The sequence below is a fragment of the Oncorhynchus nerka genome, linkage group LG15 (genome assembly GCF_034236695.1).
Source record: "Oncorhynchus nerka isolate Pitt River linkage group LG15, Oner_Uvic_2.0, whole genome shotgun sequence".
Taxonomy (NCBI): domain Eukaryota; kingdom Metazoa; phylum Chordata; class Actinopteri; order Salmoniformes; family Salmonidae; genus Oncorhynchus; species Oncorhynchus nerka.
Genome location: NC_088410.1, coordinates 1,287,445 through 1,358,504, shown reverse-complemented (window position 1 = coordinate 1,358,504; position 71,060 = coordinate 1,287,445). Strand labels below are relative to the sequence as shown.

The 71,060-nt window shown below is 46.7% G+C and overlaps 1 protein-coding gene and 1 long non-coding RNA gene across 2 annotated transcripts; both read left to right on the top strand.

Annotated features, from left to right (window-relative positions):
* Positions 1 to 27,545: 27,545 nt before the first annotated feature.
* On the top strand, positions 27,546 to 45,346 carry plk1 (polo-like kinase 1 (Drosophila)). The gene is made up of 9 exons (XM_065002151.1): positions 27,546 to 28,398; positions 29,271 to 29,439; positions 30,137 to 30,281; positions 38,685 to 38,700; positions 40,358 to 40,580; positions 42,486 to 42,626; positions 43,928 to 44,005; positions 45,046 to 45,200; positions 45,332 to 45,346. The coding sequence occupies exons 1-9, from the start codon at positions 28,036 to 28,038 to the stop codon at positions 45,344 to 45,346; spliced, it is 1,305 nt and encodes a 434-aa protein (XP_064858223.1). The 5' UTR covers positions 27,546 to 28,035.
* Positions 45,347 to 49,058: 3,712 nt separating this feature from the next.
* LOC135559940 (uncharacterized) lies at positions 49,059 to 50,066 on the top strand. Its single transcript, XR_010458619.1, has 2 exons — positions 49,059 to 49,479; positions 49,606 to 50,066. It is a non-coding gene; the product is annotated as an uncharacterized LOC135559940 (long non-coding RNA).
* Positions 50,067 to 71,060: the final 20,994 nt, after the last annotated feature.

Below are 71,060 nucleotides of genomic sequence, written 5' to 3'. Positions count from 1 at the left end.
CTGTGATCTATATAGTTACTGTCCCCCACTACAACACTGTGATCTATATAGTTACTGTCCCCCACTACAACACTGTGATCTATATAGTTACTGTCCCCACTACAACACTGTGATCTATATAGTTACTGTCCCCACTACAACACTGTGATCTATATAGTTACTGTCCCCACTACAACACTGTGATCTATATAGTTACTGTCCCCACTACAACACTGTGATCTATATAGTTACTGTCCCCACTGTGATCTATATAGTTACTGTCCCCCACTACAACACTGTGATCTATATAGTTACTGTCCCCCACTACAACACTGTGATCTATATAGTTGTGTAGGTCTACTACCCAGGTAGTGTGTGTGTGTATTCAGTGTGTAGGTCCACTACCCAGGTAGTGTGTGTGTGTGTGTATTCAGTGTGTAGGTCTACTACCCATGTAGTGTGTGTGTGTGTGTATTCAGTGTGTAGGTCTACTACCCAGGTAGTGTGTGTGTATTCAGTGTGTAGGTCCACTACCCAGGTAGTGTGTGTGTATTCAGTGTGTAGGTCCACTACCCAGGTAGTGTGTGTGTGTGTATTCAGTGTGTGTAGGTCCACTACCCAGGTAGTGTGTGTGTGTATTCAGTGTGTAGGTCCACTACCCAGGTAGTGTGTGTGTATTCAGTGTGTAGGTCCACTACCCAGGTAGTGTGTGTGTGTATTCAGTGTGTAGGTCCACTACCCAGGTAGTGTGTGTGTGTATTCAGTGTGTAGGTCCACTACCCAGGTAGTGTGTGTGTGTGTATTCAGTGTGTAGGTCCACTACCCAGGTAGTGTGTGTGTGTATTCAGTGTGTAGGTCCACTACCCAGGTAGTGTGTGTGTGTATTCAGTGTGTAGGTCCACTACCCAGGTAGGTAGTGTGTAGGTGTGTGTGTATTCAGTGTGTAGGTCCACTACCCAGGTAGTGTGTGTGTGTGTATTCAGTGTGTAGGTCCACTACCCAGGTAGTGTGTGTGTGTATTCAGTGTGTAGGTCCACTACCCAGGTAGTGTGTGTGTGTATTCAGTGTGTAGGTCCACTACCCAGGTAGTGTGTGTGTGTATTCAGTGTGTCAGGTCCACTACCCAGGTAGTGTGTGTGTGTATTCAGTGTGTGTACCCAGGTGTGTGTGTATTCAGTGTGTAGGTCCACTACCCAGGTAGTGTGTGTGTGTATTCAGTGTGTAGGTCCACTACCCAGGTAGTGTGTGTGTGTATTGTGTGTAGGTCCACTACCCAGGTAGTGTGTGTGTGTGTATTCAGTGTGTAGGTCCACTACCCAGGTAGTGTGTGTGTGTGTATTCAGTGTGTAGGTCCACTACCCAGGTAGTGTGTGTGTGTATTCAGTGTGTAGGTCCACTACCCAGGTAGTGTGTGTGTGTATTCAGTGTGTAGGTCCACTACCCAGGTAGTGTGTGTGTGTATTCAGTGTGTAGGTCCACTACCCAGGTAGTGTGTGTGTATTCAGTGTGTAGGTCCACTACCCAGGTAGTGTGTGTGTGTATTCAGTGTGTAGGTCCACTACCCAGGTAGTGTGTGTGTGTATTCAGTGTAGGTCCACTACCCAGGTAGTGTGTGTGTGTATTCAGTGTGTAGGTCCACTACCCAGGTAGTGTGTGTGTGTATTCAGTGTGTAGGTCCACTACCCAGGTAGTGTGTGTGTGTATTCAGTGTGTAGGTCCACTACCCAGGTAGTGTGTGTGTGTATTCAGTGTGTAGGTCCACTACCCAGGTAGTGTGTGTGTATTCAGTGTGTAGGTCCACTACCCAGGTAGGTCAGTGTGTGTGTGTGTAGTGTGTTCATTGTGTAGGTCCACTACCCAGGTAGTGTGTGTGTGTATTCAGTGTGTAGGTCCACTACCCAGGTAGTGTGTGTGTGTGTATTCAGTGTGTAGGTCCACTACCCAGGTAGTGTGTGTGTGTATTCAGTGTGTAGGTCCACTACCCAGGTAGTGTGTGTGTGTATTCAGTGTGTAGGTCCACTACCCAGGTAGTGTGTGTATTCAGTGTGTAGGTCCACTACCCAGGTAGTGTGTGTGTATTCAGTGTGTAGGTCCACTACCCAGGTAGTGTGTGTATTCAGTGTGTAGGTCCACTACCCAGGTAGTGTGTGTGTGTGTATTCAGTGTGTAGGTACCCAGGTAGTGTGTGTGTGTATTCAGTGTGTAGGTCCACTACCCAGGTAGTGTGTGTGTGTATTCAGTGTGTAGGTCCACTACCCAGGTAGTGTGTGTGTATTCAGTGTGTAGGTCCACTACCCAGGTAGTGTGTGTGTGTATTCAGTGTGTAGGTCCACTACCCAGGTAGTGTGTGTGTGTATTCAGTGTGTAGGTCCACTACCCAGGTGTGTGTGTGTGTGTATTCAGTGTGTAGGTCCACTACCCAGGTGTGTGTGTGTGTATTCAGTGTGTAGGTCCACTACCCAGGTAGTGTGTGTGTGTGTATTCAGTGTGTAGGTCCACTACCCAGGTAGTGTGTGTGTGTATTCAGTGTGTAGGTCCACTACCCAGGTAGTGTGTGTGTGTGTATTCAGTGTGTAGGTCCACTACCCAGGTAGTGTGTGTGTGTATTCAGTGTGTAGGTCCACTACCCAGGTAGTGTGTGTGTGTATTCAGTGTGTAGGTCCACTACCCAGGTAGTGTGTGTGTGTATTCAGTGTGTAGGTCCACTACCCAGGTAGTGTGTGTGTGTATTCAGTGTGTAGGTCCACTACCCAGGTAGTGTGTGTGTGTATTCAGTGTGTAGGTCCACTACCCAGGTAGTGTGTGTGTGTATTCAGTGTGTAGGTCCACTACCCAGGTAGTGTGTGTGTGTATTCAGTGTGTACGTCCACTACCCAGGTAGTGTGTGTGTATTCAGTGTGTAGGTCCACTACCCAGGTAGTGTGTGTGTGTGTGTATTCAGTGTGTAGGTCCACTACCCAGGTAGTGTAGGTCCACTGTGTGTGTGTATTCAGTGTGTAGGTCCACTACCCAGGTAGTGTGTGTGTGTGTCAGTGTGTTCAGTGTGTATTCAGGTCCACTACCCAGGTAGTGTGTGTGTGTATTCAGTGTGTAGGTCCACTACCCAGGTAGTGTGTGTGTGTATTCAGTGTGTAGGTCCACTACCCAGGTAGTGTGTGTGTGTATTCAGTGTGTAGGTCCACTACCCAGGTAGTGTGTGTGTATTCAGTGTGTAGGTCCACTACCCAGGTAGTGTGTGTGTGTATTCAGTGTGTAGGTCCACTACCCAGGTAGTGTGTGTGTGTGTATTCAGTGTGTAGGTCCACTACCCATGTGTGTGTGTGTGTATTCAGTGTGTAGGTCCACTACCCAGGTGTGTGTGTATTCAGTGTGTAGGTCCACTACCCAGGTAGTGTGTGTGTGTATTCAGTGTGTAGGTCCACTACCCAGGTGTATTCAGTGTGTAGGTCCACTACCCAGGTAGTGTGTGTGTGTATTCAGTGTGTAGGTCCACTACCCAGGTAGTGTGTGTGTGTATTCAGTGTGTAGGTCCACTACCCAGGTAGTGTGTGTGTGTATTCAGTGTGTAGGTCCACTACCCAGGTAGTGTGTGTGTGTGTATTCAGTGTGTAGGTCCACTACCCAGGTAGTGTGTGTGTGTGTGTATTCAGTGTGTATTCAGGTCCACTACCCAGGTAGTGTGTGTGTGTGTATTCAGTGTGTAGGTCCACTACCCAGGTAGTGTGTGTGTGTATTCAGTGTGTAGGTCCACTACCCAGGTAGTGTGTGTGTATTCAGTGTGTAGGTCCACTACCCAGGTAGTGTGTGTGTGTATTCAGTGTGTAGGTCCACTACCCAGGTAGTGTGTGTGTGTATTCAGTGTGTAGGTCCACTACCCAGGTAGTGTAGGTACCCAGGTGTGTATTCAGTGTGTAGGTCCACTACCCAGGTGTGTGTGTGTGTGGTCCACTACCCAGTGTAGGTGTGTGTGTATTCAGTGTGTAGGTCCACTACCCAGGTAGTGTGTGTGTGTGTATTCAGTGTGTAGGTCCACTACCCAGGTAGTGTGTGTGTGTATTCAGTGTGTAGGTCCACTACCCAGGTAGTGTGTGTGTGTATTCAGTGTGTAGGTCCACTACCCAGGTAGTGTGTGTGTATTCAGTGGTGGGTCCACTACCCAGGTAGTGTGTGTGTGTATTCAGTGTGTGTGTATTCAGTGTGTAGGTCCACTACCCAGGTAGTGTGTGTGTGTGTATTTCAGTGTGTATTCAGTGGTCCACTACCCAGGTAGTGTGTGTGTGTATTCAGTGTGTAGGTCCACTACCCAGGTAGTACCCAGGTAGTGTGTGTGTATTCAGTGTGTAGGTCCACTACCCAGGTAGTGTGTGTGTGTATTCAGTGTGTAGGTCCACTACCCAGGTAGGTCAGTGTGTAGGTCCACTACCCAGGTGTGTGTGTGTATTCAGTGTGTAGGTCCACCAGGTAGTGTGTGTGTGTGTATTCAGTGTGTAGGTCCACCAGGTAGTGTGTGTGTGTATTCAGTGTGTAGGTCCACTACCCAGGTAGTGTGTATTGTGTGTATTCAGTGTGTATTCAGGTCCACTACCCAGGTAGTGTGTGTGTATTCAGTGTGTAGGTCCACTACCCAGGTAGTGTGTGTGTGTATTCAGTGTGTAGGTCCACTACCCAGGTAGTGTGTGTGTGTATTCAGTGTGTAGGTCCACTACCCAGGTAGTGTGTGTGTGTATTCAGTGTGTAGGTCCACTACCCAGGTAGTGTGTGTGTGTATTCAGTGTGTAGGTCCACTACCCAGGTAGTGTGTGTGTGTATTCATTCAGGTAGTGTGTAGGTCCACTACCCAGGTAGTGTGTGTGTGTATTCAGTGTGTAGGTCCACTACCCAGGTAGTGTGTGTGTGTATTCAGTGTGTAGGTCCACTACCCCAGGTAGTGTGTGTGTGTATTCAGTGTGTAGGTCCACTACCCAGGTAGTGTGTGTGTGTATTCAGTGTGTAGGTCCACTACCCAGGTAGTGTGTGTGTGTATTCAGTGTGTAGGTCCACTACCCAGTGTATTCAGTGTGTAGGTCCACTACCCAGGTAGTGTGTGTATTCAGTGTGTAGGTCCACTACCCAGGTAGTGTGTGTGTGTGTATTCAGTGTGTAGGTCCACTACCCAGGTAGTGTGTGTGTGTGTGTATTCAGTGTGTAGGTCCACTACCCAGGTAGTGTGTGTGTGTATTCAGTGTGTAGGTCCACTACCCAGGTAGTGTGTGTGTGTATTCAGTGTGTAGGTCCACTACCCAGGTAGTGTGTGTGTGTGTAGGTTCAGGTGTGTATTCAGGTCCACTACCCAGGTAGTGTGTGTGTGTATTCAGTGTGTAGGTCCACTACCCAGGTAGTGTGTGTGTATTCAGTGTGTAGGTCCACTACCCAGGTAGTGTGTGTGTGTATTCAGTGTGTAGGTCCACTACCCAGGTAGTGTATTCAGTGTGTAGGTCCACTACCCAGGTAGTGTGTGTGTGTATTCAGTGTGTAGGTCCACTACCCAGGTAGTGTGTGTGTTTCAGTGTAGGTCCATACCCAGGTAGTGTGTATTCAGTGTGTAGGTCCACTACCCAGGTAGTGTGTGTGTGTATTCAGTGTGTAGGTCCACTACCCAGGTAGTGTGTGTGTGTATTCAGTGTGTAGGTCCACTACCCAGGTAGTGTGTGTGTGTATTCAGTGTGTAGGTCCACTACCCAGGTAGTGTGTGTGTGTGTATTCAGTGTGTAGGTCCACTACCCAGGTAGTGTGTGTGTGTATTCAGTGTGTAGGTCCACTACCCAGGTAGTGTGTGTGTGTGTATTCAGTGTGTAGGTCCACTACCCAGGTAGTGTGTGTGTGTGTATTCAGTGTGTAGGTCCACTACCCAGGTAGTGTGTGTGTGTATTCAGTGTGTAGGTCCACTACCCAGGTAGTGTGTGTGTGTATTCAGTGTGTAGGTCCACTACCCAGGTAGTGTGTGTGTGTATTCAGTGTGTAGGTCCACTACCCAGGTAGTGTGTGTGTGTATTCAGTGTGTAGGTCCACTACCCAGGTAGTGTGTGTGTGTATTCAGTGTGTAGGTCCACTACCCAGGTAGTGTGTGTGTGTATTCAGTGTGTAGGTCCACTACCCAGGTAGTGTGTGTGTATTCAGTGTGTGTATTCAGTGTGTGTAGGTCCACTACCCAGGTAGTGTGTGTGTGTGTATTCAGTGTGTAGGTCCACTACCCAGGTAGTGTGTGTGTGTATTCAGTGTGTAGGTCCACTACCCAGGTAGTGTGTGTGTGTATTCAGTGTGTAGGTCCACTACCCAGGTAGTGTGTGTGTGTATTCAGTGTGTAGGTCCACTACCCAGGTAGTGTGTGTGTGTGTATTCAGTGTGTAGGTCCACTACCCAGGTAGTGTGTGTGTATTCAGTGTGTAGGTCCACTACCCAGGTAGTGTGTGTGTGTGTGTATTCAGTGTGTAGGTCCACTACCCAGGTAGTGTGTGTGTGTATTCAGTGTGTGTGTGTGTGTATTCAGTGTGTAGGTCCACTACCCAGGTAGTGTGTGTGTGTGTATTCAGTGTGTAGGTCCACTACCCAGGTAGTGTGTGTGTGTATTCAGTGTGTAGGTCCACTACCCAGGTAGTGTGTGTGTGTATTCAGTGTGTAGGTCCACTACCCAGGTAGTGTGTGTGTGTGTATTCAGTGTGTAGGTCCACTACCCAGGTAGTGTGTGTGTGTGTGTATTCAGTGTGTAGGTCCACTACCCAGGTAGTGTGTGTGTGTATTCAGTGTGTAGGTCCACTACCCAGGTAGTGTGTGTGTGTATTCAGTGTGTAGGTCCACTACCCAGGTAGTGTGTGTGTGTGTATTCAGTGTGTAGGTCCACTACCCAGGTAGTGTGTGTGTGTATTCAGTGTGTAGGTCCACTACCCAGGTAGTGTGTGTATTCAGTGTGTAGGTCCACTACCCAGGTAGTGTGTGTGTGTATTCAGTGTGTAGGTCCACTACCCAGGTAGTGTGTGTGTGTATTCAGTGTGTAGGTCTACCCAGGTAGTGTGTGTGTGTACTAGGTCCACCCAGGTAGTGTGTGTGTGTATTCAGTGTGTAGGTCCACTACCCAGGTAGTGTGTGTGTGTATTCAGTGTGTAGGTCCACTACCCAGGTAGTGTGTGTGTGTATTCAGTGTGTAGGTCCACTACCCAGGTAGTGTGTGTGTGTATTCAGTGTGTAGGTCCACTACCCAGGTAGTGTGTGTGTATTCAGTGTGTAGGTCCACTACCCAGGTAGTGTGTGTGTGTATTCAGTGTGTAGGTCCACTACCCAGGTAGTGTGTGTGTGTATTCAGTGTGTAGGTCTACTACCCAGGTAGTGTGTGTGTGTGTATTCAGTGTGTAGGTCCACTACCCAGGTAGTGTGTGTGTGTATTCAGTGTGTAGGTCCACTACCCAGGTAGTGTGTGTGTGTGTGTATTCAGTGTGTAGGTCCACTACCCAGGTAGTGTGTGTGTATTCAGTGTGTAGGTCCACTACCCAGGTTGTATTCAGTGTGTGTGTCCATTCAGGTCCACTACCCAGGTAGTGTGTGTGTGTATTCAGTGTGTAGGTCCACTACCCAGGTAGTGTGTGTGTGTATTCAGTGTGTAGGTCCACTACCCAGGTAGTGTGTGTGTGTGTATTCAGTGTGTAGGTCCACTACCCAGGTAGTGTGTGTGTGTATTCAGTGTGTAGGTCCACTACCCAGGTAGTGTGTGTGTGTGTATTCAGTGTGTAGGTCCACTACCCAGGTAGTGTGTGTGTGTGTATTCAGTGTGTAGGTCCACTACCCAGGTAGTGTGTGTGTGTGTATTCAGTGTGTAGGTCCACTACCCAGGTAGTGTGTGTGTGTATTCAGTGTGTAGGTCCACTACCCAGGTAGTGTGTGTGTGTGTATTCAGTGTGTAGGTCCACTACCCAGTGTGTGTGTGTATTCAGTGTGTAGGTCCACTGTGTGTGTGTGTATTCAGTGTGTAGGTCCACTACCCAGGTAGTGTGTGTGTGTGTGTATTCAGTGTGTAGGTCCACTACCCAGGTAGTGTGTGTGTGTATTCAGTGTGTAGGTCCACTACCCAGGTAGTGTGTGTGTGTATTCAGTGTGTAGGTCCACTACCCAGGTAGGTCCACTGTGTGTGTGTGTATTCAGTGTGTAGGTCCACTACCCAGGTAGTGTGTGTGTGTGTATTCAGTGTGTAGGTCCACTACCCAGTGGTAGTGTGTGTGTGTATTCAGTGTGTAGGTCCACTCCACTAGGTCCACTACCCAGTGTGTGTGTGTGTATTCAGTGTGTAGGTCCACTACCCAGGTAGTGTGTGTGTATTCAGTGTGTAGGTCCACTACCCAGGTAGTGTGTGTGTGTATTCAGTGTGTAGGTCCACTACCCAGGTAGTGTGTGTGTATTCAGTGTGTAGGTCCACTACCCAGGTAGTGTGTGTGGTATTCAGTGTGTGTGTGTGTATTCAGTGTGTAGGTCCACTACCCAGGTAGTGTGTGTGTGTATTCAGTGTGTAGGTCCACTACCCAGGTAGTGTGTGTGTGTATTCAGTGTGTAGGTCCACTACCCAGGTAGTGTGTGTGTGTGTATTCAGTGTGTAGGTCCACTACCCAGGTAGTGTGTGTGTGTATTCAGTGTGTAGGTCCACTACCCAGGTAGTGTGTGTGTGTATTCAGTGTGTAGGTCCACTACCCAGGTAGTGTGTGTGTGTATTCAGTGTGTAGGTCCACTACCCAGGTAGTGTGTGTGTGTATTCAGTGTGTAGGTCCACTACCCAGGTAGTGTGTGTGTGTGTATTCAGTGTGTAGGTCCACTACCCAGGTAGTGTGTGTGTGTATTCAGTGTGTAGGTCCACTACCCAGGTGTGTGTGTGTATTCAGTGTGTAGGTCCACTACCCAGGTAGTGTGTGTGTGTATTCACTGTATTCAGTGTGTAGGTCCACTACCCAGGTAGTGTGTGTGTGTATTCAGTGTGTAGGTCCACTACCCAGGTAGTGTGTGTGTGTATTCAGTGTGTAGGTCCACTACCCAGGTAGTGTGTCAGTGTGTGTGGTCCACTACCCAGGTAGTGTGTGTGTGTATTCAGTGTGTAGGTCCACTACCCAGGTAGTGTGTGTGTGTATTCAGTGTGTAGGTCCACTACCCAGGTAGTGTGTGTGTGTATTCAGTGTGTAGGTCCACTACCCAGGTAGTGTGTGTGTGTATTCAGTGTGTAGGTCCACTACCCAGGTAGTGTGTGTCAGTGTGTAGGTACCCAGGTGTGTGTGTATTCAGTGTGTAGGTCCACTACCCAGGTAGGTCAGTGTGTAGGTCTACTACCCAGGTGTGTGTGTGTATTCAGTGTGTAGGTCCACTACCCAGGTAGTGTGTGTGTATTCCCAGGTCCACTACCCAGGTAGTGTGTGTGTGTGTATTCAGTGTGTAGGTCACTACCCAGGTAGTGTGTGTGTGTATTCAGTGTGTAGGTCCACTACCCAGGTAGTGTGTGTGTGTGTGTATTCAGTGTGTAGGTCCACTACCCAGGTAGTGTGTGTGTGTATTCAGTGTGTAGGTCCACTACCCAGGTAGTGTGTGTGTGTATTCAGTGTGTAGGTCCACTACCCAGGTAGTGTGTGTGTGTATTCAGTGTGTAGGTCCACTACCCAGGTGTGTGTGTGTATTCAGTGTGTAGGTCCACTACCCAGGTAGTGTGTGTGTGTATTCAGTGTGTAGGTCCACTACCCAGGTAGTGTGTGTGTGTATTCAGTGTGTAGGTCCACTACCCAGGTAGTGTGTGTGTGTATTCAGTGTGTAGGTCCACTACCCAGGTAGTGTGTGTGTGTATTCAGTGTGTAGGTCCACTACCCAGGTAGTGTGTGTGTGTATTCAGTGTGTAGGTCCACTACCCAGGTAGTGTGTGTGTGTATTCAGTGTGTAGGTCCACTACCCAGGTAGTGTGTGTGTGTATTCAGTGTGTAGGTCCACTACCCAGGTAGTGTGTGTGTGTATTCTAGGTCCACTACCCAGGTAGTGTGTGTGTGTATTCAGTGTGTAGGTCCACTACCCAGGTAGTGTGTGTGTGTATTCAGTGTGTAGGTCCACTACCCAGGTAGTGTGTGTGTGTATTCAGTGTGTAGGTCCACTACCCAGGTAGTGTGTGTGTGTATTCAGTGTGTAGGTCCACTACCCAGGTAGTGTGTGTGTGTATTCAGTGTGTAGGTCACTACCCAGGTAGTGTGTGTGTGTATTCAGTGTGTAGGTCCACTACCCAGGTAGTGTGTGTGTGTGTGTATTCAGTGTGTGTATTCAGTGTGTAGGTCCACTACCCAGGTAGTGTGTGTGTGTGTATTCAGTGTGTCAGGTCCACTACCCAGGTAGTGTGTGTGTGTATTCAGGTAGTGTGTGTGTCCATTCCAGGTCCACTACCCAGGTGTGTGTGTGTGTGTGTATTCAGTGTGTAGGTCCACTACCCAGGTAGTGTGTGTGTGTGTGTATTCAGTAGTGTGTGTGTAGGTCCACTACCCAGGTAGTGTGTGTGTGTATTCAGTGTGTAGGTCCACTACCCAGGTAGTGTGTGTGTGTATTCAGTGTGTAGGTCCACTACCCAGGTAGTGTGTATTCAGTGTGTAGGTCCACTACCCAGGTAGTGTGTGTGTGTATTCAGTGTGTAGGTCCACTACCCAGGTAGTGTGTGTGTGTATTCAGTGTGTAGGTCCACTACCCAGGTAGTGTGTGTGTATTCAGTGTGTAGGTGTGTATTCAGTGTGTAGGTCCACTACCCAGGTAGTGTGTGTGTGTGTATTCAGTGTGTAGGTCCACTACCCAGGTAGTGTGTGTGTGTGTATTCAGTGTGTAGGTCCACTACCCAGGTAGTGTGTGTATTCAGTGTGTATACCCAGTGTGTAGGTGTAGGTCCACTACCCAGGTAGTGTGTGTGTGTATTCAGTGTGTAGGTCCACTACCCAGGTAGTGTGTGTGTGTATTCAGTGTGTAGGTCCACTACCCAGGTAGTGTGTGTGTGTGTGTATTCAGTGTGTAGGTCCACTACCCAGGTAGTGTGTGTGTATTCAGTGTGTAGGTCCACTACCCAGGTAGTGTGTGTGTGTATTCAGTGTGTAGGTCTACTACCCAGGTAGTGTGTGTGTGTGTATTCAGTGTGTAGGTCCACTACCCAGGTAGTGTGTGTGTGTATTCAGTGTGTAGGTCCACTACCCAGGTAGTGTGTGTGTGTATTCAGTGTGTAGGTCCACTACCCAGGTAGTGTGTGTGTGTATTCAGTGTGTAGGTCCACTACCCAGGTAGTGTGTGTGTGTATTCAGTGTGTAGGTCCACTACCCAGGTAGTGTGTGTGTGTATTCAGTGTGTAGGTCCACTACCCAGGTAGTGTGTGTGTATTCAGTGTAGGTCCACTACCCAGGTAGTGTGTGTTCAGTGTAGGTCCACTACCCAGGTAGTGTGTGTGTGTGTATTCAGTGTGTAGGTCCACTACCCAGGTAGTGTGTGTGTGTATTCAGTGTGTAGGTCCACTACCCAGGTAGTGTGTGTGTGTGTGTATTCAGTGTGTAGGTCCACTACCCAGGTAGTGTGTGTGTGTGTGTGTATTCAGTGTGTGTGTAGGTCCACTACCCAGGTAGTGTGTGTGTGTATTCAGTGTGTAGGTCCACTACCCAGGTAGTGTGTGTGTGTGTATTCAGTGTGTAGGTCCACTACCCAGGTAGTGTGTGTGTGTATTCAGTGTGTAGGTCCACTACCCAGGTGTGTGTGTGTGTATTCAGTGTGTAGGTCCACTACCCAGGTAGTGTGTGTGTGTATTCAGTGTGTAGGTCCACTACCCAGTGTGTATTCAGTGTGTGGGTCCACTACCCAGGTAGTGTGTGTGTGTATTCAGTGTGTAGGTCCACTACCCAGGTAGTGTGTGTGTGTGTATTCAGTGTGTCAGGTCCACTACCCAGGTAGTGTCAGTGTGTGTCCACTGTATTCAGTGTGTAGGTCCACTACCCAGGTAGTGTGTGTGTGTATTCAGTGTGTAGGTCCACTACCCAGGTAGTGTGTGTGTGTATTCAGTGTGTAGGTCCACTACCCAGGTAGTGTGTGTGTGTGTATTCAGTGTGTAGGTCCACTACCCAGGTAGTGTGTGTGTGTGTGTATTCAGTGTGTAGGTCCACTACCCAGGTAGTGTGTGTGTGTATTCAGTGTGTAGGTCCACTACCCAGGTAGTGTGTGTGTGTGTATTCAGTGTGTAGGTCCACTACCCAGGTAGTGTGTGTGTGTATTCAGTGTGTAGGTCCACTACCCAGGTAGTGTGTGTGTGTATTCAGTGTGTAGGTCCACTACCCAGGTAGTGTGTGTGTGTATTCAGTGTGTAGGTCCACTACCCAGGTAGTGTGTGTGTGTATTCAGTGTGTAGGTCCACTACCCAGGTAGTGTGTGTGTGTATTCAGTGTGTAGGTCCACTACCCAGGTAGTGTGTGTGTATTCAGTGTGTAGGTCCACTACCCAGGTAGTGTGTGTATTCCAGGTCCACTACCCAGGTAGTGTGTGTGTGTATTCAGTGTGTAGGTCCACTACCCAGGTAGTGTGTGTGTATTCAGTGTGTAGGTCCACTACCCAGGTAGTGTGTGTGTGTGTGTATTCAGTGTGTAGGTCCACTACCCAGGTAGTGTGTGTGTGTGTATTCAGTGTGTAGGTCCACTACCCAGGTAGTGTGTGTGTGTATTCAGTGTGTAGGTCCACTACCCAGGTAGTGTGTGTGTGTGTATTCAGTGTGTAGGTCCACTACCCAGTGTGTGTGTGTATTCAGTGTGTAGGTCCACTACCCAGGTAGTGTGTGTGTGTATTCAGTGTGTAGGTCCACTACCCAGGTAGTGTGTGTGTGTATTCAGTGTGTAGGTCCACTACCCAGGTAGTGTGTGTGTGTGTATTCAGTGTGTAGGTCCACTACCCAGGTAGTGTGTGTGTGTATTCAGTGTGTAGGTCCACTACCCAGGTAGTGTGTGTGTGTATTCAGTGTGTAGGTCCACTACCCAGGTAGTGTGTGTGTGTATTCAGTGTGTAGGTCCACTACCCAGGTAGTGTGTGTGTGTATTCAGTGTGTAGGTCCACTACCCAGGTAGTGTGTGTGTGTGTATTCAGTGTGTAGGTCCACTACCCAGGTAGTGTGTGTGTGTATTCAGTGTGTAGGTCCACTACCCAGGTAGTGTGTGTGTATTCAGTGTGTAGGTCCACTACCCAGGTAGTGTGTGTGTGTATTCAGTGTGTAGGTCCACTACCCAGGTAGTGTGTGTGTGTATTCAGTGTGTGGTCCACTACCCAGGTAGTGTGTGTGTGTGTGTGTATTCAGTGTGTGTGTGTATTCAGGTCCACTACCCAGGTAGTGTGTGTGTGTATTCAGTGTGTAGGTCCACTACCCAGGTAGTGTGTGTGTGTATTCAGTGTGTAGGTCCACTACCCAGGTAGTGTGTGTGTGTATTCAGTGTGTAGGTCCACTACCCAGGTAGTGTGTGTGTGTATTCAGTGTGTAGGTCCACTACCCAGGTAGTGTGTGTGTGTATTCAGTGTGTAGGTATATTCAGTGTAGGTCCACTACCCAGGTAGTGTGTGTGTGTATTCAGTGTGTAGGTCCACTACCCCAGGTAGTGTGTGTGTGTATTCAGTGTGTAGGTCCACTACCCAGGTAGTGTGTGTGTGTATTCAGTGTGTAGGTCCACTACCCAGGTAGTGTGTGTGTGTATTCAGTGTGTAGGTCCACTACCCAGGTAGTGTGTGTGTATTCAGTGTGTAGGTCCACTACCCAGGTAGTGTGTGTGTGTATTCAGTGTGTAGGTCCACTACCCAGGTAGTGTGTGTGTGTGTATTCAGTGTGTAGGTCCACTACCCAGGTAGTGTGTGTGTGTGTATTCAGTGTGTAGGTCCACTACCCAGGTAGTGTGTGTGTATTCAGTGTGTAGGTCCACTACCCAGGTAGTGTGTGTGTGTATTCAGTGTGTAGGTCTACTACCCAGGTAGTGTGTGTGTGTATTCAGTGTGTAGGTCCACTACCCAGGTAGTGTGTGTGTGTGTATTCAGTGTGTAGGTCCACTACCCAGGTAGTGTGTGTGTGTGTATTCAGTGTGTAGGTCCACTACCCAGGTAGTGTGTGTGTGTATTCAGTGTGTAGGTCCACTACCCAGGTAGTGTGTGTGTATTCAGTGTGTAGGTCCACTACCCAGGTAGTGTGTGTGTGTGTATTCAGTGTGTAGGTCCACTACCCAGGTAGTGTGTGTGTGTATTCAGTGTGTAGGTCCACTACCCAGGTAGTGTGTGTGTATTCAGTGTGTAGGTCCACTACCCAGGTAGTGTGTGTGTGTATTCAGTGTAGGTCCACTACCCAGGTAGTGTGTGTGTGTATTCAGTGTGTAGGTCCACTACCCAGGTAGTGTGTGTATTGTGTGTATTCATTCACTACCCAGTAGTGTGTGTGTATTCAGTGTGTAGGTCCACAGGTACCCAGGTAGTGTGTGTGTGTATTCAGTGTGTAGGTCCACTACCCAGGTAGTGTGTGTGTGTATTCAGTGTGTAGGTCCACTACCCAGGTAGTGTGTGTGTGTGTATTCAGTGTGTAGGTCCACTACCCAGGTAGTGTGTGTGTGTATTCAGTGTGTAGGTCCACTACCCAGGTAGTGTGTGTGTGTATTCAGTGTGTGTGGTTCAGTGTAGGTCCACCCAGGTAGTGTGTGTGTGTATTCAGTGTGTAGGTCCACTACCCAGGTAGTGTGTTCAGTGTGTATCCACTCAGTGTGTATTCAGGTCCACTACCCAGGTAGTGTGTGTGTGTGTATTCAGTGTGTAGGTCCACTACCCAGGTAGTGTGTGTGTGTGTGTATTCAGTGTGTAGGTCCACTACCCAGGTAGTGTGTGTGTATTCAGTGTGTAGGTCCACTACCCAGGTAGTGTGTGTGTGTATTCAGTGTGTAGGTCCACTACCCAGGTGGTGTGTGTGTGTGTGTGTGTGTGTTCAGTAGTGTGTATTCAGGTCCACTACCCAGGTAGTGTGTGTGTGTATTCAGTGTGTAGGTCCACTACCCAGGTAGTGTGTGTGTGTGTATTCAGTGTGTAGGTCCACTACTCCATTCTAGGTCCACTAGGTAGTGTGTGTGTATTCAGTGTGTGGGGTCCACTACCCAGGTAGTGTGTGTGTGTGTATTCAGTGTGTAGGTCCACTACCCAGGTAGTGTGTGTGTGTATTCAGTGTGTAGGTCCACTACCCAGGTAGTGTGGGTCCACTGCAGGTAGTGTGTGTGTGTGTGTATTCAGTGTGTAGGTCTACTACCCAGGTAGTGTGTGTGTATTCAGTGTGTAGGTCCACTACCCAGGTGTGTGTGTGTATTCAGTGTGTGAGGTCCACTATTCCCAGGTAGTGTGTGTGTGTATTCAGTGTGTAGGTCTACTACCCAGGTAGTGTGTGTGTATTCAGTGTGTAGGTCCACTACCCAGGTAGTGTGTGTGTGTATTCAGTGTGTAGGTCCACTACCCAGGTAGTGTGTGTGTGTGTATTCAGTGTGTAGGTCCACTACCCAGGTAGTGTGTGTGTGTATTCAGTGTGTAGGTCTACTACCCAGGTAGTGTGTGTGTGTATTCAGTGTGTAGGTCCACTACCCAGGTAGTGTGTGTGTGTATTCAGTGTGTAGGTCCACTACCCAGGTAGTGTGTGTGTATTCAGTGTGTAGGTCCACTACCCAGGTAGTGTGTGTGTGTGTATTCAGTGTGTAGGTCCACTACCCAGGTAGTGTGTGTGTGTATTCAGTGTGTTGGTCCACTACCCAGGTAGTGTGTGTGTGTATTCAGGTCTACTACCCAGGTAATGTGTGTATTCAGTGTGTAGGTCCACTACCCAGGTAGTGTGTGTGTGTATTCAGTGTGTAGGTCCACTACCCAGGTAGTGTGTGTGTGTATTCAGTGTGTAGGTCCACTACCCAGGTAGTCCACTACCCGAATTGTGTGTGTGTGTATTCAGTGTGTAGGTCCACTACCCAGGGTAGTGTGTGTGTATTCAGTGTGTAGGTCCATTACCCAGGTAGTGTGTGTGTGTATTGTAGGTCCACTACCCAGGTAGTGTGTGTGTGTATTCAGTGTGTAGGTCCACTACCCAGGTAGTGTGTGTGTGTATTCAGTGTGTAGGTCCACTACCCAGGTAGTGTGTGTGTGTGTGTATTCAGTGTGTAGGTCCACTACCCAGGTAGTGTGTGTGTATTCAGTGTGTAGGTCCACTACCCAGGTAGTGTGTGTGTGTATTCAGTGTGTAGGTCTACTACCCAGGTAGTGTGTGTGTGTGTATTCAGTGTGTGGTCCACTACCCAGGTAGTGTGTGTGTGTGTATTCAGTGTGTGTGGTCCACTACCCAGGTAGTGTGTGTGTGTGTATTCAGTGTGTAGGTCCACTACCCAGGTAGTGTGTGTGTGTGTATTCAGTGTGTAGGTCCACTACCCAGGTAGTGTGTGTGTGTATTCAGTGTAGGTCCATTCAGTGTGTCAGTGGTCCACTACCCAGGTAGTGTGTGTGTATTCAGTGTGTAGGTCCACTACCCAGGTAGTGTGTGTGTGTATTCAGTGTGTAGGTCCACTACCCAGGTAGTGTGTGTGTGTGTGTATTCAGTGTGTAGGTCCACTACCCAGGTAGTGTGTGTGTGTATTCAGTGTGTAGGTCCACTACCCAGGTAGTGTGTGTGTATTCAGTGTGTAGGTCCACTACCCAGGTAGTGTGTGTGTGTGTGTATTCAGTGTGTAGGTCCACTACCCAGGTAGTGTGTGTGTGTGTGTATTCAGTGTGTAGGTCCACTACCCAGGTAGTGTGTGTGTGTATTCAGTGTGTAGGTCCACTACCCAGGTAGTGTGTGTGTGTATTCAGTGTGTAGGTCCACTACCCAGGTAGTGTGTGTGTGTATTCAGTGTGTAGGTCCACTACCCAGGTAGTGTGTGTGTGTATTCAGTGTGTAGGTCCACTACCCAGGTAGTGTGTGTGTGTATTCAGTGTGTAGGTCTACTACCCAGGTAGTGTGTGTATTCAGTGTGTAGGTCCACTACCCAGGTAGTGTGTGTGTGTATTCAGTGTGTAGGTCCACTACCCAGGTAGTGTGTGTGTGTATTCAGTGTGTAGGTCCACTACCCAGGTAGTGTGTGTGTGTATTCAGTGTGTAGGTCCACTACCCAGGTAGTGTGTGTGTATTCAGTGTGTAGGTCCACTACCCAGGTAGTGTGTGTGTGTGTATTCAGTGTGTAGGTCCACTACCCAGGTAGTGTGTGTGTGTATTCAGTGTGTAGGTCCACTACCCAGGTAGTGTGTGTGTGTATTCAGTGTGTAGGTCCACTACCCAGGTAGTGTGTGTGTGTATTCAGTGTGTAGGTCCACTACCCCAGGTAGTGTGTGTGTGTATTCAGTGTGTAGGTCCACTACCCAGGTAGTGTGTGTGTGTATTCAGTGTGTAGGTCCACTACCCAGGTAGTGTGTGTGTGTATTCAGTGTGTAGGTCTACTACCCAGGTAGTGTGTGTGTGTATTCAGTGTGTAGGTCCACTACCCAGGTAGTGTGTGTGTGTGTGTATTCAGTGTGTAGGTCCACTACCCAGGTAGTGTGTGTGTGTATTCAGTGTGTAGGTCCACTACCCAGGTAGTGTGTGTGTGTATTCAGTGTGTAGGTCCACTACCCAGGTAGTGTGTGTGTGTATTCAGTGTGTAGGTCCACTACCCAGGTAGTGTGTGTGTGTATTCAGTGTGTAGGTCCACTACCCAGGTAGTGTGTGTGTGTGTATTCAGTGTGTAGGTCCACTACCCAGGTAGTGTGTGTGTGTATTCAGTGTGTAGGTCCACTACCCAGGTAGTGTGTGTGTGTGTGTGTGTCCACTACCCAGGTAGTGTGTGTGTGTATTCAGTGTGTAGGTCCACTACCCAGGTAGTGTGTGTGTGTGTATTCAGTGTGTAGGTCCACTACCCAGGTAGTGTGTATTCAGTGTGTTGGTACCCAGGTAGTGTGTGTGTATTCAGTGTGTAGGTCCACTACCCAGGTAGTGTGTGTGTGTATTCAGTGTGTAGGTCCACTACCCAGGTAGTGTGTGTGTGTGTATTCAGTGTGTAGGTCCACTACCCAGGTAGTGTGTGTGTGTGTATTCAGTGTGTAGGTCCACTACCCAGGTAGTGTGTGTGTGTGTATTCAGTGTGTAGGTCCACTACCCAGGTAGTGTGTGTGTGTATTCAGTGTGTAGGTCCACTACCCAGGTAGTGTGTGTGTGTATTCAGTGTGTAGGTCCATTACCCAGTGTGTATTCAGTGTGTAGGTCCACTACCCAGGTAGTGTGTGTGTGTATTCAGTGTGTAGGTCCACTACCCAGGTAGTGTGTGTGTGTATTCAGTGTGTAGGTCCACTACCCAGGTAGTGTGTGTGTGTATTCAGTGTGTAGGTCCACTACCCAGGTAGTGTGTGTGTGTGTATTCAGTGTGTAGGTCCACTACCCAGGTAGTGTGTGTGTGTGTATTCAGTGTGTAGGTCCACTACCCAGGTAGTGTGTGTGTGTATTCAGTGTGTAGGTCCACTACCCCAGTGTATTCAGTGTGTAGGTCCACTACCCAGGTAGTGTGTGTGTGTATTCAGTGTGTAGGTCCACTACCCAGGTAGTGTGTGTGTGTATTCAGTGTGTAGGTCCACTACCCAGGTATTCAGTGTGTGGTCCACTACCCAGGTGTGTGTATTCAGTGTGTGTGTGTATCCAGTGTGTAGGTCCACTACCCAGGTAGTGTGTGTGTGTGTATTCAGTGTGTAGGTCCACTACCCAGGTAGTGTGTGTGTGTATTCAGTGTGTAGGTCCACTACCCAGGTAGTGTGTGTGTGTGTGTGTAGGTATTCAGTGTGTAGGTTCACTCCACTACCCAGGTAGTGTGTGTGTATTCAGTGTGTAGGTCCACTACCCAGGTAGTGTGTGTGTGTGTATTCAGTGTGTAGGTCCACTACCCAGGTAGTGTGTGTGTGTATTCAGTGTGTAGGTCCACTACCCAGGTAGTGTGTGTGTGTATTCAGTGTGTAGGTCCACTACCCAGGTAGTGTGTGTGTGTATTCAGTGTGTAGGTCCACTACCCAGGTAGTGTGTGTGTGTATTCAGTGTGTAGGTCCACTACCCAGGTAGTGTGTGTGTGTGTATTCAGTGTGTAGGTCCACTACCCAGGTAGTGTGTGTGTGTATTCAGTGTGTAGGTCCACTACCCAGGTAGTGTGTGTGTGTATTCAGTGTGTCAGGTCCACTACCCAGGTAGTGTGTGTGTGTATTCAGTGGTAGGTGTGTGTGTGTATTCAGTGTGTAGGTCCACTACCCAGGTAGTGTGTGTGTGTATTCAGTGTGTAGGTCCACTACCCAGGTAGTGTGTGTGTGTATTCAGTGTGTAGGTCCACTACCCAGGTAGTGTGTGTGTGTATTCAGTGTGTAGGTCCACTACCCAGGTAGTGTGTGTGTGTATTCAGTGTGTAGGTCCACTACCCAGGTAGTGTGTGTGTGTATTCAGTGTGTAGGTCCACTACCCAGGTAGTGTGTGTGTGTATTCAGTGTGTATTCAGTGTGTAGGTCCACTACCCAGGTAGTGTGTGTGTATTCAGTGTGTAGGTCCACTACCCAGGTAGTGTGTGTGTGTATTCAGTGTGTAGGTCCACTACCCAGGTAGTGTGTGTGTGTATTCAGTGTGTAGGTCCACTACCCAGGTAGTGTGTGTGTGTATTCAGTGTGTAGGTCCACTACCCAGGTAGTGTGTGTGTGTGTGTATTCAGTGTGTAGGTCCACTACCCAGGTAGTGTGTGTGTGTATTCAGTGTGTAGGTCCACTACCCAGGTAGTGTGTGTGTGTATTCAGTGTGTAGGTCCACTACCCAGGTAGTGTGTGTGTATTCAGTGTGTAGGTCCACTACCCAGGTAGTGTGTGTGTGTATTCAGTGTGTAGGTCCACTACCCAGGTAGTGTGTGTGTGTGTATTCAGTGTGTAGGTCCACTACCCAGGTAGTGTGTGTGTGTGTATTCAGTGTTGTATTCAGTGTGTAGGTCCACTACCCAGGTAGTGTGTGTGTGTATTCAGTGTGTAGGTCCACTACCCAGGTAGTGTGTGTGTGTATTCAGTGTGTAGGTCCACTACCCAGGTAGTGTGTGTGTGTATTCAGTGTGTAGGTCCACTACCCAGGTAGTGTGTGTGTATTCAGTGTGTAGGTCCACTACCCAGGTAGTGTGTGTGTGTGTATTCAGTGTGTAGGTCCACTACCCAGGTAGTGTGTGTATTCAGTGTGTAGGTCCACTACCCAGGTAGTGTGTGTGTGTGTATTCAGTGTGTAGGTCCACTACCCAGGTAGTGTGTGTGTATTCAGTGTGTAGGTCACTACCCAGGTAGTGTGTGTGTGTGTGTAGGTCCACTATTCAGTGTGTATTCAGGTAGGTCCACTACCCAGGTAGTGTGTGTGTGTGTATTCAGTGTGTAGGTCCACTACCCAGGTAGTGTGTGTGTGTATTCAGTGTGTAGGTCCACTACCCAGGTAGTGTGTGTGTGTATTCAGTGTGTAGGTCCACTACCCAGGTAGTGTGTGTGTGTATTCAGTGTGTAGGTCCACTACCCAGGTAGTGTGTGTGTGTATTCAGTGTGTAGGTCCACTACCCAGGTAGTGTGTGTGTGTATTCAGTGTGTAGGTCCACTACCCAGGTAGTGTGTGTGTGTGTGTATTCAGTGTGTAGGTCCACTACCCAGGTAGTGTGTGTGTATTGTGTAGGTTCAGTGTGGTCCACTACCCAGGTATTCAGTGTGTAGGTCCACTACCCAGGTAGTGTGTGTGTGTATTCAGTGTGTAGGTCCACTACCCAGGTAGTGTGTGTGTGTGTATTCAGTGTGTAGGTCCACTACCCAGGTAGTGTGTGTGTGTGTATTCAGTGTGTAGGTCCACTACCCAGGTAGTGTGTGTGTGTGTATTCAGTGTGTAGGTCCACTACCCAGGTAGTGTGTGTGTATTCAGTGTGTAGGTCCACTACCCAGGTAGTGTGTGTGTGTGTATTCAGTGTGTAGGTCCACTACCCAGGTAGTGTGTGTGTGTGTATTCAGTGTGTAGGTCCATACCCAGTGTGTGTGTGTGTGTATTCAGTGTGTAGGTCCACTACCCAGGTAGTGTGTGTGTGTATTCAGTGTGTAGGTCCACTACCCAGGTAGTGTGTGTGTGTATTCAGTGTGTAGGTCCACTACCCAGGTAGTGTGTGTGTGTATTCAGTGTGTAGGTCCACTACCCAGGTAGTGTGTGTATTCAGTGTGTAGGTCCACTACCCAGGTAGTGTGTGTGTGTATTCAGTGTGTAGGTCCACTACCCAGGTAGTGTGTGTGTGTATTCAGTGTGTAGGTCCACTACCCAGGTAGTGTGTGTGTGTATTCAGTGTGTAGGTCTACTACCCAGGTAGTGTGTGTGTGTATTCAGTGTGTAGGTCCACTACCCAGGTAGTGTGTGTGTGTGTGTATTCAGTGTGTAGGTCCACTACCCAGGTAGTGTGTGTGTGTGTATTCAGTGTGTAGGTCCACTACCCAGGTAGTGTGTGTGTGTATTCAGTGTGTAGGTCCACTACCCAGGTAGTGTGTGTGTGTATTCAGTGTGTAGGTCCACTACCCAGGTAGTGTGTGTGTGTATTCAGTGTGTAGGTCCACTACCCAGGTAGTGTGTGTGTGTGTATTCAGTGTGTAGGTCCACTACCCAGGTCCACTACCCAGGTAGTGTGTGTGTGTATTCAGTGTGTAGGTCCACTACCCAGGTAGTGTGTGTGTGTATTCAGTGTGTAGGTCCACTACCCAGGTAGTGTGTGTGTGTGTATTCAGTGTGTAGGTCCACTACCCAGGTAGTGTGTGTGTGTGTATTCAGTGTGTAGGTCCACTACCCAGGTAGTGTGTGTGTGTATTCAGTGTGTAGGTCCACTACCCAGGTAGTGTGTGTGTGTGTATTCAGTGTGTAGGTCCACTACCCAGGTAGTGTGTGTGTGTATTCAGTGTGTAGGTCCACTACCCAGGTAGTGTGTGTGTGTATTCAGTGTGTAGGTCCACTACCCAGGTAGTGTGTGTGTGTATTCAGTGTGTAGGTCCACTACCCAGGTAGTGTGTGTATTCAGTGTGTAGGTCCACTACCCAGGTAGTGTGTGTGTATTCAGTGTGTAGGTCCACTACCCAGGTAGTGTGTGTGTGTGTGTGTGTGTATTCAGTGTGTAGGTCCACTACCCAGGTAGTGTGTGTATTCAGTGTGTAGGTCCACTACCCAGGTAGTGTGTGTATTCAGTGTGTAGGTCCACTACCCAGGTAGTGTGTGTGTATTCAGTGTGTAGGTCCACTACCCAGGTAGTGTGTGTGTGTATTCAGTGTGTAGGTCCACTACCCAGGTAGTGTGTGTGTGTATTCAGTGTGTAGGTCCACTACCCAGGTAGTGTGTGTGTGTATTCAGTGTGTAGGTCCACTACCCAGGTAGTGTGTGTGTGTATTCAGTGTGTAGGTCCACTACCCAGGTAGTGTGTGTGTGTATTCAGTGTGTAGGTCCACTACCCAGGTAGTGTGTGTGTGTATTCAGTGTGTAGGTCCACTACCCAGGTAGTGTGTGTGTGTATTCAGTGTGTAGGTCCACTACCCAGGTAGTACTACCATTCAGGTAGTAGGTGTAGTGTGTGTATTCAGTGTGTAGGTCCACTACCCAGGTAGTGTGTGTATTCAGTGTGAGGTCCACTACATAGTGTTATTCATCTGTCTCCAATTTGGTTTATAGTTACAAAAGGTCACTAAAAGCTAGTATAATTATTCTACAAAACCCCTAATGACATGTGTAGGTAGTAGTTTCTGTTATTCAGTGTGTAGGTCCACTACCCAGGTAGTGTGTGCTATTCACTGGGGTCCACTACCCAGGTACGTGTGTGCTATCTCACTGGTGTGTAGCTAGGTCCTATCTCAGGTAGTGTGTAGTGTATTCAGTGTGTAGGTATCTCACAGGTAGTGGGGTAGCTAGGTAAGTGTGTAGCTATCTCACTGGGGTGTAGGTCCACTACCCAGGTAGTGTGTGTTGTATCTCACTGGGGGTAGCTCAGGTAACGTTAGCTATCTCACTGTGGGGTGCTGGGTCCACTAACGTGTAGCTATCTCACTACCCAGGTAGTGTGTGTGCTATTCAGTGTGTAGGGTAGCTCAAGTGTGTAGTATCTCACTGGGGGTCCACTACCCAGGTAGTGTGTAGCTATCTCACTGGTATTCAGTGTGGTAGCTAGTATTCAGTGTGTAGGTCCACTACCCAGGTAGTAGTGTATTCAGTGTGGGGTCCACTAGGTAACGTTAGCTATTCTCACTGTGGGGTGCTATTCAGTGTGTAGGTCCACTCCTGGGGGTAGTGTGTAATTCAGTGTTAGCTATCTCACTGGGGGTTCAGCAGGTAGTGTGTGTGTGTATTCAGTGTGGGGTCCACTACCCAGGTAGTGTGTGTGTATTCTAGGTAAGCTAGGTAAGGTTAGCTATCTCACTGGGGGTAGCTAGGTAACGTTAGGTATCTCACTATTTCATATACACATCTAGGTAACGTTAGTTACTATCTCACTATGGGGTATTCTACAAAACCCTGCTAATGACATGCTAGTTAGCTATCTCACTGGGGGTAGCTAGGTAACGTTAGCTATCTCACTGGGGGTAGCTAGGTAACGTTAGCTATCTCACTGGGGGTAGCTAGGTCCAGCTATCTCACTGGGGGTAGCTAGGTAACGTTAGCTATCTCACTGGGGGTAGCTAGGTAACGTTAGCTATCTCACTGGGGGTAGCTAGGTAATGTTAGCTATCTCACTGGGGGTAGCTAGGTAACGTTAGCTATCTCACTGGGGGTAGCTAGGTAACGTTAGCTATCTCACTGGGGGTAGCTAGGTAAGGTTAGCTATCTCACTGGGGGTAGCTAGGTAAGGTTAGCTATCTCACTGGGGGTAGCTAGGTAACGTTAGCTATCTCACTGGGGGTAGCTAGGTAACGTTAGCTATCTCACTGGGGGTAGCTAGGTAACGTTAGCTATCTCACTGGGGGTAGCTAGGTAACGTTAGCTATCTCACTGGGGGTAGCTAGGTAACGTTAGCTATCTACTGGGGGTAGCTAGGTAACGTTAGCTATCTCACTGGGGGTAGCTAGGTAACGTTAGCTATCTCACTGGGGGTAGCTAGGTAACGTTAGGTATGACACTGGGGGTAGCTAGGTAACGTTAGGTATGACACTGGGGGTAGCTAGGTAACGTTAGGTATGACACTGGGGGTAGCTAGGTAACGTTAGGTATGACACTGGGGGTAGCTAGGTAACGTTAGCTATCTCACTGGGGGTAGCTAGGTAACGTTAGCTATCTCACTGGGGGTAGCTAGGTAACGTTAGCTATCTCACTGGGGGTAGCTAGGTAACGTTAGCTATCTCACTGGGGGTAGCTAGGTAACGTTAGCTATGACACTGGGGGTAGCTAGGTAACGTTAGGTATCTCACTGGGGGTAGCTAGGTACGTTAGTATCTCACTGGGGGTAGCTAGGTAACGTTAGCTATCTCACTGGGGGTAGCTAGGTAACGTTAGCTATCTCACTGGGGGTAGCTAGGTAACGTTAGCTATCTCACTGGGGGTAGCTAGGTAACGTTAGCTATCTCACTGGGGGTAGCTAGGTAACGTTAGCTATCTCACTGGGGGTAGCTAGGTAAGGTTAGCTATCTCACTGGGGGTAGCTAGGTAACGTTAGGTATGACATTAGACTACATATTTCATATACACATCTGTCTCCAATTTGGTTTATAGTTACAAAATACTCATAAAAGCTATATAATTATTCTACAAAACCCTGCTAATGACATGCTAGCTCAATAGCTTTCTCAGTTAGCATGCTAGAAATCAAGCTAGGTAATGTTAGCTATCTCACTGGGGGTAGCTAGGTAACGTTAGCTATCTCACTGGGGGTAGCTAGGTAACGTTAGCTATCTCACTGGGGGTAGCTACTAACGTTAGGTCATCTACACTGGGGGTAGCTAGGTAATGACTAACCCAAATTAGGTATCTCACTGGGGGTAGCTAGGTAAGGTTAGACTAATCTCACTGGTCATCTACAACGTACTAGCTATCTCACTGGGGGTAGCAATGTACTGACTAACCCAAATCTCACTGGTCATCTAGGTAACTTAGCCCTCTCTAGGGGGAATACAATGTAATGACTAACCCTATCTCACTGGGGGTCAGCTAATTACTATAGCTATCTCACTGGGGGTCATCAATTACTGCTATCTCACTAGGGGGTAGCTAGGTAATGTTAGGTCATCTCACTGGGGTAGCTAGGTACAATGTTAGCTATCTCACTGGGTGTAGCTAGGTACAATGTTAGCTATCTCACTGGGGGTAGCTAGGTCACGTTAGCTATCTCTCTGGGGGTAGCTAGGTAATGTTAGCTACTCCAATTCACTGGTAATACAATAGCTATCCCTCTAGGGGGGTATCAAGGTACTTAACCCAAATTAGCTATCTCACTGGGGGTAGCTACCCAATTCACGTTAGCTATCTCTCTAGGGGGGTAGCTACAATGTACTGACTAACAATTACTGGTCATCTCAATGCACTGGTCATCCTGGTCACAATACTATAGCCCCCTGATTCAACATGTTCTTGATAATCACACTCTCTGTCAAAAACTTGAAAATCAATATTGCTTAAAAACCCAAATGTCACTGGTCCCTCCTGTACAACTACTAAATCCCCTCTAGCTTGTGATTTCAGACTGGCGCTGATTTCACTGAGGCTGTTAAAAACAATTCACTGGTCATCTACAATACTATAGCCCCCTCTAGGGGCAACTACAATGTACTGACTAACCCAAATGCACTGGTCATCTACAATACTATAGCCCCTCTAGGGGGAACTACAATGTACTGACTAACCCAAATTCACTGGTCATCTACAATACTATAGCCCCCTCTAGGGGGAACTACAATGTACTGACTAACCCAAATTCACTGGTCATCTACAATACTATAGCCCCCTCTAGGGGGGAATACAATGTACTGACTAACCCAAATTCACTGGTCATCTACAATACTATAGCCCCTCTAGGGGGGAATACAATGTACTGACTAACCCAAATGCACTGGTCATCTACAATACTATAGCCCCCTCTAGGGGGGAATACAATGTACTGACTAACCCAAATGCACTGGTCATCTACAATACTATAGCCCCCTCTAGGGGGGAATACAATGTACTGACTAACCCAAATGCACTGGTCATCTACAATACTATAGCCCCCTCTAGGGGGAATACAATGTACTGACTAACCCAAATGCACTGGTCATCTACAATACTATAGCCCCTCTAGGGGGGAATACAATGTACTGACTAACCCAAATGCACTGGTCATCTACAATACTATAGCCCCCTCTAGGGGGGAATACAATGTACTGACTATGGAATAATTACAGACAGAGTTACGTATAGAGTCATATAGACAGAGTTATACTTCTCCACATTTTAGCTACTGTTGTATCAATATGTTTTGACCATGACAGTTTTACAGTCCAGGGTTACTCCAAGCAGTTTAATTATTTATTACAATATTTAGTTGAGGTTTAGGGTTTAGTGAATAATTTGTCCCAAATACAATGCTTTTAGTTTTTGAAATATTTACGACTCATTTATTCGTTGCAGTACGTTTGCCAATCGGTTGTGCAGCCAGACTTGACAGATCCTGTTTCCCCATCCTTCTCAACAATACCATTTTTAAATTCCTCATCAATCTACGGGTCAGAACGCTCTGATCAGCCCTTCTCCTCGGCCAGAGGGTCCAGTGTACTCTCTCTGAACGTTCCTGGTGGCGGAAACGCACTGAATTTACGAATGGACAATCTGACAGCGCTCTGAATTGACGAAACCCCACTGAGTGTCCTCTGGCACTGCAGACTGAATTTACGAACACACCCAATAGATATATGCATGAACTTGTCCAAACTGTTTTTGTTGGGAAGCATGACGCTGCCTTTTACGCTAACCTAAAACCAGTGGTGTGAACTACTTGTGTAAAAATACTTTAAAGTACTACTTTGAAGTACTACTTATGTTTTTTTTTTGTTTTTGTACTTTACTTTACTATTTATATTATTGACAATTTTTACTTTTACTTCACTTACATTCCTAAAGAAATTGTCGTGAATTTGGTGAGAGAAGTCAGACTCATCAGTTTCAGACATTTGTCAACAGTTCTATTGTTTATATTTACCTAAAACATACACGTATTGTTTATCGGCGATGGATTGTAAAATAATAACGTTTTATAACGTGTTTTTCTAAGTCACACGAAATAATATTATCTCCAAGGTGCGTTTGTGAAAATACAAGCTACTACATTTCCCACAATTCATTTTGGTTATCGTCTGGGTTTTTTTTGTCGGTGATTGGTTCGAGTTTAAGAAAGATAGGGGCGTTTATCTACAGGATTTTAACCAATCGGTGCTTTGCGCATATAAACTTCCTGCTCGGTAATTGGCTCATAGTTGAAACTTTCCCATGTTGCTTAGCGGCTGCAAGCTTGTAATTTCAAATCGTCAGGACCAATCACAGGCGGCTGTAACGACCGGAGCAGCATTTAAATTTACAGCTAGCTAGTTGACGCTGATGTTCAAAAACGAAGAGCGAAGTACACAGCGGCGGTGGGGAAAAACCTCATTTATTACCTTTTGTTTTGTTTTTGCAACACTGTTCAAGTATATTTAGTTAAATCGATTGATTATTGGGTATCGTACGCTACATTTGAGCTAATTTTGGGCACCTGAATTGGTTAGTTTTGATTTGAATTCAAGTGGTTTTGCTCGGAAGGGTGGGTGGTTGGCTAGCTAGCCTGTCTCAAAGTGAGATATATATATATATATATTCGATTTATTTTATTTTTAAATTATATATATTTTTTCTTCTTAGATTTTTGTCAACTTGTATCTTTTTTTTTCAGTTTTTTTGTTTGTTTTCGCAAACCTTTAGAGCACTTTTTATTATTTTTTAAAAATAATAATATATATTATATATAAAATATGAGTGCGCCGGTAGCCAAGGCGGTGAATCCGTCGACAAACGTAGACCCCAAATCGGCACCTCTCAAAGACATCCCAGATATTCTCGTAGATCCCCGGACACTGAAGAAATACAGCCGGGGACGATTCCTCGGCAAAGGAGGCTTTGCCAAATGCTACGAAATCACAGATATGGAAACCAAAGAGGTTTTCGCCGGTAAAGTCGTCCCCAAATCCATGATAGTCAAACCTCACCAGAGGGAGAAGATGAGCTCTGAAATCTCCATTCATAAGAGTCTCGACAATCCGCACATTGTGGGATTTCACGGCTTTTTCGAGGACGACGACTTCGTGTTTGTTGTGTTGGAAATTTGCAGGCGACGGGTGAGTTGATTTTTGTAAATTGATTTTAAACATTTTACTTAGATAAGTTGTTCTTTGCTAACAGTGTATTTTTACTAGCTTTACTGTAGCTTGAAACGTCCTAGTCTAGTCAACAAGACTTGTTGTTAACCACAACTTGTCCACAGGGTGACTAACTGGGATTATATAAGTAGTTTTAGGTTTGTTACTTTTGTGCTTTTGAATTAAAGTTATTTACAACTCGTGGACTTTAAAAGTAGTTATGAATGTGTGCAAACTACTGAAAGCTGTTTTTCTTGGCATGACAACTTAGGCTAAGTACATGTCCCCCCCCCCCCCAATCAGACATTATGAAGTAAACCCTAAGAAGACAAGTTAACCTAATGAGTTTATAATAGATGCTAACCCCCCTGTCTGTGTCCCCCCCCCCCTCAATCAGACATTCAGAAGTAAACCCTAAGAAGACAAGTTAACCTAATGAGTTTATAATAGTTGCTAACCCCCCTGTCTATGTGTGTCCCCCCCCTCAATCAGATATTCAGAAGTAAACCCTAAGAAGACAAGTTAACCTAATGAGTTTATAATAGATGCTAACCCCCTGTCTGTGTCTTCCCCCTCCTCAATCAGACATTCAGAAGTAAACCCTAAGAAGACAAGTTAACCTAATGAGTTTATAATAGTTGCTAACCCCCTGTCTGTGTCCCCCTCCTCAATCAGACATTCAGAAGTAAACCCTAAGAAGACAAGTTAACCTAGTGAGTTTATAATAGATGCTAACCCCCTGTCTGTGTCCCCCCTCAATCAGACATTCAGAAGTAAACCCTAAGAAGACAAGTTAACCTAGTGAGTTTATAATAGTTGCTAACCCCCCTGTCTATGTGTGCCCCCCCCAGTCTCTGTTGGAGCTGCATAAGCGTCGTAAGGCTGTAACGGAGCCGGAGGCTCGGTATTATATGATGCAGCTGGTCAAAGGCTGTCAGTACCTCCACAACAACAGAGTGATACACAGAGACCTGAAACTAGGAAACATCTTCCTCAGCGACGACATGGATGTCAAGATAGGTACGCAGGTCACACACACTCCGTGTACGACTCACTGCAGAATGTACACCACTACACACACGATGGGCTGGTTCAGAATGTACACCACTACACACACACGATGGGCTGGTTCAGAATGTACACCACTACACACACGATGGGCTGGTTCAGAATGAACACCACTACACCCGATGGGCCGGTTCAGAATGTACACCACTACACACACGATGGGCTGGTTCAGAATGAACACCACGATGGGCTGGTTCAGAATAAACACCACTACACACACGATGGGCTGGTTCAGAATGAACACCACGATGGGCTGGTTCAGAATGTACACCACTACACACACGATGGGCTGGTTCAGAATGAACACTACACTACACACGATGGGCTGGTTCAGAATGTACACCACTACACACACACGATGGGCTGGTTCAGAATGTACACCACTACACACACACGATGGGCTGGTTCAGAATGTACACCACTACACACACGATGGGCTGGTTCAGAATGAACACCACTACACACGATGGGCTGGTTCAGAATGAACACCACTACACACACGATGGGCTGGTTCAGAATGAACACCACTACACCCGATGGGCCGGTTCAGAATGTACACCACTACACACACCAGGGCTGTATTCATTAAGCCTCTATACTCCCTCTGGTACAGCACCTTGTCTAAACACCCATCTGTCTTCTCCCCCAGGTGACTTTGGCCTTGCCACTAAAATAGAGTTCGACGGGGAACGTAAGAAGACGCTGTGTGGAACACCGAACTACATCGCCCCGGAGGTTCTCTGCAAGAAAGGACACAGCTTCGAGGTCGACGTCTGGTCTCTGGGCTGTATCCTGTAAGTCAAACGTAGATGTAGCTATCGTCTGGTCTCTGGGCTGTATCCTGTAAGTCAACGCAGACGTGTAGATGTAGCTATCGTCTGGTCTCTGGGCTGTATCCTGTAAGTCAAACGCAGACGTGTAGATGTAGCTATCGTCTGGTCTCTGGGCTGTATCCTGTAAGTCAAACGCAGACGTGTAGATGTAGCTATCGTCTGGTCTCTGGGCTGTATCCTGTAAGTCAAACGCAGACGTGTAGATGTAGCTATCGTCTGGTCTCTGGGCTGTATCCTGTAAGTCAAACGCAGACGTGTAGATGTAGCTATCGTCTGGTCTCTGGGCTGTATCCTGTAAGTCAAAAGACGTGTAGATGTAGCTATCGTCTGGTCTCTGGGCTGTATCCTGTAAGTCAAACGCAGACGTGTAGATGTAGCTATCGTCTGGTCTCTGGTCTGTATCCTGTAAGTCAAACGCAGACGTGTAGATGTAGCTATCGTCTGGTCTCTGGGCGGTATCCTGTAAGTCAAACGCAGACGTGTAGATGTAGCTATCGTCTGGTCTCTGGGCTGTATCCTGTAAGTCAAACGCAGATGTAGCTATCGTCTGGTCTCTGGGCTGTATCCTGTAAGTCAAACGCAGACGTGTAGATGTAGCTATCGTCTGGTCTCTGGGCGGTATCCTGTAAGTCAAACGCAGACGTGTAGATGTAGCTATCGTCTGGTCTCTGGGCTGTATCCTGTAAGTCAAACGCAGATGTAGCTATCGTCTGGTCTCTGGGCTGTATCCTGTAAGTCAAACGCAGACGTGTAGATGTCGTCTGGTCTCTGGGCTGTATCCTGTAAGTCAAACGCAGACGTGTAGATGTAGCTATCGTCTGGTCTCTGGTCTGTATCCTGTAAGTCAAACGTAGATGTAGCTATCGTCTGGTCTCTGGGCTGTATCCTGTAAGTCAAACGCAGACGTGTAGATGTAGCTATCGTCTGGTCTCTGGGCTGTATCCTGTAAGTCAAACGCAGACGTGTAGATGTAGCTATCGTCTGGTCTCTGGGCTGTATCCTGTAAGTCAAACGCAGACGTGTAGATGTAGCTATCGTCTGGTCTCTGGGCTGTATCCTGTAAGTCAAACGTAGATGTAGCTATCGTCTGGTCTCTGGGCTGTATCCTGTAAGTCAAACGCAGACGTGTAGATGTAGCTATCGTCTGGTCTCTGGGCTGTATCCTGTAAGTCAAACGCAGACGTGTAGATGTAGCTATCGTCTGGTCTCTGGTCTGTATCCTGTAAGTCAAACGCAGACGTGTAGATGTAGCTATCGTCTGGTCTCTGGGCTGTATCCTGTAAGTCAAACGCAGACGTGTAGATGTAGCTATCGTCTGGTCTCTGGGCTGTATCCTGTAAGTCAAACGCAGACGTGTAGATGTAGCTATCGTCTGGTCTCTGGGCTGTATCCTGTAAGTCAAACGTAGATGTAGCTATCGTCTGGTCTCTGGGCTGTATCCTGTAAGTCAAACGCAGACGTGTAGATGTAGCTATCGTCTGGTCTCTGGGCTGTATCCTGTAAGTCAAACGCAGACGTGTAGATGTAGCTATCGTCTGGTCTCTGGGCTGTATCCTGTAAGTCAAACGTAGATGTAGCTATCGTCTGGTCTCTGGGCTGTATCCTGTAAGTCAAACGCAGACGTGTAGATGTAGCTATCGTCTGGTCTCTGGGCTGTATCCTGTAAGTCAAACGCAGACGTGTAGATGTAGCTATCGTCTGGTCTCTGGGCTGTATCCTGTAAGTCAAACGCAGACGTGTAGATGTAGCTATCGTCTGGTCTCTGGGCTGTATCCTGTAAGTCAAACGCAGACGTGTAGATGTAGCTATCGTCTGGTCTCTGGGCTGTATCCTGTAAGTCAAACGCAGACGTGTAGATGTAGCTATCGTCTGGGCTGTATCCTGTAAGTCAAACGCAGACGTGTAGATGTAGCTATCGTCTGGTCTCTGGGCTGTATCCTGTAAGTCAAACGCAGACGTGTAGATGTAGCTATCGTCTGGTCTCTGGGCTGTATCCTGTAAGTCAAACGCAGACGTGTAGATGTAGCTATCGTCTGGTCTCTGGGCTGTATCCTGTAAGCAAAGACGTGTAGATGTAGCTATCGTCTGGTCTCTGGGCTGTATCCTGTAAGTCAAACGCAGACGTGTAGATGTAGCTATCGTCTGGTCTCTGGGCTGTATCCTGTAAGTCAAACGCAGACGTGTAGATGTAGCTATCGTCTGGTCTCTGGGCTGTATCCTGTAAGTCAAACAAGACGCGTAGATGTAGCTATCGTCTGGTCTCTGGGCTGTATCCTGTAAGTCAAACGCAGACGCGTAGATGTAGCTATCGTCTGGTCTCTGGGCTGTATCCTGTAAGTCAAACGCAGACGCGTAGATGTAGCTATCGTCTGGTCTCTGGGCTGTATCCTGTAAGTCAAACGCAGACGCGTAGATGTAGCTATCGTCTGGTCTCTGGGCTGTATCCTGTAAGTCAAACGCAACGTGTAGATGTAGCTATCGTCTGGTCTCTGGGCTGTATCCTGTAAGTCAAACGCATACGTGTAGATGTAGCTATCGTCTGGTCTCTGGTCTGTATCCTGTAAGTCAAACGCAGACGTGTAGATGTAGCTATCGTCTGGTCTCTGGGCTGTATCCTGTAAGTCAAACGCAGACGTGTAGATGTAGCTATCGTCTGGTCTCTGGGCTGTATCCTGTAAGTCAAACGCAGACGTGTAGATGTAGCTATCGTCTGGTCTCTGGGCTGTATCCTGTAAGTCAAACGTAGATGTAGCTATCGTCTGGTCTCTGGGCTGTATCCTGTAAGTCAAACGCAGACGTGTAGATGTAGCTATCGTCTGGTCTCTGGGCTGTATCCTGTAAGTCAAACGCAGACGTGTAGATGTAGCTATCGTCTGGTCTCTGGGCTGTATCCTGTAAGTCAAACGCAGATGTGTAGATGTAGCTATCGTCTGGTCTCTGGTCTGTATCCTGTAAGTCAAACAGACTAGAACAAATGTCGCAGTATCTGTTTTTCAAAGTAAATCTATTTTATTTTATTTTACCTTTATTTTACTAGAAAAGTCCGTTAAAGAACAAATTCTTATTTTCAATGACGGCCTAGGAACAGTGGGTTGAACCGAACTGCCTTGTTCAGTCGCAGAACGACAGATTTGTACCTTGTCAGCTCGGGGATTTGAACTTGCAACCTTTCGATTACTAGTCCAACGCTCTAACCACTAGGCATCATACTGACTACCTGGTCACAATAAATTTAAACTGAGCAACATACCACATTACTACTTACTAATACACATCTTGTTTTAGAGTCATTACAAAACACAGGCTTTTTTTTTTAATGCCAAGCATGGCAACAGACGAAGATGGGGCTGGTAACATATCGGTCATAGTGGCTTGTGGACCGTAAAGGCTCAACACATATTTAATACTCTATCTGGGTCCAACAGGCATCATACTGACTACCTCAACACATATTTAATACTATATCTGGGCCCCCCAGTAGGACTACCTCAACACATATTTAATACTCTATCTGGGTCCAACAGGCATCATACTGACTACCTCAACACATATTTAATACTATATCTGGGTCCCCCAGTAGGACCACCTCAACACATATTTAATACTATATCTGGGTCCCCCAGTAGGACCACCTCAACACATATTTAATACTCTATCTGGGTCCCCCAGTAGGACCACCTCAACACATATTTAATACTATATCTGGGCCCCCCAGTAGGACTACCTCATCACATATTTAATACTCTATCTGGGTCCCCAGTAGGACCACCTCATCACATATTTAATACTCTATCTGGGTCCCCCAGTAGGACCACCTCATCACATATTTAATACTCTTTCTGGGTCCCCCAGTAGGACCACCTCATCACATATTTAATACTATATCTGGGTCCAACAGTAGGACCACCTCAACACATATTTAATACTCTATCTGGGTCCCCCAGTAGGACTACCTCAACACATATTTAATACTATATCTGGGTCCCCCAGTAGGACCACCTCAACACATATTTAATACTATATCTGGGTCCCCCAGTAGGACCACCTCAACACATATTTAATACTATATCTGGGTCCCCCAGTAGGACCACCTCAACACATATTTAATACTCTATCTGGGTCCCCCAGTAGGACCACCTCAACACATATTTAATACTCTATCTGGGTCCCCCAGTAGGACCACCTCAACACATATTTAATACTCTACCTGGGTCCAACAGTAGGACTACCTCAACACATATTTAATACTCTATCTGGGTCCCCCAGTAGGACCACCTCATCACATATTTAATACTGTATCTGGGTCCCCCAGTAGGACCACCTCAACACATATTTAATACTCTCTGGGTCCCCCAGGCATCATAGGACCACCTCAACACATATTTAATACTCTATCTGGGTCCCCAGTAGGACCACCTCAACACATATTTAATACTCTATCTGGGTCCCCCAGTAGGACCACCTCAACACATATTTAATACTCTATCTGGGTCCCCCAGTAGGACCTACCTCAACACATATTTAATACTCTATCTGGGTCCCCAGGCATAGGACCACCTCAACACATATTTAATACTCTATCTGGGTCCCCCAGTAGGACCACCTCATCACATATTTAATACTATATCTGGGTCCCCCAGTAGGACCACCTCAACACATATTTAATACTCTATCTGGGTCCCCCAGTAGGACCACCTCAACACATATTTAATACTCTATCTGGGTCCCCAGTAGGACCACCTCAACACATATTTAATACTCTATCTGGGCCCAACAGTAGGACCACCTCAACACATATTTAATACTCTATCTGGGTCCCCCAGTAGGACCACCTCAACACATATTTAATACTCTATCTGGGTCCCCCAGCATCAGGACCACCTCAACACATATTTAATACTCTATCTGGGTCCCCAGTAGGACTACCTCAACACATATTTAATACTATATCTGGGTCCAACAGGCATCATACTGACCACCTCAACACATATTTAATACTATATCTGGGTCCCCCAGTAGGACCACCTCAACACATATTTAATACTCTATCTGGGTCCAACAGGCATCATACTGACTACCTCAACACATATTTAATACTCTATCTGGGTCCCCCAGTAGGACCACCTCAACACATATTTAATACTATATCTGGGTCCCCCAGTAGGACTACCTCAACACATATTTAATACTCTATCTGGGTCTCCCAGTAGGACCACCTCATCACATATTTAATACTATATCTGGGTCCCCCAGTAGGACCACCTCAACACATATTTAATACTCTATCTGGGTCCCCCAGTAGGACCACCTCAACACATATTTAATACTCTATCTGGGTCCCCAGTAGGACCACCTCAACACATATTTAATACTCTATCTGGGTCCCCAGTAGGACCACCTCAACACATATTTAATACTCTATCTGGGTCCAACAGGCATCATACTGACCACCTCAACACATATTTAATACTCTATCTGGGTCCCCATCATAGGACCACCTCAACACATATTTAATACTCTATCTGGGTCCCCCAGTAGGACCACCTCAACACATATTTAATACTCTATCTGGGCCCCCCAGTAGGACCACCTCAACACATATTTAATACTCTATCTGGGCCCCCCAGTAGGACCACCTCAACACATATTTAATACTCTATCTGGGTCCCCCAGTAGGACCACCTCAACACATATTTAATACTCTATCTGGGTCCAACAGGCATCATACTGACCACCTCAACACATATTTAATACTATATCTGGGTCCCCCAGTAGGACCACCTCAACACATATTTAATACTATATCTGGGCCCCCCAGTAGGACCACCTCAACACATATTTAATACTATATCTGGGCCCCAGTAGGACTACCTCATCACATATTTAATACTATATCTGGGTCCAACAGGCATCATACTGACCACCTCAACACATATTTAATACTCTATCTGGGCCCCCCAGTAGGACTACCTCATCACATATTTAATACTCTATCTGGGTCCCCCAGTAGGACCACCTCAACACATATTTAATACTCTATCTGGGTCTCCCAGTAGGACCACCTCATCACATATTTAATACTCTATCTGGGCCCCCCAGTAGGACCACCTCAACACATATTTAATACTCTATCTGGGCCCCCCAGTAGGACCACCTCAACACATATTTAATACTCTATCTGGGTCCAACAGGGCTCATACTGACTACCTCAACACATATTTAATACTCTATCTGGGCCCCCCAGTAGGACCACCTCAACACATATTTAATACTCTATCTGGGCCCCCCAGTAGGACCACCTCAACACATATTTAATACTCTATCTGGGCCCCCCAGTAGGACCACCTCAACACATATTTAATACTCTATCTGGGCCCCCCAGTAGGACCACCTCAACACATATTTAATACTGTATCTGGGTCCCCCAGTAGGACCACCTCATCACATATTTAATACTATATCTGGGTCTCAGGTACATCTGACCACCTCAACACATATTTAATACTATATCTTGTCTGAAAGAGACCTAGGACCACCTCAACACATATTTAATACTATATCTGGGTCCCCTGGGTAGTTAACACCACCTCAACACATATTTAATACTCTATCTGGGTCCCCCAGTAGGACCACCTCAACACATATTTAATACTATATCTGGGTCCCCCAGTAGGAACACCTCCACACATATTTAATACTCCCTGGGTCCAACAGTAGGACCACCTCATCACATATTTAATACCCCTGGGTCCAACAGTAGGACACCACAACACATATTTAATACTATATCTGGGTCCAACAGGCTCATACTGACCACCTCAACACATATTTAATACTCTATCTGGGTGCCCCCAGTAGGACCACCTCAACACATATTTAATACTCTATCTGGGTCCCCCAGTAGGACCACCTCATCACATATTTAATACTATATCTGGGCCCCAACAGTTACTGACCACCTCACATATTTAATACTCCTATCTGGGTGAGTTAACACCACCACTACTACTACACCATACTACTACTTTAATTCTACCCCCCAGTAGGAGTTAACACTCAACACATATTTAATACTCTATCTGGGTCCCCCAGGGGACCACCTCAACACATATTTAATACTCTATCTGGGTCCCCAGTAGGAACACCTCCATATTTAATACACTATCTGGGTGAGTTAACACCAGGACCACCTCAACACATATTTAATACTATCTACACCATCCCAGTAGGTGACCTCAACACATATTTAATACTATCTACCCCAGTAGGACCACCTCAACACATATTTAATACTCTATCTGGGCCCCCAGTAAGGACCACCCAACACATATTTAATACTCTATCTGGGCCCCCAGTAAAACCACCCATTACTATTTAATACTCCCCTGGGTGAGCTAACACCACCCATTACACACTCCATTTACTACTCACCTGGCCCCCTGTGGAGTTAACACCACCCACTACTGTCTAACACCACCCACTACTACTACACCATCCCCTGGGTGAGCCAAACCACCCATTTACTACTACACCATCCCCTGGGTGAGTTAACACCACCCATTACTACTACACTATCCCCTGGGTGAGTTAACACCACCCATTACTATTTAACTACCCCTGGGTGAGTTAACACCACCCATTACTACTACACTACTCCCCTGGGTGAGTTAACACCACCCATTACTACTACACCATCCCCTGGGTGAGTTAACACCACCCATTACTAACACTACCCCCTGGGTGAGCCAACACCACCCAATACTACTACACTACCCCTGGGTGACCAACACCACCCATACTACTAACACCATCCCCTGGGTGAGCCAACACCCCACCCACTATTTACTATCCCCTGGGTGAGTTAACACCACCCATTACCTAACACACCCATTTACTACACTGGGCCCCCTGGGTGAGTTAACACCACCCATTACTACTACATTACCAACCCATTATTACTACTACACCATCCCCTGGGTGAGTTAAACCACCCACCCACCTATTACTACTACACTACCCCTGGGTGAGTTAACACCACCCATTACTACCCATTACTACACTACCCCCTGGGTGAGTTAAAACCACCCATTACTAACACCCCTGGGTTTACACTACCCCCTACTACTAACACCACCCATTACTACACCACCCATTACTACTACACCATCCCCTGGGTGAGTTAACACCACCCATTACTACACTACACCACCCATTACTACTACACTACCCCTGGGTGAGTTAACACCACCCATTACTACTACACCATCCCCTGGGTGAGTTAACACCACCCATTACTACTACCTACCCCCTGGGTGAGCTAACACCACCCATACTACTAACTACCCCCTGGGTGAGTTAACACTACTACACCATCCCCTGGGTGAGTTAACACCACCCATTACTAACACCACCCCCTGGGTGAGCCAACACCACCCATTACTACTACACTACCCCCTGGGTGAGTTAACACCACCCATTACTACTACACTACCCCCTGGGTGAGTTAACACCACCCATTACTACTACACCACCCCCTGGGTGAGCCAACACCACCCATTACTACTACACTACCCCCTGGGTGAGTTAACACCACCCATTACACCACCCATTACTACTACACCACCCCTGGGTGAGTTAACACCACCCATTACAACACCACCCATTACTACTACACCACCCCCTGGGTGAGTTAACACCACCCATTACTAACACCACCCATTACTACTACACCACCCCCTGGGTGAGTTAACACCACCCATTACCAACACCACCCATTACTACTACACCACCCCCTGGGTGAGTTAACACCACCCATTACCAACACCACCCATTACTACTACACCACCCATTACTAACACCACCCATTACTAACACCACCCATTACTACTACACTACCCCCTGGGTGAGCCAACACCACCCATTACTAACACCACCCATTACTAACACCACCCATTACTACTACACTACCCCCTGGGTGAGCCAACACCACCCATTACTAACACCACCCATTACTAACACCACCCATTACTACTACACTACCCCCTGGGTGAGTTAACACCACCCATTACTAACACCACCCCCTGGGTGAGTTAACACCACCCATTACTACTACACTACCCCCTGGGTGAGCTAACACCACCCATTACTAACACCACCCATTACTACTACACTACCCCCTGGGTGAGCTAACACCACCCATTACTAACACCACCCCCTGGGTGAGTTAACACCACCCATTACTAACACCACCCATTACTACTACACTACCCCCTGGGTGAGCCAACACCACCCATTACTAACACCACCCCCTGGGTGAGTTAACACCACCCATTACTACTACACACCCATTACCAACACCACCCATTACTACTACACTACCCCCTGGGTGAGTTAACACCACCCATTACTAACACCACCCATTACTACTACACTACCCCCTGGGTGAGCCAACACCACCCATTACTACTACACTACCCCCTGGATGAGCCAACACCACCCATTACTACTACACTACCCCCTGGATGAGTTAACACCACCCATTACTACTACACTACCCCTGGGTGAGCAACACCACCCATTACTAACACCACCCATTACTAACACCACCCATTACTACTACACTACCCCTGGGTGAGTTAACACCACCCATTACTAACACCACCCCTGGGTGAGTTAACACCACCCATTACTAACACCACCCATTACTACTACACTACCCCTGGGTGAGCTAACACCACCCATTACTAACACCACCCATTACTACTACACTACCCCTTGACCAACACCACCCATTACTACTACACTACCCCTGGGTGAGTTAACACCACCCATTACTAACACCACCCATTGAGCTAACACCACCCATTACTACTACACTACCCCTGGGTGAGTTAACACCACCCATTACTAACACCACCCATTACTACTACACTACCCCTGGGTGAGTTAACACCACCCATTACTAACACCACCCATCAAAGGTCATCTGTTTTTATGGCAGTTTCTCCATCTTCTTCTCCCGCGTTTTTGTTCTGTAGCAAATCAACCCGGTGGCGGCGTCTCTGATCAAGCGGATGCTCCACGCCGACCCGTCCCAGCGGCCCACCGTCTCCCAGCTGCTGACCGACGAGTTCTTCACCGAGGGCTACATCCCCCTGCGTCTCCCCACCACCTGCCTCACCGTGCCGCCGCGCTTCTCCATCGCTCCCTCCTCTCTGGAGCCCGGCCAGAGACGCCCGCTCACCGCTCTCAACAACAAGGGTTAGATTCACACTACGTAGGGGTCTCCTTTCCTCCCTTCCTTTCCTCTCTCCTTTCCTTCAGCCCGGGGGTCTAGTGTCAGTCTCCCTTTCCTTCAGCCCGGGGGTCTAGTGTCTGTCTCCTTCCTTTCCTTCAGCCTGGGGTCTAGTGTCTGTCTCCCTTCCTTTCCTTCAGCCGGGGTCTAGTGTCTGTCTCCTTTTCCTTTCCTTCAGCCTGGGGGTCTAGTGTGTCAGTCTCCTTCCTTCCTTCAGCCCGGGGTCTAGTGTCAGTCTCCTTCCCTTCCTTCAGCCCGGGGGTCTAGTGTCAGTCTCCTTCCTTCCTTCAGCCCGGGGTCTAGTGTCAGTCTCCCTTCCTTTCCTCTCTTCCTTTCCTCCCTTCCTTTCCTTCCCTTCTTTCAGTCTCTTCCTTTCCTCCCCCTTTCCTTCAGCCCGGGGTCTAGTGTCAGTCTCCCTTCCTTTCCTCCCTTCCTTTCCCTTCCTTTCCTTCAGCCTGGGGTCTAGTGTCAGTCTCCTTTTCCTTCAGCCCGGGGTCTAGTGTCAGTCTCCCTTCCTTTCCTCCCTTCCTTTCCTCCCTTCCTTTCCTTCAGCCTGGGGTCTAGTGTCAGTCTCCTTCCTTTCCTTCAGCCCGGGGTCTAGTGTCAGTCTCCCTTCCTTTCCTCCCTTCCTTTCCTCACTTCCTTCTTCCAAGGGTTTTCCTCCCTTCCTTTCCTCCCTTCCTTTCCTTCAGCCCGGGGGTCTAGTGTCAGTCTCCCTTCCTTTCCTTCAGCCCGGGGGTCTAGTGTCAGTCTCCCTTCCTTTCCTTCAGCCCGGGGTTCTAGTGTCTGTCTCCTTCCTTTCCTTCAGCCTGGGGTCTAGTGTCTGTCTCCTTCCTTTCCTTCAGCCCGGGGTCTAGTGTCTGTCTCCTTCCTTTCCTTCAGCCCGGGGTCTAGTGTCAGTCTCCTTCCTCCTTCCTTCAGCCTGGGGTCTAGTGTCAGTCTCCCTTCCTCCCCTTCCTTCAGCCTGGGGTTTAGTGTCAGTCTCTCCTTCCTTTCCTTTCCTCTCCTTCCCTTCCTTCAGCCTGGGGTCTAGTGTCAGTCTCCTTCCTTTTCCTTTCCTTCCTTTCCTTCAGCCTGGGGTTTAGTGTCAGTCTCCCTTCCTTTCCTCCCTTCCTTTCCTTCAGCCTGGGGTTTAGTGTCAGTCTCCTTCCCTTCCTTCCTTTCCTTCAGCCTGGGGTCTAGTGTCAGTCTCCTTCCTTTCCTTCCTTCCTCCCCTTCAGCCTGGGGTTTAGTGTGTCAGTCTTCCTTTCCTCCCTTCCTTTCCTTCCCTTTCCTTCAGCCGGGGTCTAGTGTCAGTCTCTTCCTTTTCCTTCCCTTCCTTTCCTTCAGCCTGGGGTTTAGTGTCAGTCTCCCTTCCTTCCCTCCCTTCCTTTCCTTCAGCCTGGGGTTTAGTGTCTGTCTCCCTTCCCTTCCTTCCTTCCCTTCAGCCTGGGGTTTAGTGTCAGTCTCCCTTCCTTCCCTCCCTTCCTTTCCTTCAGCCTGGGGTTTAGTGTCTGTCTCCTTTCCTCCCTTCCTTTCCTTCAGCCTGGGGTTTAGTGTCTGTCTCCTTTCCTCCCTTCCTTTCCTTCAGCCTGGGGTTTAGTGTCAGTCTCCCTTCCTTTCCTTCAGCCTGGGGTTTAGTGTCAGTCTCCCTTCCTTTCCTTCAGCCTGGGGTTTAGTGTCAGTCTCCCTTCCTTTCCTCCCTCCCTTCCTTTCCTTCAGCCTGGGGTTTAGTGTCTGTCTCCTTTCCTCCCTTCCTTTCCTTCAGCCTGGGGTTTAGTGTCTGTCTCCTTTCCTCCCTTCCTTTCCTTCAGCCTGGGGTTTAGTGTCTGTCTCCTTCCCTCCCTTCCTTTCCTTCAGCCTGGGGTTTAGTGTCTGTCTCTCTTCAGCAGGAACAGAGAAGGTGGAACAGAAAGATGAGCCACTGCTCAGAGAGATTCCCGAGGCCACAGACTGTCACCTGAGTGACCTTCTGCAGCAACTCGACACCTGCAACGCTGCCAAGCCCTCGGAGAGAGGACTCATACGCATGGGTACGAGACACACACACTGCCAAGCCCTCGGAGAGAGGACTCATACGCATGGGTACGAGACACACACACTGCCAAGCCCTCGGAGAGAGGACTCATACGCATGGGTACGAGACACACACACTGCCAAGCCCTCGGAGAGAGGACTCGTACGCATGGGTACGAGACACACACACTGCCAAGCCCTCGGAGAGAGGACTCGTACGCATGGGTACGAGACACACACACTGCCAAGCCCTCGGAGAGAGGACTCATACGCATGGGTACGAGACACACACACACACTGCCAAGCCCTCGGAGAGAGGACTCATACGCATGGGTACGAGACACACACACACACTGCCAAGCCCTCAGAGGACTCATACGCATGGGTACGAGACACACACACACACTGCCAAGCCCTCGGAGAGAGGACTCATACGCATGGGTACGACACACACACACTGCCAAGCCCTCGGAGAGAGGACTCATACGCATGGGTACGAGACACACACACACACACTGCCAAGCCCTCAGAGGACTCATACGCATGGGTACGAGACACACACACACACTGCCAAGCCCTCGGAGAGAGGACTCATACGCATGGGTACGAGACACACACACACACTGCCAAGCCCTCGGAGAGAGGACTCATACGCATGGGTACGACACACACACACTGCCAAGCCCTCGGAGAGAGGACTCATACGCATGGGTACGACACACACACTGCCAAGCCCTCGGAGAGAGTACTCATACGCATGGGTACGAGACACACACACACACTGCCAAGCCCTCGGAGAGGACTCATATGCATGGGTACGAGACACACACACACTGCCAAGCCCTCAGAGAGAGGACTCATACGAATGGGTACGAGACACACACACACTGCCAAGCCCTCGGAGAGAGGACTCATACGCATGGGTACGAGACACACACACACTGCCAAGCCCTCGGAGAGAGGACTCATACGCATGGGTACGAGACACACACACACACAGGAGGACTGCATGGGTACGAGACACACACACACTGCCAAGCCCTCGGAGAGAGGACTCATACGCATGGGTACGAGACACACACACACACTGCCAAGCCCTCGGAGAGAGGACTCATACGCATGGGTACGAGACACACACACACTGCCAAGCCCTCGGAGAGAGGACTCATACGCATGGGTACGAGACACACACACACTGCCAAGCCCTCGGAGAGAGGACTCATTCCCACAGCCCAACATGTCGACCTCTGTTAGGTATATGACGTGCTGTAGACGGGGTGTACCTCTGACCCCTGACCTCTAACCCCTGTGTTTCCAGAGGAGGCAGAGGACCCAGCCTGTGTCCCCATCTTCTGGATCAGCAAGTGGGTCGACTACAGCGACAAATACGGACTGGGTAACCACTCTCTGTCACCATGGCAACCTCTGTCACCATGTGATGCTCTCTCTGTCACCATGTCAACCCTGTGTCCATGTGATGCTCTCTCTGTCACCATGGCAACCCCTCTGTCACCATGTGATGCTCTCTCTGTCACCATGGCAACCCTGTGTCCATGTGATGCTCTCTCTGTCACCATGTCAACCCTGTGTCCATGTGATGCTCTCTCTGTCACCATGTCAACCCTGTGTCCATGTGATGCTCTCTCTGTCACCATGTCAACCCTGTGTCCATGTGATGCTCTCTCTGTCACCATGGCAACCCTCTGTCACCATGTGATGCTCTCTCTGTCACCATGGCAACCCTGTGTCCATGTGATGCTCTCTCTGTCACCATGTCAACCCTGTGTCCATGTGATGCTCTCTCTGTCACCATGTCAACCCTGTGTCCATGTGATGCTCTCTGTCACCATGTCAACCCTGTGTCCATGTGATGCTCTCTCTGTCACCATGTCAACCCTGTGTCCATGTGATGCTCTCTCTGTCACCATGTCAACCCTGTGTCCATTTCATGCTCTTATGTCAGAGCGATGTCAACCCTGTGTCCATGTCATGCTCTCTCTGTCACCATGTCAACCCTGTGTCCATGTGATGCTCTCTCTGTCACCATGTCAACCCTGTGTCCATGTGATGCTCTCTCTGTCACCATGTCAACCCTGTGTCCATGTGATGCTCTCTCTGTCACCATGTCAACCCTGTGTCCATGTGATGCTCTCTCTGTCACCATGTCAACCCTGTGTCCATGTGATGCTCTCTCTGTCACCATGTCAACCCTGTGTCCATGTGATGCTCTCTGTCACCATGTGATGCTCTCTCTGTCACCATGGCAACCCCTCTGTCACCATGGCAACCCCTCTGTCACCATGTCAACCCTGTGTCCATGTGATGTGTGACCTCTGACCTCTGTTGCAGGCTATCAGCTGTGTGACAACAGCGTAGGGGTCTTGTTTAAGGACTGTACCAGGATGCTCTCTGAATGACCTCTGACCTCTGTTGCAGGCTATCAGCTGTGTGACAACAGCGTAGGGGTGTTGTTTAACGACTGTACCAGGATGATCATGTACGCCGACGGAGACAGTCTTCAGTACATCGACAAGATGGCCGCCGAGAGCTACCTCAGCGTCCGCTCTTACCCCGCTACGCTATCCAAGAAGGTTAGCGTCGCTGCTAGTGCTTCTCTATGGCTGTGGCTAGCGTCAGGCTAACTTTCGGATAGCATTGGCGCAAAAGTCCTTAGCCTCTTGGGTTAGAGCCTAGCTGACCTGTGACCTCTGCCCTCCCCCAGATCACGTTGTTGTAGTACTTCTATAACTAGATGTCTGTTGAAGGGTTAGAGCCTGGCTGACCTGTGACCTCTGCCCTCCCCCAGATCACGTTGTTGTAGTACTTCTATAACTAGATGTCTGTTGAATGGGTTAGAGCCTGGCTGACCTGTGACCTCTGCCCTCCCCCAGATCACGTTGTTGTAGTACTTCTATAACTAGATGTCTGTTGAAGGGTTAGAGCCTGGCTGACCTGTGACCTCTGCCCTCCCCCAGATCACGTTGTTGTAGTACTTCTATAACTAGATGTCTGTTGAAGGGTTAGAGCCTGGCTGACCTGTGACCTCTGCCCTCCCCCAGATCACGTTGTTGTAGTACTTCTATAACTAGATGTCTGTGGAAGGGTTAGAGCCTGGCTGACCTGTGACCTCTGCCCTCCCCAGCTGGCACGTTGTTGTAGTACTTCTATAACTGATGTCTGAAGGGTTAGAGCCTGGCTGACCTGTGACCTCTGCACCTCCCCAGATCACGTTGCAGATCAACTGTCTTGAAGGTTACTGGCTGACCTGACCTCTGCCCTCCCCCAGATCACGTTGTTCCTCTAGTACTTCTATAACTAGATGTCTGTTGAAGGGTTAGAGCCTGGCTGACCTGTGACCTCTGCCCTCCCCAGATCACGTTGTTGTCTACTTCTATAACTAGATGTCTGTTGAAGGGTTAGAGCCTGGCTGACCTGTGACCTCCCTCCTCCTCACGTTGTTGTAGTACTTCTATAACTAGATGTCTGAAGGGTTAGAGCCTGGCTGACCTGTGACCTCTGCCCTCCCCCAGATCACGTTGTTGTAGTCCCTCTATAACTAGATGTCTGTCTGAAGGGTTAGAGCCTGGCTGACCTGTGACCTCTGCCCTCCCCAGATCCGTTGTTGTAGTACTTCTATAACTAGATGTCTGAAGGGTTAGAGCCTGGCTGACCTGTGACTCTCTGCCCTCCCCCAGATCACGTTGTTGTAGTACTTCTATAACTAGATGTCTGTTGAAGGGTTAGAGCCTCCTGACCTGTGACCTCTGCCCTCCCCCAGATCACGTTGTTGTAGTACTTCTATAACTAGATGTCTGTTGAAGGGTTAGAGCCTGGCTGACCTGTGACCTCTGCCCTCCCCAGATCACGTTGTTGTAGTACTTCTATCCCTCTCCTAGTCCTCCCCTCCCTGTCTGTTGAAGGGTTAGAGCCTGGCTGACCTGTGACCTCTGCCCTCCCCAGATCACGTTGTTGTAGTCCCTTCTATAACTAGATGTCTGTTGAAGGGTTAGAGCCTCTGACCTGTGACCTCTGCCCTCCCCAGATCACGTTGTTGTAGTACTTCTATAACTAGATGTCTGTTGAAGGGTCCCTCTGGCTGACCTGTGACCTCTGCCCTCCCCAGATCACGTTGTTGTAGTACTTCATAACTAGATGTCTGTTGAAGGTCCTCCAGCCTGGCTGACCTGTGACCTCTGCCCTCCCCAGATCACGTTGTCTGTAGTACTTCTATAACTAGATGTCTGTTGAAGGGTTAGAGCCTGGCTGACCCTGTGACCTCTGCCCTCCCCCAGATCACGTTGTTGTAGTACTTCTATAACTAGATGTCTGTTGAAGCCATGGTTAGAGCCTGGCTGACCTGTGACCTCTGCCCTCCCCAGATCACGTTGTTGTAGTACTTCTATAACTAGATGTCTGTTGAAGGGTTAGAGCCTGGCTGACCTGTGACCTCTGCCCTCCCCCAGATCACGTTGTTGTAGTACTTCTATAACTAGATGTCTGTTGAAGGGTCTAGAGCCTGGTGGACCTGTGACCTCTGCCCTCCCCCAGATCACCCTGTTGTAAGTCTTCTAACTAGATGTCTGTTGAAGGGTTAGAGCCTGGCTGACCTCTCTCCCCTCCCCAGATGTCACGTTGTCTGTAAAGTCAACTTCTATAACTAGATGTCTGTCCTGAAGGGTTCTCCTGTCTGACCTGTGACCTCTGCCCTCCCTGATCACGTTGTGTAACTAGATGTCTGTTGAAGGGTCAACTAGAGCCTGCTGACCTGTGACCTCTGCCCTCCCCAGATGGTCTGTTTGTCCTACTTCTATAACTAGATGTCTGTCCTCTGGTTAGAGCCTGGCTGACCTGTAACCTCTGCCCTCCCCTGGTCTGTGTTTGTAACTAGATGTCTGTTGAAGGGTTAGAGCCTGGTCTGACCTGTGACCTCTGCCCTCTCCCAGATCACGTTGAAGATTCCAACTGAAGTACTTCCGTAACTACATGTCTAGAATGGTGGAGCACCTTCTGAAGGCGGGCTCAACATCACGCCTGTGACGGAACTGAGGCTGGCCCGTCTGCCGTCCTCAGCCACTGGTTCAGAACCAAGTCGGCCATCGTCCTCCACCTCACCACTTCTAAACCGGCACAGGTGCAGATCAACTCTTCCAGGTCTCTCCTCCTTCTGTTTGTCTCCCCCTCCTCCTCCTCCCCTAAACCCCTCCCCCTCCTCCTCCGGTCTCCCCTCCTCCTCTCTGGTCCCCTCCTCTTCTCGGTCTCCTCCTCCTCCTCCTCTCTCCCCCTCCTCCTCTCTCGGTCTCCCCTCCTCCTCTCCCGGTCTCCCCTTCTCCTCTCTCTGGTCTCCCCCTCCTCCAGGTCTGTTCTCGTCTCCCCTCCTCTCCTCTCTGGTCTCCCCTCCTCCTCTCTCGGTCTCCCCCTCCTCCTCTCTGGTCTCCCCCTCCTCCTCTCTGGTCTCCCCCTCCTCCTCTCTGGTCTGAAACCCTCCTCTCTGGTCTCCCACTCCTCTGAGGTCTCGGTCTCCCCCTCTTCTCTGGTCTCCCCTCTTCTCTCCAGTCACCTGTCTTCTCTCGAGTCTCCCCCTCACTCTTCTGTCTGGTCTCCCCCTCCCCTTCTGAGGGTGTCCCCCTCCTCTTCTGAAGAGTCTCCCCTCCTCTGGTCTGTAGTTCAACTCTCTCAGGTGAAACTGTCTCTTCTCTCGGTCTCCCCTCCTCTTCTCTGGTCTGAATTAACCTCCTGTCTGTCTCTCGGTCTCCCCCTCCTCTAGTCTCGGTCACCAGGTGAGGTCTGTCTCTCGGTCTCCCCCTCCTCTTCTCACTGTGTCCCTCCTCTTCTCTGGTCTCCCCCTAACTGTCTTCTCTCGTGTCTCCCCCTCCTCTTTCTCAGTCTTAACTCAGGGGTGTCTCGGTCTCACCTGGTCCTGTTTTCTCTCGAGTCTCCCCCTCCTCCTCTCTCGGTCTCCCCCTCCTCCTGGTCTCTCTGGTTAAACCTGTCTGTGTCCTCTCTGAACTCGGTCTCCCCCTCCTCCTCTGTCTGGGCTCCTCTCTCCTCCTCTCTGGAAGGTGTCTCTAGAATGGTCTCCCTCTCCTCCTCCTGGTCTGTGGTCTCCCTGAAGGTGTTCCTCCTCCTCCTCTCTCACCTGTTATTGTGATCACCAGGGTGTTACTGGTCTCTCTGGTCTGAAGGACCAACACCAGGTGATCCTGGTCTCTGATGTTCAACCAGGTGCCTGTGTCCTTCTAAACCTAGTTTGACCAGGAAGAGGTGTAAACCCGGACCTATAAGACGTCTCTGATCGAGGTGTTTGGCTCTGTAAGGAGCTGGCCAGCAGGTGTTACTGTAACGCCCGACTGATGGGTGGTCCAAACTACTGTCCTGTCAAGTCCTCCACTGCCTCACTGACCAACCACCTCCTCCTCAGCTCTGGTCTGTGTTTGTCAGGTGTTTCCCCCCTGACTATAATCCACTTCCTGCTTTCTGCTGGCCAATCAGAGTGGGTTGTCACAATAAGCCAATCAGAAGGCTGGATCTTCCAACTGTCTCTAATGTTGAAACAACGTCTTTATTATAGTCGCACCAAGTGGTCAGTCTCCCCCTGTCTGTGTCTCTCTGGTCTGTGTTTGTCTGAATTAACACCCTGTCTGTCTCTCTCTGGTCTGTGTTTGTCTGAATTAACACCCTGTCTGTCTCTCTCTGGTCTGTGTTTGTCTGAATTAACACCCTGTCTGTCTGTCTCTCTGGTCTGTTTGTCTGAATTAACACCCTGTCTGTGTCTCTCTGGTCTGTGTTTGTCTGAATTAACACCCTGTCTGTGTCTCTCTGGTCTGTTTGTCTGAATTAACACCCTGTCTGGTCTGTAGTTGGCCAGGTGAGGTGTTGGTCTGTTTGTCTGAATTAACACCCTGTCTGTGTCTCTCTGGTCTGTGTTTGTCTGAATTAACACCCTGTCTGGTCTGTAGTTGGCCAGGTGAGGTGTTGGTCTGTAGTTGGCCAGGTGAGGTGTGGTCTGTAGTTGGCCAGGTGAGGTGTGGTCTGTAGTTGGCCAGGTGAGGTGTTGGTCTGTAGTTGGCCAGGTGAGGTGTGGTCTGTAGTTGGCCAGGTGAGGTGTGGTCTGTAGTTGGCCAGGTGAGGTGTGGTCTGTAGTTCACCAGGTGAGGTGTGGTCTGTAGTTCACCAGGTGAGGTGTGGTCTGTAGTTCACCAGGTGAGGTGTGGTCTGTAGTTCACCAGGTGAGGTGTGGTCTGTAGTTCACCAGGTGAGGTGTGGTCTGTAGTTGGCCAGGTGAGGTGTGTGTAATGGACAGACTATCATGTTCGTACTTCTGCCTTCTTTTTTTTTTTTTTTTTACCTGTTTTTACATGTGGTTTTCAACATGGAAGCCTTTCCTCTTGTACAGAACTTTCCAACATGTTTTTAAAAGTTCAATATTCCACATTTAATAAAGTCTTGAAAAAAAAGAGGTTGTCTGGTTGTCTGGTTGTCGTCATTCACTTGGTGAAGAGAATCCAACTGAACAGGGTGTTACTGTAAACCTAGAATGGTGAAGAGAATCCAACTGAACAGGGTGTTACTGTAAACCTAGAATGGTGAAGAGAATCCAACTGAACAGGGTGTTACTGTAAACCTAGAATGGTGAAGAGAATCCAACTGAACAGGGTGTTACTGTAAACCTAGAATGGTGAAGAGAATCCAACTGAACAGGGTGTGTTACTGTAAACCTAGAATGGTGAAGAGAATCCAACTGAACAGGGTGTTACTGTAAACCTAGAATGGTGAAGAGAATCCAACTGAACAGGGTGTGTTACTGTAAACCTAGAATGGTGAAGAGAATCCAACTGAACAGGGTGTGTTACTGTAAACCTAGAATGGTGAAGAGAATCCAACTGAACAGGGTGTGTTACTGTAAACCTAGAATGGTGAAGAGAATCCAACTGAACAGGGTGTGTTACTGTAAACCTAGAATGGTGAAGAGAATCCAACTGAACAGGGTGTGTTACTGTAAACCTAGAATGGTGAAGAGAATCCAACTGAACAGGGTGTGTTACTGTAAACCTAGAATGGTGAAGAGAATCCAACTGAACAGGGTGTGTTACTGTAAACCTAGAATGGTGAAGAGAATCCAACTGAACAGGGTGTATGTTACTGTAAACCTAGAATGGTGAAGAGAATCCAACTGAACAGGGTGTGTTACTGTAAACCTAGAATGGTGAAGAGAATCCAACTGAACAGGGTGTGTTACTGTAAACCTAGAATGGTGAAGAGAATCCAACTGAACAGGGTGTGTTACTGTAAACCTAGAATGGTGAAGAGAATCCAACTGAACAGGGTGTGTTACTGTAAACCTAGAATGGTGAAGAGAATCCAACTGAACAGGGTGTGTTACTGTAAACCTAGAATGGTGAAGAGAATCCAACTGAACAGGGTGTGTTACTGTAAACCTAGAATGGTGAAGAGAATCCAACTGAACAGGGTGGTAAACCTAGAATGGTGTTACTGTAAACCTAGAATGGTGAAGAGAATCCAACTGAACAGGGTGTGTTACTGTAAACCTAGAATGGTGAAGAGAATCCAACTGAACAGGGTGTGTTACTGTAAACCTAGAATGGTGAAGAGAATCCAACTGAACAGGGTGTGTTACTGTAAACCTAGAATGGTGAAGAGAATCCAACTGAACAGGGTGTTACTGTAAACCTAGAATGGTGAAGAGAATCCAACTGAACAGGGTGTGTTACTGTAAACCTAGAATGGTGAAGAGAATCCAACTGAACAGGGTGTTACTGTAAACCTAGAATGGTGAAGAGAATCCAACTGAACAGGGTGTGTTACTGTAAACCTAGAATGGTGAAGAGAATCCAACTGAACAGGGTGTGTTACTGTAAACCTAGAATGGTGAAGAGAATCCAACTGAACAGGGTGTGTTACTGTAAACCTAGAATGGTGAAGAGAATCCAACTGAACAGGGTGTGTTACTGTAAACCTAGAATGGTGAAGAGAATCCAACTGAACAGGGTGTGTTACTGTAAACCTAGAATGGTGAAGAGAATCCAACTGAACAGGGTGTGTTACTGTAAACCTAGAATGGTGAAGAGAATCCAACTGAACAGGGTGTGTTACTGTAAACCTAGAATGGTGAAGAGAATCCAACTGAACAGGGTGTGTTACTGTAAACCTAGAATGGTGAAGAGAATCCAACTGAACAGGGTGTGTTACTGTAAACCTAGAATGGTGAAGAGAATCCAACTGAACAGGGTGTGTTACTGTAAACCTAGAATGGTGAAGAGAATCCAACTGAACAGGGTGTGTTACTGTAAACCTAGAATGGTGAAGAGAATCCAACTGAACAGGGAATGTGTTACTGTAAACCTAGAATGGTGAAGAGAATCCAACTGAACAGGGTGTGTTACTGTAAACCTAGAATGGTGAAGAGAATCCAACTGAACAGGGTGTGTTACTGTAAACCTAGAATGGTGAAGAGAATCCAACTGAACAGGGTGTTACTGTAAACCTAGAATGGTGAAGAGAATCCAACTGAACAGGGTGTGTTACTGTAAACCTAGAATGGTGAAGAGAATCCAACTGAACAGGGTGTGTTACTGTAAACCTAGAATGGTGAAGAGAATCCAACTGAACAGGGTGTGTTACTGTAAACCTAGAATGGTGAAGAGAATCCAACTGAACAGGGTGTGTTACTGTAAACCTAGAATGGTGAAGAGAATCCAACTGAACAGGGTGTGTTACTGTAAACCTAGAATGGTGAAGAGAATCCAACTGAACAGGGGGTGTTACTGTAAACCTAGAATGGTGAAGAGAATCCAACTGAACAGGGTGAACAGGGTGTGTTACTGTAAACCTAGAATGGTGAAGAGAATCCAACTGAACAGGGTGTGTTACTGTAAACCTAGAATGGTGAAGAGAATCCAACTGAACAGGGTGTGTTACTGTAAACCTAGAATGGTGAAGAGAATCCAACTGAACAGGGTGTGTTACTGTAAACCTAGAATGGTGAAGAGAATCCAACTGAACAGGGTGTGTTACTGTAAACCTAGAATGGTGAAGAGAATCCAACTGAACAGGGGTGTTACTGTAAACCTAGAATGGTGAAGAGAATCCAACTGAACAGGGTGTGTTACTGTAAACCTAGAATGGTGAAGAGAATCCAACTGAACAGGGTGTGTTACTGTAAACCTAGAATGGTGAAGAGAATCCAACTGAACAGGGTGTGTTACTGTAAACCTAGAATGGTGAAGAGAATCCAACTGAACAGGGTGTGTTACTGTAAACCTAGAATGGTGAAAGGGTGAATCCAACTGAACAGGGTGTGTTACTGTAAACCTAGAATGGTGAAGAGAATCCAACTGTAAACAGAATGGTGAAGAGAATCCAACTGAACAGGGTGTGTTACTGTAAACCTAGAATGGTGAAGAGAATCCAACTGAACAGGGTGTGTTACTGTAAACCTAGAATGGTGAAGAGAATCCAACTGAACAGGGTGGGAATGGTGTTACTGTAAACCTAGAATGGTGAAGAGAATCCAACTGAACAGGGTGTGTTACTGTAAACCTAGAATGGTGAAGAGAATCCAACTGAACAGGGTGTGTTACTGTAAACCTAGAATGGTGAAGAGAATCCAACTGAACAGGGTGTGTTACTGTAAACCTAGAATGGTGAAGAGAATCCAACTGAACAGAATGGGTGTTACTGTAAACCTAGAATGGTGAAGAGAATCCAACTGAACAGGGTGTGTTACTGTAAACCTAGAATGGTGAAGAGAATCCAACTGAACAGGGTGTGTTACTGTAAACCTAGAATGGTGAAGAGAATCCAACTGAACAGGGTGTGTTACTGTAAACCTAGAATGGTGAAGAGAATCCAACTGAACAGGGTGTGTTACTGTAAACCTAGAATGGTGAAGAGAATCCAACTGAACAGGGTGTGTTACTGTAAACCTAGAATGGTGAAGAGAATCCAACTGAACAGGGTGTGTTACTGTAAACCTAGAATGGTGAAGAGAATCCAACTGAACAGGGTGTTACTGTAAACCTAGAATGGTGAAGAGAATCCAACTGAACAGGGTGTGTTACTGTAAACCTAGAATGGTGAAGAGAATCCAACTGAACACGGTGTGTTACTGTAAACCTAGAATGGTGAAGAGAATCCAACTGAACAGGGTGTGTTACTGTAAACCTAGAATGGTGAAGAGAATCCAACTGAACAGGGTGTTACTGTAAACCTAGAATGGTGAAGAGAGTCCAACTGAACAGGGTGTGTTACTGTAAACCTAGAATGGTGAAGAGAATCCAACTGAACAGGGTGTGTTACTGTAAACCTAGAATGGTGAAGAGAATCCAACTGAACAGGGTGTGTTACTGTAAACTGAGAATGGTGAAGAGAATCCAACTGAACAGGGTGTGTTACTGTAAACCTAGAATGGTGAAGAAAATCCAACTGAACAGGGTGTGTTACTGTAAACCTAGAATGGTGAAGAGAATCCAACTGAACAGGGTGTGTTACTGTAAACCTAGAATGGTGAAGAGAATCCAACTGAACAGGGTGTGTTACTGTAAACCTAGAATGGTGAAGAGAATCCAACTGAACAGGGTGTGTTACTGTAAACCTAGAATGGTGAAGAGAATCCAACTGAACAGGGTGTGTTACTGTAAACCTAGAATGGTGAAGAGAATCCAACTGAACAGGGTGTGTTACTGTAAACCTAGAAGGTGAAGAGAATCCAACTGAACAGGGTGTGTTACTGTAAACCTAGAATGGTGAAGAGAATCCAACTGAACAGGGTGTGTTACTGTAAACCTAGAATGGTGAAGAGAATCCAACTGAACAGGGTGTGTTACTGTAAACCTAGAATGGTGAAGAGAATCCAACTGAACAGGGTGTGTTACTGTAAACCTAGAATGGTGAAGAGAATCCAACTGAACAGGGTGTGTTACTGTAAACCTAGAATGGTGAAGAGAATCCAACTGAACAGGGTGTGTTACTGTAAACCTAGAATGGTGAAGAGAATCCAACTGAACAGGGTGTGTTACTGTAAAACTAGAATGGAACAGGGTGTGTTACTGTAAACCTAGAATGGTGAAGAGAATCCAACTGAACAGGGTGTGTTACTGTAAACCTAGAATGGTGAAGAGAATCCAACTGAACAGGGTGTTACTGTAAACCTAGAATGGTGAAGAGAATCCAACTGAACAGGGTATGTTACTGTAAACCTAGAATGGTGAAGAGAATCCAACTGAACAGGGTGTGTTACTGTAAACCTAGAATGGTGAAGAGAATCCAACTGAACAGGGTGTGTTACTGTAAACCTAGAATGGTGAAGAGAATCCAACTGAACAGGGTGTGTTACTGTAAACCTAGAATGGTGAAGAGAATCCAACTGAACAGGGTGTGTTACTGTAAACCTAGAATGGTGAAGAGTGTTACTGTAAACTGAACTGAAGGGTGTGTTACTGTAAACCTAGAATGGTGAAGAGAATCCAACTGAACAGGGTGTGTTACTGTAAACCTAGAATGGTGAAGAGAATCCAACTGAACAGGGTGTGTTACTGTAAACCTAGAATGGTGAAGAGAATCCAACTGAACAGGGTGTGTTACTGTAAACCTAGAATGGTGAAGAGAATCCAACTGAACAGGGTGTGTTACTGTAAACCTAGAATGGTGAAGAGAATCCAACTGAACAGGGTGTGTTACTGTAAACCTAGAATGGTGAAGAGAATCCAACTGAACAGAATGGTGTGTTACTGTAAACCTAGAATGGTGAAGAGAATCCAACTGACTGTAAACCTAGAATGGTGAAGGAATCCAACTGAACAGGGTGTGTTACTGTAAACCTAGAATGGTGAAGAGAATCCAACTGAACAGGGTGTGTTACTGTAAACCTAGAATGGTGAAGAGAATCCAACTGAACAGGGTGTGTTACTGTAAACCTAGAATGGTGAAGAGAATCCAACTGAACAGGGTGTTGTAAACCTAGAATGTAAACCCAAGAATGGTGAAGAGAATCCAACTGAACAGGGTGTGTTACTGTAAACCTAGAATGGTGAAGAGAATCCAACTGAACAGGGTGTGTTACTGTAAACCTAGAATGGTGAAGAGAATCCAACTGAACAGGGTGTGTTACTGTAAACCTAGAATGGTGAAGAGAATCCAACTGAACAGGGTGTGTTACTGTAAACCTAGAATGGTGAAGAGAATCCAACTGAACAGGGTGTGTTACTGTAAACCTAGAATGGTGAAGAGAATCCAACTGAACAGGGTGTGTTACTGTAAACCTAGAATGGTGAAGAGAATCCAACTGAACAGGGTGTTACTGTAAACCCAGAATGGTGACGAGAATCCAACTGAACAGGGTATGTTACTGTAAACCTAGAATGGTGAAGAGAATCCAACTGAACAGGGTGTGTTACTGTAAACCTAGAATGGTGAAGAGAATCCAACTGAACAGGGTGTGTTACTGTAAACCTAGAATGGTGAAGAGAATCCAACTGAACAGGGTGTGTTACTGTAAACCTAGAATGGTGAAGAGAATCCAACTGAACAGGGTGTGTTACTGTAAACCTAGAATGGTGAAGAGAATCCAACTGAACAGGGTGTGTTACTGTAAACCTAGAATGGTGAAGAGAATCCAACTGAACAGGGTGTTACTGTTACTGTAAACCTAGAATGGTGAAGAGAATCCAACTGAACAGGGTGTGTTACTGTAAACCTAGAATGGTGAAGAGAATCCAACTGAACAGGGTGTGTTACTGTAAACCTAGAATGGTGAAGAGAATCCAACTGAGTGTTACTGTAAACCTAGAATGGTGAAGAGTATGTTACTGTAAACCTAGAATGGTGAAGAGAATCCAACTGAACAGGGTGTTACTGTAAACCTAGAATGGTGAAGAGAATCCAACTGAACAGGGTGTGTTACTGTAAACCTAGAATGGTGAAGAGAATCCAACTGAACAGGGTGTATGTTACTGTAAACCTAGAATGGTGAAGAGAATCCAACTGAACAGGGTGTATGTTACTGTAAACCTAGAATGGTGAAGAGAATCCAACTGAACAGGGTGTGTTACTGTAAACCTAGAATGGTGAAGAGAATCCAACTGAACAGGGTGTGTTACTGTAAACCTAGAATGGTGAAGAGAATCCAACTGAACAGGGTGTGTTACTGTAAACCTAGAATGGTGAAGAGAATCCAACTGAACAGGGTGTGTTACTGTAAACCTAGAATGGTGAAGAGAATCCAACTGAACAGGGTGTGTTACTGTAAACCTAGAATGGTGAAGAGAATCCAACTGAACAGGGTGTGTTACTGTAAACCTAGAATGGTGAAGAGAATCCAACTGAACAGGGTGTGTTACTGTAAACCTAGAATGGTGAAGAGAATCCAACTGAACAGGGTGTGTTACTGTAAACCTAGAATGGTGAAGAGAATCCAACTGAACAGGGTGTGTTACTGTAAACCTAGAATGGTGAAGAGAATCCAACTGAACAGGGTGTGTTACTGTAAACCTAGAATGGTGAAGAGAATCCAACTGAACAGGGTGTGTTACTGTAAACCTAGAATGGTGAAGAGAATCCAACTGAACAGGGTGTGTTACTGTAAACCTAGAATGGTGAAGAAGAGTTCCAACTGAACAGGGTGTTACTGTAAACCTAGAATGGTTACTGTAAACCTAGAATGGTGAAGAGAATCCAACTGAACAGGGTGTGTTACTGTAAACCTAGAATGGTGAAGAGAATCCAACTGAACAGGGTGTGTTACTGTAAACCTAGAATGGTGAAGAGAATCCAACTGAACAGGGTGTGTTACTGTAAACCTAGAATGGTGAAGAGAATCCAACTGAACAGGGTGTGTTACTGTAAACCTAGAATGGTGAAGAGAATCCAACTGAACAGGGTGTGTTACTGTAAACCTAGAATGGTGAAGAGAATCCAACTGAACAGGGTGTGTTACTGTAAACCTAGAATGGTGAAGAGAATCCAACTGAACAGGGTGTTACTGTAAACCTAGAATGGTGAAGAGAATCCAACTGAACAGGGTGTTACTGTAAACCTAGAATGGTGAAGAGAATCCAACTGAACAAGAGAAGGGTGTTACTGTAAACCAATCCAACTGAACAGGGTGTGTTACTGTAAACCTAGAATGGTGAAGAGAATCCAACTGAACAGGGTGTGTTACTGTAAACCTAGAATGGTGAAGAGAATCCAACTGAACAGGGTGTGTTACTGTAAACCTAGAATGGTGAAGAGAATCCAACTGAACAGGGTGTTACTGTAAACCTAGAATGGTGAAGAGAATCCAACTGAACAGGGTGTGTTACTGTAAACCTAGAATGGTGAAGAGAATCCAACTGAACAGGGTGTGTTACTGTAAACCTAGAATGGTGAAGAGAATCCAACTGAACAGGGTGTGTTACTGTAAACCTAGAATGGTGAAGAGAATCCAACTGAACAGAATGGTGTTACTGTAAACCTAGAATGGTGAAGAGAATCCAACTGAACAGGGTGTGTTACTGTAAACCTAGAATGGTGAAGAGAATCCAACTGAACAGGGTGTGTTACTGTAAACCTAGAATGGTGAAGAGAATCCAACTGAACAGGGTGTGTTACTGTAAACCCAACTGAACAGGGTGTGTTACTGTAAACCTAGAATGGTGAAGAGAATCCAACTGAACATGGTGGGTGTTACTGTAAACCTAGAATGGTGAAGAGAATCCAACTGAACAGGGTGTTACTGTAAACTAGAATGGTGAAGAGGTGAACAGGGTGTGTTACTGTAAACCTAGAATGGTGAAGAGAATCCAACTGAACAGGGTGTGTTACTGTAAACCTAGAATGGTGAAGAGAATCCAACTGAACAGGGGTGTGTTACTGTAAACCTAGAATGGTGAAGAGAATCCAACTGAACAGGGTGTGTTACTGTAAACCTAGAATGGTGAAGAGAATCCAACTGAACAGGGTGTGTTACTGTAAACCTAGAATGGTGAAGAGAATCCAACTGAACAGGGTGTGTTACTGTAAACCTAGAATGGTGAAGAGAATCCAACTGAACAGGGTGTGTTACTGTAAACCTAGAATGGTGAAGAGAATCCAACTGAACAGGGTGTGTTACTGTAAACCTAGAATGGTGAAGAGAATCCAACTGAACAGGGTGTGTTACTGTAAACCTAGAATGGTGAAGAGAATCCAACTGAACAGGGTGTGTTACTGTAAACCTAGAATGGTGAAGAGAATCCAACTGAACAGGGTGTGTTACTGTAAACCTAGAATGGTGAAGAGAATCCAACTGAACAGGTGTTACTGTAAACCTAGAATGGTGAAGAGTCCAACTGAACTGTAAACCTAGAATGGTGAAGAGAATCCAACTGAACAGGGTGTGTTACTGTAAACCTAGAATGGTGAAGAGAATCAACAACTGTTACTGTAAACCAGAATGGTGAAGTCCAACTGAACTGTTACTGTAAACCTAGAATGGTGAAGAGAATCCAACTGAACAGGGTGTGTTACTGTAAACCTAGAATGGTGAAGAGAATCCAACTGAACAGGGTGTGTTACTGTAAACCTAGAATGGTGAAGAGAATCCAACTGAACAGGGTGTGTTACTGTAAACCTAGAATGGTGAAGAGAATCCAACTGAACAGGGTGTGTTACTGTAAACCTAGAATGGTGAAGAGAATCCAACTGAACAGGGTGTGTTACTGTAAACCTAGAATGGTGAAGAGAATCCAACTGAACAGGGTGTGTTACTGTAAACCTAGAATGGTGAAGAGAATCCAACTGAACAGGGTGTGTTACTGTAAACCTAGAATGGTGAAGAGAATCCAACTGAACAGGGTGTGTTACTGTAAACCTAGAATGGTGAAGAGAATCCAACTGAACAGGGTGTGTTACTGTAAACCTAGAATGGTGAAGAGAATCCAACTGAACAGGGTGTGGGGTGTTACTGTAAACCTAGAATGGTGAAGAGAATCCAACTGAACAGGGTGTGTTACTGTAAACCTAGAATGGTGAAGAGAATCCAACTAGAACAGGGTGTGTTACTGTAAACCTAGAATGGTGAAGAGAATCCAACTGAACAGGGTGTGTTACTGTAAACCTAGAATGGTGAAGAGAATCCAACTGAACAGGGTGTGTTACTGTAAACCTAGAATGGTGAAGAGAATCCAACTGAACAGGGTGTGTTACTGTAAACCTAGAATGGTGAAGAGAATCCAACTGAACAGGGTGTGTTACTGTAAACCTAGAATGGTGAAGAGAATCCAACTGAACAGGGTGTGTTACTGTAAACCTAGAATGGTGAAGAGAATCCAACTGAACAGGGTGTGTTACTGTAAACCTAGAATGGTGAAGAGAATCCAACTGAACTGTAAACCTAGAATGGTGAAGTGTTACTGTAAACCTAGAATGGTGAAGAGAATCCAACTGAACAGGGTGTGTTACTGTAAACCTAGAATGGTGAAGAGAATCCAACTGAACAGGGTGTGTTACTGTAAACCTAGAATGGTGAAGAGAATCCAACTGAACAGGGTGTGTTACTGTAAACCTAGAATGGTGAAGAGAATCCAACTGAACAGGGTGTTACTGTAAACCTAGAATGGTGAAGAGAATCCAACTGAACAGGGTGTTACTGTAAACCTAGAATGGTGAAGATAATCCAACTGAACAGGGTGTATGTTACTGTAAACCTAGAATGGTGAAGAGAATCCAACTGAACAGGGTGTGTTACTGTAAACCTAGAATGGTGAAGAGAATCAACAACAGGGTGTTACTGTAAAACAGGGAACAGGTGTGTTACTGTAAACCTAGAATGGTGAAGAGAATCCAACTGAACAGGGTGTTACTGTAAACCTAGAATGGTGTTACTGAACAGGGTGTGTTACTGTAAACCTAGAATGGTGAAGAGAATCCAACTGAACAGGGTGTGTTACTGTAAACCTAGAATGGTGAAGAGAATCCAACTGAACAGGGTGTGTTACTGTAAACCTAGAATGGTGAAGAGAATCCAACTGAACAGGGTGTGTTACTGTAAACCTAGAATGGTGAAGAGAATCCAACTGAACAGGTGTGAAGTGTTACTGTAAACCTAGAATGGTAAACCTAAAATGGTGAAGAGAATCCAACTGAACAGGGTGTGTTACTGTAAACCTAGAATGGTGAAGAGAATCCAACTGAACAGGGTGTGTTACTGTAAACCTAGAATGGTGAAGAGAATCCAACTGAACAGAATGGTGTTACTGTAAACCTAGAATGGTGAAGAGAATCCAACTGAACAGGGTGTGTTACTGTAAACCTAGAATGGTGAAGAGAATCCAACTGAACAGGGTGTGTTACTGTAAACCTAGAATGGTGAAGAGAATCCAACTGAACAGGGTGTGTTACTGTAAACCTAGAATGGTGAAGAATCCAAGAATCCAACTGAACAGGGTGTGTTACTGTAAACCTAGAATGGTGAAGAGAATCCAACTGAACAGGGTGTGTTACTGTAAACCTAGAATGGTGAAGAGAATCCAACTGAACAGGGTGTGTTACTGTAAACCTAGAATGGTGAAGAGAATCCAACTGAACAGGGTGTGTTACGTAAACCTAGAATGGTGAAGAGAATCCAACTGAACAGGGTGTGTTACTGTAAACCTAGAATGGTGAAGAGAATCCAACTGAACAGGGTGTGTTACTGTAAACCTAGAATGGTGAAGAGAATCCAACTGAACAGGGTGTTACTGTAAACCTAGAATGGTGAAGAGAATCCAACTGAACAGGGTGTTACTGTTACTGTAAACCTAGAATGGTAGAAGTGAATCCAACTGAACAGGGTGTGTTACTGTAAACCTAGAATGGTGAAGAGAATCCAACTGAACAGGGTGTGTTACTGTAAACCTAGAATGGTGAAGAGAATCCAACTGAACAGGGTGTGTTACTGTAAACCTAGAATGGTGAAGAGAATCCAACTGAACAGGGAATGGTGTCCAACTACTGTTACTGTAAACCTAGAATGGTGAAGAGAATCCAACTGAACAGGGTGTGTTACTGTAAACCTAGAATGGTGAAGAGAATCCAACTGAACAGGGTGTGTTACTGTAAACCTAGAATGGTGAAGAGAATCCAACTGAACACCTAGAATGGTGAAGAGAATCCAACTGAACAGGGTGTTACTGTAAACCTAGAATGGTGAAGAGAATCCAACTGAACAGGGTGTTACTGTAAACCTAGAATGGTGAAGAGAATCCAACTGAACAGGGTGTGTTACTGTAAACCTAGAATGGTGAAGAGAATCCAACTGAACAGGGTGTGTTACTGTAAACCTAGAATGGTGAAGAGAATCCAACTGAACAGGGTGTTACTGTAAACCTAGAATGGTGAAGAGAATCCAACTGAACAGGGTGTGTTACTGTAAACCTAGAATGGTGAAGAGAATCCAACTGAACAGGGTGTGTTACTGTAAACCTAGAATGGTGAAGAGAATCCAACTGAACAGAATGGGTGTGTTACTGTAAACCTAGAATGGTGAAGAGAATCCAACTGAACAGGGTGTGTTACTGTAAACCTAGAATGGTGAAGAGAATCCAACTGAACAGGGTGTGTTACTGTAAACCTAGAATGGTGAAGAGAATCCAACTGAACAGGGTGTAAGAATCCAACTGAACAGGGTGTGTTACTGTAAACCTAGAATGGTGAAGAGAATCCAACTGAACAGGGTGTGTTACTGTAAACCTAGAATGGTGAAGAGAATCCAACTGAACAGGGTGTGTTACTGTAAACCTAGAATGGTGAAGAGAATCCAACTGAACAGGGTGTGTTACTGTAAACCTAGAATGGTGAAGAGAATCCAACTGAACAGGGTGTGTTACTGTAAACCTAGAATGGTGAAGAGAATCCAACTGAACAGGGTGTGTTACTGTAAACCTAGAATGGTGAAGAGAATCCAACTGAACAGGGTGTTACTGTAAACCTAGAATGGTGAAGAGAATCCAACTGAACAGGGTGTGTTACTGTAAACCTAGAATGGTGAAGAGAATCCAACTGAACAGGGTGTGTTACTGTAAACCTAGAATGGTGAAGAGAATCCAACTGAACAGGGTGTGTTACTGTAAACCTAGAATGGTGAAGAGAATCCAACTGAACAGGGTGTGTTACTGTAAACCTAGAATGGTGAAGAGAATCCAACTGAACAGGGTGTGTTACTGTAAACCTAGAATGGTGAAGAGAATAAACCAACTGAACAGGGGTGTTACTGTAAACCTAGAATGGTGTTACTGTAAACCTAGAATGGTGAAGAGAATCCAACTGAACAGGGTGTTACTGTAAACCTAGAATGGTTCCAACTGTAAACCTAGAATGGTGAAGAGAATCCAACTGAACAGGGTGTGTTACTAAACCTAGAATGGTGAAGAGAATCCAACTGAAACCTAGAATGGTGAAGAGAATCCAACTGAACAGGGTGTGTTACTGTAAACCTAGAATGGTGAAGAGAATCCAACTGAACAGAATGGTGTGAACAGGGTGTGTTACTGTAAACCTAGAATGGTGAAGAGAATCCAACTGAACAGGGTGTGTTACTGTAAACCTAGAATGGTGAAGAGAATCCAACTGAACAGGGTGTGTTACTGTAAACCTAGAATGGTGAAGAGAATCCAACTGAACAGGGTGTGTTACTGTAAACCTAGAATGGTGAAGAGAATCCAACTGAACAGGGTGTGTTACTGTAAACCTAGAATGGTGAAGAGAATCCAACTGAACAGGGTGTGTTACTGTAAACCTAGAATGGTGAAGAGAATCCAACTGAACAGGGTGTTACTGTAAACCTAGAATGGTGAAGAGAATCCAACTGAACAGGGTGTGTTACTGTAAACCTAGAATGGTGAAGAGAATCCAACTGAACAGGGTGTGTTACTGTAAACCTAGAATGGTGAAGAGAATCCAACTGAACAGGGTGTTACTGTAAACCTAGAATGGTGAAGAGAATCCAACTGAACAGGGTTACTGTGTCCAACTGAACTGTAAACCTAGAATGGTGAAGAGAATCCAACTGAACAGGGTGTTACTGTAAACCTAGAATGGTGAAGAGAATCCAACTGAACAGGGTGTGTTACTGTAAACCTAGAATGGTGAAGAGAATCCAACTGAACAGAATGGTGAAGAGAATCCAACTGTGTTACTGTAAACCTAGAATGGTGAAGAGAATCCAACTGAACAGGGTGTGTTACTGTAAACCTAGAATGGTGAAGAGAATCCAACTGAACAGGGTGTGTTACTGTAAACCTAGAATGGTGAAGAGAATCCAACTGAACAGGGTGTGTTACTGTAAACCTAGAATGGTGAAGAGAATCCAACTGAACAGGGTGTGTTACTGTAAACCTAGAGAATGGTGAAGAGAATCCAACTGAACAGGGTGTGTTACTGTAAACCTAGAATGGTGAAGAGAATCCAACTGAACAGGGTGTGTTACTGTAAACCTAGAATGGTGAAGAGAATCCAACTGAACAGGGTGTGTTACTGTAAACCTAGAATGGTGAAGAATCCAACTGAACCTGTAAACTGAACAACTGAACAGGGTGTGTTACTGTAAACCTAGAATGGTGAAGAGAATCCAACTGAACAGGTGTGTTACTGTAAACCTAGAATGGTGAAGAGAATCCAACTGAACAGGGTGTGTTACTGTAAACCTAGAATGGTGAAGAGAATCCAACTGAACAGGGTGTTACTGTAAACCTAGAATGGTGAAGAGAATCCAACTGAACAGGGTGTGTTACTGTAAACCTAGAATGGTGAAGAGAATCCAACTGAACAGGGTGTGTTACTGTAAACCTAGAATGGTGAAGAGAATCCAACTGAACAGGGTGTGTTACTGTAAACCTAGAATGGTGAAGAGAATCCAACTGAACAGGGTGTTGTAAACCTAGAATGTTACTGGTGAAGAAATCCAACTGAACAGGTGTGTTACTGTAAACCTAGAATGGTGAAGAGAATCCAACTGAACAGGGTGTGTTACTGTAAACCTAGAATGGTGAAGAGAATCCAACTGAACTAGAATGGTGAAGAGAATCCAACTGAACAGGGTGTTACTGTAAACCTAGAATGGTGAAGAGAATCCAACTGAACAGGGTGTGTTACTGTAAACCTAGAATGGTGAAGAGAATCCAACTGAACAGGGTGTGTTACTGTAAACCTAGAATGGTGAAGAGAATCCAACTGAACAGGGTGTGTTACTGTAAACCTAGAATGGTGAAGAGAATCCAACTGAACAGGGTGTGTTACTGTAAACCTAGAATGGTGAAGAGAATCCAACTGAACAGGGTGTGTTACTGTAAACCTAGAATGGTGAAGAGAATCCAACTGAACAGGGTGTGTTACTGTAAACCTAGAATGGTGAAGAGAATCCAACTGAACAGGGTGTGTTACTGTAAACCTAGAATGGTGAAGAGAATCCAACTGATCAGGGTGTGTTACTGAACCTAGAATGGTGAAGAGAATCCAACTGAACAGGGTATGTTACTGTAAACCTAGAATGGTGAAGAGAATCCAACTGAACAGGGTGTGTTACTGTAAACCTAGAATGGTGAAGAGAATCCAACTGAACAGGGTGTGTTACTGTAAACCTAGAATGGTGAAGAGAATCCAACTGAACAGGGTGTGTTACTGTAAACCTAGAATGGTGAAGAGAATCCAACTGAACAGGGTGTGTTACTGTAAACCTAGAATGGTGAAGAGAATCCAACTGAACATGGTGAAGGTGAACAGGGTGTTACTGTAAACCTAGAATGGTGAAGAGAATCCAACTGAACAGGGTGTGTTACTGTAAACCTAGAATGGTGAAGAGAATCCAACTGAACAGGGTGTTACTGTAAACCTAGAATGGTGAAGAGAATCCAACTGAACAGGGTGTGTTACTGTAAACCTAGAATGGTGAAGAGAATCCAACTGAACAGGGTGTGTTACTGTAAACCTAGAATGGTGAAGAGAATCCAACTGAACAGGGTGTGTTACTGTAAACCTAGAATGGTGAAGAGAATCCAACTGAACAGGGTGTGTTACTGTAAACCTAGAATGGTGAAGAGAATCCAACTGAACAGGGTGTGTTACTGTAAACCTAGAATGGTGAAGAGAATCCAACTGAACAGGGTGTGTTACTGTAAACCTGAAGAATGAACAGGGTGTTACTGTAAACCTAGAATGGTGAAGAGAATCCAACTGAACAGGGTGTGTTACTGTAAACCTAGAATGGTGAAGAGAATCCAACTGAACAGGGTGTGTTACTGTAAACCTAGAATGGTGAAGAGAATCCAACTGAACAGGGTAAACCTAGAATGTTACTGTAAACCTAGAATGGTGAAGAGAATCCAACTGAACAGGGTGTGTTACTGTAAACCTAGAATGGTGAAGAGAATCCAACTGAACAGGTGTGTTACTGTAAACCTAGAATGGTGAAGAGAATCCAACTGAACAGGTGTGTTACTGTAAACCTAGAATGGTGAAGAGAATCCAACTGAACAGGGTGTGTTACTGTAAACCTAGAATGGTGAAGAGAATCCAACTGAACAGGGTGTGTTACTGTAAACCTAGAATGGTGAAGAGAATCCAACTGAACAGGGTGTGTTACTGTAAACCTAGAATGGTGAAGAGAATCCAACTGAACAGGGTGTGTTACTGTAAACCTAGAATGGTGAAGAGAATCCAACTGAACAGGGTGTGTTACTGTAAACCTAGAATGGTGAAGAGAATCCAACTGAACAGGGTGTGTTACTGTAAACCTAGAATGGTGAAGAGAATCCAACTGAACAGGGTGTTACTGTAAACCTAGAATGGTGTAAACCTAGAAAGAGAATCCAACTGAACAGGGTGTGTTACTGTAAACCTAGAATGGTGAAGAGAATCCAACTGAACAGGGTGTGTTACTGTAAACCTAGAATGGTGAACAGGGGTGTTACTGTAAAAGAGAATCCAACTGAACAGGGGGTGTGTTACTGTAAACCTAGAATGGTGAAGAGAATCCAACTGAACAGGGTGTGTTACTTAAACCTAGAATGGTAAACAACTGAACAGAATGTAAACCTAGAATGGTGAAGAGAATCCAACTGAACAGGGTGTTACTGTAAACCTAGAATGGTGAAGAGAATCCAACTGAACAGGGTGTGTTACTGTAAACCTAGAATGGTGAAGAGAATCCAACTGAACAGGGTGTGTTACTGTAAACCTAGAATGGTGAAGAGAATCCAACTGAACAGGGTGTGTAAACCTAGAATTACTGTAAACCTAGAATGGTGAAGAGAATCCAACTGAACAGGGTGTGTTACTGTAAACCTAGAATGGTGAAGAGAATCCAACTGAACAGGGTGTGTTACTGTAAACCTAGAATGGTGAAGAGAATCCAACTGAACAGGGTGTGTTACTGTAAACCTAGAATGGTGAAGAGAATCCAACTGAACAGGGTGTGTTACTGTAAACCTAGAATGGTGAAGAGAATCCAACTGAACAGGGTGTGTTACTGTAAACCTAGAATGGTGAAGAGAATCCAACTGAACAGGGTGTTACTGTAAACCTAGAATGGTGAAGAGAATCCAACTGAACAGGGTGTGTTACTGTAAACCTAGAATGGTGAAGAGAATCCAACTGAACAGGGTGTGTTACTGTAAACCTAGAATGGTGAAGAGAATCCAACTGAACAGGGTGTGTTACTGTAAACCTAGAATGGTGAAGAGAATCCAACTGAACATGGGGTGTGTTACTGTAAACCTAGAATGGTGAAGAGAATCCAACTGAACAGGGTGTGTTACTGTAAACCTAGAATGGTGAAGAGAATCCAACTGAACAGGGTGTGTTACTGTAAACCTAGAATGGTGAAGAGAATCCAACTGAACAGGGTGTGTTACTGTAAACCTAGAATGGTGAAGAGAATCCAACTGAACAGGGTGTTACTGTAAACCTAGAATGGTGAAGAGTCCAACTGAACAGGGTGTGTTACTGTTACTTTACATGTTACTTTGTTTGAATGTTGCGGTAGGGTTGGTCTATAATGTAACCATAGACACCTCTGTGCTGTAACTAGGGTGAATGTTTAATTTCCCCCCGACGACCAGCGTAGAATGAGGGTTCATGGGTTGTGTCCAGTTCACTGCGTAGCCATTTGAACGGCACGTTTCCCCTAACTCTTCTAGAAGGTACTTTAAGGTATGTGCGGCTTGAAGCAGTGAGTCGTGTATTTTAAAGGGTGGTGCTGACAGCGTCACCCCAACACCCCCCCGTTGATTTCTTACATTGTAAGACCTGTGACCATACATGTTTGGTCTGGTTCCTGGGGCCTTCGATACTCCTTTCAATATATCCCTGTATGGTCTGGTTCCTGGGGCCTTCGATTCTCCTTTCAATACATCCCTGTACGATCTGGGGCCTTCGATTCTCCTTTCAATATATCCCTGTATGGTCTGGGGCCTTCGATTCTCCTTTCAATATATCCCTGTATGGTCTGGTTCCTGGGGCCTTCGATTCTCCTTTCAATATATCCCTGTTTGGTCTGGTTCCTGGGGCCTTCGATTCTCCTTTCAATATGTCCCTGTATGGTCTGGTTCCCTGGGGCCTTCGATTCTCCTTTCAATATATCCCTGTATGGTCTGGTTCCTGGGGCCTTCGATTCTCCTTTCAATATATCCCTGTTTGGTCTGGTTCCTGGGGCCTTCGATTCTCCTTTCAATATATCCCTGTATGGTCTGGTTCCTGGGGCCTTCGATTCTCCTTTCAATATATCCCTGTTTGGTCTGGTTCCTGGGATTCTCCTTTCAATATATCCCTGTTTTGGTTCCTGGGGCGATTCTCCTTTCAATATGTCCCTGTATGGTCTGGTTCCTGGGGCCTTCGATTCTCCTTTCAATATATCCCTGTTTGGTCTGGTTCCTGGGGCCGATTCGATTCTCCCTGTATGGTTTCAATATATCCCTGTATGGTCTGGTTCCTGGGGCCTTCGATTCTCCTTTCAATATATCCCTGTATGGTCTGGTTCCTGGGGCCTTCGATTCTCCTTTCAATATATCCCTGTATGGTCTGGGGCCTTCGATTCTCCTTTCAATATATCCCTGTTTGGTCTGGTTCCTGGGGCCTTCGATTCTCCTTTCAATATATCCCTGTATGGTCTGGGGCCTTCGATTCTCCTTTCAATATATCCCTGTTTGGTCTGGTTCCTGGGGCCTTCGATTCTCCTTTCAATATATCCCTGTTTGGTCTGGTTCCTGGGGCCTTCGATTCTCCTTTCAATATATCCCTGTTTGGTCTGGTTCCTGGGGCCTTCGATTCTCCTTTCAATATATCCCTGTATGGTCTGGTTCCTGGGGCCTTCGATTCTCCTTTCAATATATCCCTGTATGGTCTGGTTCCTGGGGCCTTCGATTCTCCTTTCAATATATCCCTGTTTGGTCTGGTTCCTGGGCCCTTCGATTCTCCTTTCAATATATCCCTGTATGGTCTGGTTCCTGGGGCCTTCGATTCTCCTTTCAATATATCCCTGTATGGTCTGGGGCCTTCGATTCTCCTTTCAATATATCCCTGTTTGGTCTGGTTCCTGGGGCCTTCGATTCTCCTTTCAATATATCCCTGTATGGTCTGGGGCCTTCGATTCTCCTTTCAATATATCCCTGTTTGGTCTGGTTCCTGGGGCCTTCGATTCTCCTTTCAATATATCCCTGTTTGGTCTGGTTCCTGGGGCCTTCGATTCTCCTTTCAATATATCCCTGTATGGTCTGGGGCCTTCGATTCTCCTTTCAATATATCCCTGTTTGGTCTGGTTCCTGGGGCCTTCGATTCTCCTTTCAATATATCCCTGTTTGGTCTGGTTCCTGGGGCCTTCGATTCTCCTTTCAATATATCCCTGTATGGTCTGGTTCCTGGGGCCTTCGATTCTCCTTTCAATATATCCCTGTTTGGTCTGGTTCCTGGGGCCTTCGATTCTCCTTTCAATATATCCCTGTTTGGTCTGGTTCCTGGGGCCTTCGATTCTCCTTTCAATATATCCCTGTATGGTCTGGTTCCTGGGGCCTTCGATTCTCCTTTCAATATATCCCTGTTTGGTCTGGTTCCTGGGCCCTTCGATTCTCCTTTCAATATATCCCTGTTTGGTCTGGTTCCTGGGGCCTTCGATTCTCCTTTCAATATATCCCTGTATGGTCTGGTTCCTGGGGCCTTCGATTCTCCTTTCAATATGTCCCTGTATGATCCGGAAACGCCTCGGAGCAACAACGGCTCAGCAGCAAAGTGGTAGGCCACACAAGCTCACAGAACGGGAGCCTCCGTGCGTTGGAGAGCGTAACTCGTAGAAATTGTCTGTCCTCGGTTGACAACACTCACTACCGAGTTTCCAAACATTTTGGTAATGAGATGTTCGACGAGCAGGGGAGTTCCACAACATTTTGGTAATGAGACGAGCAGGGGGGGTTCCACAACATTTTGGTAATGAGACGAGCAGGGGGGTTCCACAACATTTTGGTAATGAGACGAGCAGGGGGGTTCCACAACATTTTTAATGGGGGTAATGAGACGAGCAGGGGGTTCCACAACATTTTGGTAATGAGACGAGCAGGGGGTTCCACAACATTTTGGTAATGAGACGAGCAGGGGGTTCCACAACATTTTGGTAATGAGACGAGCAGGGGGTTCCACAACATTTTGGTAATGAGACGAGCAGGGGGTTCCACAACATTTTGGTAATGAGACGAGCAGGGGGTTCCACAACATTTTGGTAATGAGACGGGTAATGAGATGTTAGACGAGCAGGGGGTTCCACAACATTTTGGTAATGAGACGAGCAGGGGGTTCCACAACATTTTGGTAATGAGACGAGCAGGGGGTTCCACAACATTTTGGTAATGAGACGAGCAGGGGGTTCCACAACATTTTGGTAATGAGACGAGCAGGGGGTTCCACAACATTTTGGTAATGAGATGTTAGACGAGCAGGGGGTTCCACAACATTTTGGTAATGAGACGAGCAGGGGGTTCCACAACATTTTGGTAATGAGACGAGCAGGGGGTTCATTTTGGTAATGAGACGAGCAGGGGTTCCAACATTTTGGTAATGAGACGAGCAGGGGGTTCCACAACATTTTGGTAATGAGACGAGCAGGGGGTTCCACAACATTTTGGTAATGAGACGAGCAGGGGGTTCCACAACATTTTGGTAATGAGACGAGCAGGGGGTTCCACAACATTTTGGTAATGAGACGAGCAGGGGGTTCCACAACATTTTGGTAATGAGACGAGCAGGGGGTTCCACAACATTTTGGTAATGAGACGAGCAGGGGGTTCACAACATTTTGGTAATGAGAGCAGGGGGTTCCACAACATTTTGGTAATGAGACGAGCAGGGGGTTCCACAACATTTTGGTAATGAGACGAGCAGGGGGTTCCACAACATTTTGGTAATGAGACGAGCAGGGGGGTTCCACAACATTTTGGTAATGAGACGAGCAGGGGGGTTCC

Coding starts and splice junctions, on each gene's coding strand:
- plk1 (XM_065002151.1), top strand. CDS start 28,036: ATGAGTGCGCCGGTAGCCAAGGCGGTGAATCCGTCGACAAACGTAGAC. Junction 29,440..30,136: donor CGACATGGATGTCAAGATAG/GTACGCAGGTCA, acceptor CTTCTCCCCCAG/GTGACTTTGGCCTTGCCACT. Junction 44,006..45,045: donor CAGCGACAAATACGGACTGG/GTAACCACTCTC, acceptor CCTCTGTTGCAG/GCTATCAGCTGTGTGACAAC.